This window comes from Primulina huaijiensis, chromosome 1 (genome assembly GCF_012295235.1).
Source record: "Primulina huaijiensis isolate GDHJ02 chromosome 1, ASM1229523v2, whole genome shotgun sequence".
Classification (NCBI taxonomy): Eukaryota; Viridiplantae; Streptophyta; class Magnoliopsida; order Lamiales; family Gesneriaceae; genus Primulina; species Primulina huaijiensis.
Window position 1 is genome coordinate 2,852,390 of NC_133306.1, and position 70,991 is coordinate 2,923,380.

The 70,991-nt window shown below is 34.8% G+C and overlaps 7 protein-coding genes and 2 pseudogenes across 15 annotated transcripts; 4 read left to right on the forward strand and 5 right to left on the reverse strand.

The window, feature by feature from the left end:
* Positions 1-8,306: 8,306 nt before the first annotated feature.
* On the forward strand, positions 8,307-11,900 carry LOC140976858 (BTB/POZ domain-containing protein At3g22104-like). Of its 2 annotated transcripts, none has more exons than XM_073441241.1 (3): positions 8,307-8,774; positions 9,759-10,868; positions 11,095-11,900. In XM_073441241.1, exons 1-3 carry the CDS (start codon positions 8,712-8,714, stop codon positions 11,560-11,562), a joined length of 1,641 nt encoding a protein of 546 aa, XP_073297342.1. In that variant the 5' UTR covers positions 8,307-8,711; the 3' UTR covers positions 11,563-11,900. The 2 variants fall into 2 exon arrangements, with proteins under 2 accessions (XP_073297342.1, XP_073297350.1); XM_073441249.1 differs by having other exon boundaries at positions 8,308-8,668.
* Positions 11,901-15,834: 3,934 nt separating this feature from the next.
* Positions 15,835-17,829, forward strand: LOC140976868 (xyloglucan endotransglucosylase protein 6-like). Its single transcript, XM_073441257.1, has 4 exons — positions 15,835-16,083; positions 16,248-16,348; positions 16,812-17,005; positions 17,242-17,829. The coding sequence occupies exons 1-4, from the start codon at positions 15,927-15,929 to the stop codon at positions 17,660-17,662; spliced, it is 873 nt and encodes a 290-aa protein (XP_073297358.1). The 5' UTR covers positions 15,835-15,926; the 3' UTR covers positions 17,663-17,829.
* Positions 17,830-28,765: 10,936 nt separating this feature from the next.
* Positions 28,766-30,414, reverse strand: LOC140970226 (protein ANTAGONIST OF LIKE HETEROCHROMATIN PROTEIN 1-like; annotated as a pseudogene).
* Positions 30,415-33,734: 3,320 nt separating this feature from the next.
* On the reverse strand, positions 33,735-37,782 carry LOC140976876 (protein SAWADEE HOMEODOMAIN HOMOLOG 2). Of its 2 annotated transcripts, none has more exons than XM_073441279.1 (10): positions 37,582-37,782; positions 36,670-36,755; positions 36,549-36,594; positions 36,318-36,474; positions 36,157-36,207; positions 35,575-35,650; positions 35,385-35,436; positions 34,676-34,819; positions 34,438-34,557; positions 33,735-34,215 (listed from the first exon to the last, which is right to left on the reverse strand). In XM_073441279.1, exons 1-10 carry the CDS (start codon positions 37,633-37,635, stop codon positions 33,853-33,855), a joined length of 1,149 nt encoding a protein of 382 aa, XP_073297380.1. In that variant the 5' UTR covers positions 37,636-37,782; the 3' UTR covers positions 33,735-33,852. The 2 variants fall into 2 exon arrangements, with proteins under 2 accessions (XP_073297380.1, XP_073297372.1); XM_073441271.1 differs by having other exon boundaries at positions 35,575-35,653.
* Positions 37,783-38,218: 436 nt separating this feature from the next.
* On the reverse strand, positions 38,219-40,195 carry LOC140976887 (transcription elongation factor 1 homolog). 3 transcript variants are annotated; one of them, XM_073441291.1, is made up of 5 exons: positions 40,074-40,195; positions 39,282-39,427; positions 38,823-38,893; positions 38,562-38,583; positions 38,219-38,477 (listed from the first exon to the last, which is right to left on the reverse strand). In XM_073441291.1, exons 2-5 carry the CDS (start codon positions 39,392-39,394, stop codon positions 38,387-38,389), a joined length of 297 nt encoding a protein of 98 aa, XP_073297392.1. In that variant the 5' UTR covers positions 39,395-39,427; positions 40,074-40,195; the 3' UTR covers positions 38,219-38,386. The 3 variants fall into 3 exon arrangements, with proteins under 3 accessions (XP_073297392.1, XP_073297401.1, XP_073297409.1); XM_073441300.1 differs by lacking the exon at positions 40,074-40,195 and adding an exon at positions 39,838-40,056; XM_073441308.1 differs by lacking the exon at positions 38,562-38,583 and having other exon boundaries at positions 38,219-38,499.
* Positions 40,196-43,820: 3,625 nt separating this feature from the next.
* Positions 43,821-54,169, forward strand: LOC140976913 (probable E3 ubiquitin-protein ligase ZFP1). Of its 5 annotated transcripts, none has more exons than XM_073441350.1 (8): positions 43,821-44,077; positions 44,204-44,236; positions 46,077-46,258; positions 46,419-47,288; positions 47,394-47,788; positions 47,989-48,093; positions 48,177-48,344; positions 53,795-54,169. In XM_073441350.1, exons 4-8 carry the CDS (start codon positions 46,433-46,435, stop codon positions 53,939-53,941), a joined length of 1,671 nt encoding a protein of 556 aa, XP_073297451.1. In that variant the 5' UTR covers positions 43,821-44,077; positions 44,204-44,236; positions 46,077-46,258; positions 46,419-46,432; the 3' UTR covers positions 53,942-54,169. The 5 variants fall into 5 exon arrangements, with proteins under 5 accessions (XP_073297451.1, XP_073297433.1, XP_073297468.1 ...); XM_073441358.1 differs by having other exon boundaries at positions 43,840-43,924; XM_073441332.1 differs by having other exon boundaries at positions 44,204-46,258.
* A 246-nt stretch (positions 54,170-54,415) lies between these two features.
* LOC140976936 (ras-related protein Rab11B-like) lies at positions 54,416-56,385 on the reverse strand. Its single transcript, XM_073441380.1, has 2 exons — positions 56,046-56,385; positions 54,416-55,157 (listed from the first exon to the last, which is right to left on the reverse strand). Exons 1-2 carry the CDS (start codon positions 56,267-56,269, stop codon positions 54,725-54,727), a joined length of 657 nt encoding a protein of 218 aa, XP_073297481.1. The 5' UTR covers positions 56,270-56,385; the 3' UTR covers positions 54,416-54,724.
* Positions 56,386-60,505: 4,120 nt separating this feature from the next.
* LOC140976943 (sodium/calcium exchanger NCL2-like) lies at positions 60,506-65,669 on the forward strand. Its single transcript, XM_073441391.1, has 9 exons — positions 60,506-60,942; positions 61,804-62,016; positions 62,112-62,296; positions 62,472-62,617; positions 62,778-63,042; positions 63,126-63,271; positions 63,368-63,623; positions 63,704-63,991; positions 64,104-65,669. The coding sequence occupies exons 1-9, from the start codon at positions 60,531-60,533 to the stop codon at positions 64,359-64,361; spliced, it is 2,169 nt and encodes a 722-aa protein (XP_073297492.1). The 5' UTR covers positions 60,506-60,530; the 3' UTR covers positions 64,362-65,669.
* Positions 65,519-67,940, reverse strand: LOC140976950 (transcription factor TCP4-like; annotated as a pseudogene).
* Between the last annotated feature and the right edge of the window lie 3,051 nt (positions 67,941-70,991).

A 70,991-nucleotide genomic window follows, 5' to 3' on the forward strand; every position in this document is an offset into this window, starting at 1 on the left:
TCAGCAACCACCTCCTCAGTCATATATCGGCACTATCAGAATTTCAGCTTCAACAACTTCAGCTACTACAATATTTTTCCCCTTATCAAGCATTTTTCTGGAAGAAGCCTCATCCCCCAAACCCTTCTTCCCCGCTACTCCTTTATTTTGTTCCTATTAATCAATCCATTGTCTAGCGGACGTCTAGATTTGGAGCTAGACGGTGCATAATGATTAACATTATGCATTCTTGAGCGTCTCCTTGATTTATGTTGGCTTCAAACTACACTCCTCGACCTACTTCTTTGAATAATATCACCCCTTGTTTATCACTATAATGACTCGATGTTAATTATCTTTTATTTGGCATTTTATTGAGATTAATTATTTTAAAGTGAGAAATTAAAATAACTAATTCAAATAATTATTTTGTACGTTTAAAATTATAATTTATAAAATATCATATTTATAAATGATATTAAAGTACATTTCAGAATTTAATAGCACACAAGTGTTGAAATAAATCAAATCAGGTCAAGGTTTAACTCAAAATAATAAAAAGATGACACACATGTATGCTATATTTAGCAAAACATTTTCTCTATTTGCCACATTTTTACTTGGCTGTCATTTGAATTCCTGATCTCATTTTTTCTTTCTTATCATTTTCGAAACTTTGACGAGCAATATCTCCATGTTGGTCGTCGAAATTTCAAATGGAGCATAGTTTTGGAAATCCCATGAGTAAGGCTACGTTTTGCTGCCAAAATTTCGAGAAATAGACATGACACAAGAAAACCCATATTTCCCTTGTTTCGCATCAGAGCTTCGCTTTGTTCTGTCCGTCGTTGCTGTTGTCTAAAGCTTTCAAAAAATTCATCGTAGTAATAAGTATGGCATTGGTTTGTTACATCAATCTCCTGGTATAAACATATGAAAGATGCAAGTCAAAAAAAACTTTTACGAGGATGAGATACATTAATATATAGAGAAGCAAATCAATTCAAAATTTAAATCACAACATAAAAGACAGAAGAATCATAATAAAGAATAATCAATCAGAATAATATATTTTCAAATTCATATGATATAGTTTTTGACCATCTAGCTGCCTCAAGCTGGGATAAATATGAAGAACAAGAATTCATTCATACCTGGGAGAGAATGAACTTCTACCGTTGCTAGATAAATTTATTTCAGTAATAACTGCCAAAAGCTTTCAACATTCATCAACTGACAATGCAGTCATTTGACATATTACCATTTTATATAAAAGGATTAACAATATTATAAAATATACAAAAGCTATAAATGAAACAAATCAATGTAAAATTCTGACATGATTAGGATCACAAAATAATTACAAATACTTTCAAAAGAATTAAGCTAAGGGCTTCATGCATGGCATAATTTGGGGAAAGCATGCTAAAAAAATCAACTTTTGGCTCAAAGGTGAAGACACGACTAACATAAACAAGTGTCGGTCAGGCATAATCATGACATATACAAACAAAAATATCATAGTGCCGTCAAGCCTCGATAATAACATAATAAAATTCTCTAAATATATACATATAATATCTGGAAGACGACAACACTACGCAATACTTAAATACAATTAAGCTTACTCTCAAAGAGCTCCGGTATTTTCTGATACTTCCTCTCAAGCACATGAGGTCGAACCACATGTACCATATGTCATGTTCATACACAAAAGAAAAGACATGACAGTCCCTTCCCTCTCGAGGGTTAGAAACCCTAGTACGAGATTAAAAAAAAAAAACCACGATACATGACATAAAAATGCAACGATGTCATGCATGAATGCAATACATGAATAGGTGCAAGATATCAGGAGTCAACTGATCGATATCAACAATCATACATAATACGCTCAAGATGGCCATGCCTGGATATGGCAAAATCTCGAAGCCAGCAACTAACTCAACCAAAATATAACTGAACTTTAATACTAGACAGACTCGAAATGATATATTCAATGGTATTCACATGTCTAACTACAATAAACAAATGCGTGTGAACAAAAGAAATATTTTATTTTATTATGTACATCAATTACTCACTCATAATATGCAAGTTAGTATATAATATCACATAAATTAACAAATAACAAATAAATCATATACATGATCATCAGATTCCTTTGTCGGACATCATGAAAATAAATGATCTCTACGTACCTCAATCATTTATCAGTGATTTAAATTCTCAAGAAAATTTTGAAAAGACCAACTCATACAAATCACATGAATATTGATTTAAATGGTTTAAATTCAACGAAATTTTCAACTTTAAATTCATAAATTTTAATATTCAATTAAAATACCTAAAATCAATCATTTCTACTTTCATTTCTTGCAAAATATTTTTTTAACTTTAAATGGTGCTAAACTAATATTCAAATGACTAACTTTCTTAATTTTCTAAACTTTGCATTTTATTTAAAAAATTCACAGTATTTGAATTACATTATTTTATTAACTCGAATTGTTGCAATAAATTCTAATAATCATCAAACTATCATAATTTTATTAAATTATCGCATTATTAGTTCAACGATAAATTCTAGGTTTGTTGGATTATAACTCCAACTCACACAATTCTGGAACCTACAACAATAACCTAATAATATATCAAAATTAATACAATATTTGGGCCAAAATCGAATTAATTCTGAAAGAGTAAATTCTATCATCGGGCAACTTTCAAATTGCCAAAACATGGCTGGAAATCAAGCCTAAATACTAAGCTCGTCAATAACAGGCGGTGAACTCGCTGGACAAGACGACCGAAATCACACAAAAAAACAGACCGACCGAGTCGCGAGTTTTCTGCAAAATGTTGATATCAAAACAAAGCTTACGACACAGAGAAAAAAATCCTTCAATCAATTTTGAGTTTTGAGCGGTGGAAAACGGCGAATTTGCAACGGTTTTGACAGGATCACGATAAAAGTAGGAAAAATTAGTACCATTGTGATATGTCTAAACTCTGTAACATACCCCTGGGTTTCATTCTCTCGGCTTTAACATGTTGTCATGTCAAACAGCTCACTAAAAATTCATAAATATCTATATTCATTGCATCCAACTAGAAATATAACTTCAGTATGTGGTACATTCTACGACTATCAGGATGAATACTATGATGGCTGCATTGTGCCTCTTGAACCTCTTAAAGCAATGCTTCTCTCAATCCTGTGCCATTTGTACCACTAACATATTATTCATTTGCAAACAACCATCTGATGAGATTTTATATTTATCTGGGTTACCAGAAAAAACCAAGTCTTTCAATTTCTGAACTTCTGGATCGGTCTTTTGAGCTATCTTGATCTTCGAAATAATATTCGGCTCAAATTATAAGGCAAAAACAATAAAATGATTGTCTTTCGACTGAAAAGTTCATCCAGAAGTACATAATTCATCATAATTCTGTCAGACATGGATAAATTCTATCATCACATCCTGATACTTCTGGATTAATGCATCTGTAACCTGATTCATATTTCCTGGGTAATATTGTATTTCACAGTCAAAATCCTTCAGTAAATATAATAATCGCTATGCTTCATATTTAGTTCTAATTGGGTAAGCAAATATTTCAAACTTTTTTTATATGAGTAAATAATAAAATGCTCACAATATAAATAACGTCGCCAAATTTTTAAAGAAAAAACAATGGATGTTAGTTTAAGATCATGAACATGATAGCGTTCATGTATTTTTAATTGAATTGAAGAATAGATTATAACTTTTTCATGATGCATTAAAACACATCTCAAACCTCTTGATGAAGCATCAGTACAAACCACAAATCTACCTGATCCAGACGACAATGTCAACACTGGAGTTGTTGTCGACTTCTCTTTCAATCTAAGAAAACTCTTTTTCGCATTCATATGACTCCTTGGTCAGTTGGGTAATAGGTCAAGCAATCTGCGAAATCTTTCAATGAATCGTCTGTAATACTCGGCCAATCCATAAAACTTCGGATCTATGTTACATTGGTTGGTCTAGCTCAATTCATGATTGCTTCAACTTTACTTGTATCTAAAAATATTCTTTGGGTTTATATCACATGAGCCAAAAATATCATGTTATCCATCCTTAATTCACACTTCGACAATTTAACATACAATTGAGAATCTCGAAATTTTTGAAGAACCAATCATAGGTTCTCCTTATGTCCCTGCTTTGATATCGAATACACCCTTATATTATCAATAAAGACAATCACAAACTTATTAAAAAAAATTTCTGAATACTCTATTAATCAAATCCATAATACTGTTGGTGTATTTGTCAAATTAAACTAAATTTCTAGAAATTCATAATGCCAATATATGGCTTTAAATGATGTATTATGATTATCTTCTTCTTTAACTAGAAGTTTATGGTACCCTGATTGAAGATCATTCTTCGAATAAACCGAATTTCCTTGAAGCTCATCAAACAAGTCATCAATTTTAGGTAGAAGGTATTTATTTTTAATAGTGACTCCATTGAACTACCTATAATCAATACATATTCTCATTAAACCATCTTTTTTCTTTACGAACAGTACAAGTGCTCCGTAGGGTGACATACTAGGACGTATGTAATCATTTTCGAGTAAGTCATGTAAATGCTCTTTCAATTCTTTCAGTAGTGCAGGAGTCGTCTTGTACGGTACTCTAGAGATCGGCACAGTACCCGACATCAATTCAATGTTGAAATCAATTTCTCTTTATGGTGAAAAGCCAGATATCTCCTCAGGAAATACATCGGAGAATTCTTTCACTACTAGATATTATACAATTTCAGTTTTTTCTTTGTAGCATCCACAACATCATAATGTTATCATCGAAATGCAACATACAATCTAACATTATGTACCCAGATGGAATAAATCGACCAGCTCGCATAGATACAGATACAGTTTCATGAAATTGTGTAGTACAAAATTCATATTCATCAACATAATTGGACGCAATGAATGATTGATATGCTCCGGTATCAAATAAAACTCATGTAGTACGTTCGTAAATAAGACAAATATTTGCGATAACCCCGCCTGTAGCCTCCTTAGCCTGATCTTTAGTCAAAGCATACACTCTGGCTTGGTGGGGACCCTGAAAAGACTGTGGCACATTACCCATGACATGTGGGTAACTAGACTGTCGGTATGATGTTGTAGGCACAAAATGGTCACTGATATTAGCAAGCTGGAAAACTACCTCTAGCTTAAGGAAAATGTTGTGGCTGCATCTGTCCCTGTACACGATTCGGACAAGCTCTGACATAATGCCTTGGCTAACCATAACTGTGACATGATCCATGTACTCCACCATACTGTGCAGTAGGATGTCTGCCCCACATCGATCATAGAAAATCATGGGGTACTACCCACATGTCACACTCTGTGAACTGCTAGAACTAGATGAGCTAGACTGATATTTCTTTTCCAATTATTTTTCGTTCGGTTTAAACTGTTCATGTTTTTGATGTTGGTCTGACTGCTGAGGTGGAAATGACGGTGTACTTGCTAAAAAATATGAACAACCACAAGGTATCAGTGGAGCCTGTGGGTGTCTACCTCATCTCAATCCTGCTTCAATTCTTTTCACCTTGTCCACGACTTCTGCAATAGTGGTCGGCGATCCAACCATTTCCATAACATGTATCTGATAGTCTGATCCTTCCAGAATTTTTTTTTTCACTAACAACCACATTCAGTACATAAGTGAGGATTAAACTAGTAGAGGTAGAGCCGTCAATATGGGTTGAACTTGTCAGATTGTCTCTAACCCATCAACCAAATTAGGTAGGTTGGGTTGAGAAAATTACAACTCATTTAAAGACAAGCCAGCCCACACGAATCGCAGGCCGAGTTGAGCATATATAAATTTTTTGTGATAATTACTTTAGCTAATGTAGATATATCAAGTTATTGTTTTAGAATTTTATTAAAAAAATTTGATTAATTTTTGTATGAAATGATTAAATTCAATTAATTATATGTATTTTAAAATCTTATTTATGGGTGGTCCGCTCGCAACCTATATTAGATTGGGTTGGATTAAAGAATTCTCAGGTCAAGCTTGACCTTCTTGCCAGCTTATACGGAGAAGACGTTAAAGGGGATTAGGGATGTCAATGGGTCCGGGTTTTACCCAAACCCGCAATGGACCCACCCCATCTGGGGCGGATTTGGGCATACTAAATGGGTCATGGGACGGGTCTCGGGTCCAATTTTTGAGACCCCTCTGGGTATAGGGCGGGTCATGGGTCCTATAATACCCAACTCATACCCGCCCCATATATGTGGATATAAATTGATGTGCTCGCGAAGATGGTTGTGAGGTGACGTGGAAGGTAAATAAATCATATTTTTATTTTGTCATTGTACTTTCATTTTAATTTTGTTACTATACTTTCTCTCTTTAAATTACATTTTTTTACGGTTTTAAATTACAGTTTTATTTTTTCAATGTACTTTCTCTCTTTAATTTTGTAAGTAATTCTTCAAGTAATTTTCCAACTTGTCCCACCATTCTTGATGAAGAGGAAGATGATCCTGAATAATGTGTCTGAAAGATTGCTTACTCGCTGATTTTACATTGATCTGTTTAAGTTCTGTTATGACTTATTTTTGAGGATGTCAAGACTTTTTTATTGGAGAGCTAGTAACTCTTTTTTTATGTGATTCATTATGTCGTGAAAATAATTTGTTTGTTATTATTAAGTGTGGTCGAAGACATGAATTAGTTTTCTATTGTGTTGTATTTAGAGGATTGTTTATTTCATAATTCAGTCAAGTGATAAGAAGATTATTGTTTTCATTTAAAAAAAATTCGGGTCTCGCGGGTCTACCCGGTCCCATTTTGTTTTCGGGGTGGGGTGGGTCCGAAGAATATTTAACCGGGGTGGGGCGGGTAATGGGTCCAAGTTTTCTTCATGGGGCGGGTCTTAGGTTTAGCCATACCCGCCCCATTGACATCTCTAAAGGGGATTAAAATGCACCAAAGTTTACTCGTAATTATTCATTGGTTTATGGCACAACAAATGGATTTGTCCAATAAGGCCGACCCGAATAAAAGATTGGGTCCATTTCAATGGAACACGTCCTACCGACTAATAATGGCACTAAATAAGACACAAAGGACCAAGAACCATGCTACGCTAAATGGAACCAAAAATCAATAACAAATTTCAGAGCTCCAACTAAAAAGTGGATGAACGTGGATTTATTAAAAGAAGTAATTATATTCCATTTTAATAAGGATTTTTCGAGGAAATAAATCACATTTATCCTCTATTATTTTATAAATACATTTCATTTTTTAAAATAAGTTTGTTAATAACTTTCTGACTCTTAAATTAGATTACCAAAACTACTAAAAAGTTCTAATTAAAATTTTCCATATCCAAAAAGATTTTTGATACCCCATAAGGATCCGAGTAATCATAACCCGGTTTATTCATTGGATAGTCCAGATCATAGCCAATACGCCGTGCACTTTCTTCAAGACCCGTGCACTTCTTCTCTTCCCGGGTGATCACCCAATAGCCCGGGCCCTCGGACAAATACCCGGGTACCTTACCACCCGGGCCACCTCGAGAATTGCACCACACTCGAGTATGAGTGATACAAGTTGTCTAATCTGTCAGAACCACTTGGACTTAGAGTGTCCTAAAAGTCATCAGAAGCTATAGTATGGGCAACCGACTTGCCATACTTAGTAGGTGGCACTGGAATCAAGGTACCTACCCATTTTTTTCTCCTATAAATAACAGCTATACTTCTCATTTACAGATTCTGAAATTCTTTAGTCTCAAGCACACATATATTCTCACATATATTGCTTGTAATCTTCTTTGACAAACCTGTTGGCTTTAGCATCGGAGTGGCTACGCCGGACACTCCTCCGACGTCCATTCACGAGTTCCTTTCTTGTTTGTATGTGATATTGAAGTCATTATCTTCACTCAAATTCCTAAACACTAAAAATTACTGATTTGATCCGTCGGAGCCCCTTATTCGGCTCATTTATTTCAGCGAGATCACATCAATTTTGAAGTAAAATAATAAATGGAACGTTAAGCGACCTCCCACCCCGTAAGAAGAATTAAGAATCCACGCTTGCTCAAGGCTAGCTCGTAAAGTTTTGGATAAAGCGGATTGATATTCACGACGTCGCATGATGAATTATTGTGTGTTCTGGTCAGTATTTGTTGTCTTTTCAATAAAATTCATGTCGATTTATCTTGTCGTTGGAGTTTATCATAAAATACCTTAAAAAAATTTAAAAAAATTTCACACTAAAAAAGTGCAGTTTGCAAGAATGTCAGAAATATGTTATTGGCTCTGCCAAGTCTTACTCTTTGTGTCATACCTCTGATCTCCATTTATTTTATCGTCGTAAACTCGATAATGTCAATTTCTGGGCGTTCCCACATTTTTTTTGCTTCGCATACACTCCTGTCGTCTCAGTCTAGAAACCGCCGCTTCTGCACTAACTGACCCACCATTTTTGGAAAACCGAGGACGAGCCTTTTCTGCTTGTCTTTATTCACCAACTCGGAATATTGCGTTAGCCATTTCTATATTATTCCAACTGGGCTCTTTGAAATTCTGTGCTTTTGTTATTTCTTTGATGAGTACCAAAACAGTTTCTTGATCTGAGGTGGGTCTCCCTTTTCTCTTTGTAGTTCTTTGGGGATGTGGGTATGGATAAATATTTTGAACTCCAAGTGGATGTTAATGGAGAAGAGATTTTCATTGTGGATGCGGTACAATAATTCTTTTCTTTTACTGCTCATCTTTGTCTTTCTTGCATAGTTTCCCTTCTTTTTTTCTTAAGATTTTGGAAGGTATTTAATTTTGTAGCGAAAGATATATCTGGAATCATTGTCAGTTTATCTATATATTAAGGCAGAATGATTGGGATACTTAGTTAATGCGATGTATCAATTCACAGTTATTGTTTGCCATTAACGTTGTTCTGAATTTATTGCACCATCTTGAAATGCGCAGCTAAAAGTTCTGGTTTGTAGCCCTGAGTTCCATTGAGTTATCGAGTAAAATTTAAGCCAATTATTGTAATCGTTTTATCACCTATTTTATATGGGCGCTTAATGTCTCCACCTTCACTTTTGCGTCATTCACATATTTCAAAGGACTACAGAACTGATTTCATTTTAGATTGAAACTGTTCTTTCCCTTTTCCGCAAGGCTGTAGCCTCTTCGCCTTATTTCTTTCTCGCATTTATTGCTTCATAACGACTTCACATGTGTCGTATCAGCAAATTGTGTCGACTGCCCTATCAGCAAATTGTGTCGACTGCCCTTTGGCTGATACAATAATTTAGTCTGAGACGTGGGACTTAAGTAAATTTTTGGTTACAAAGCTCACGTTTTTACAGAAATCTTATATTAGACATGGTCTTTTTTAAAAGCTTTGCTCGACTCCTGCTAGATCTCTGGGTTTGGCTTTTTAGTTTCATTGACAGATTTGATTTGTTTCGTCATTACTCCATGATCATTTGGGAACTGACTTCCTTTATCTCCATTTGATGTTGTTATGTGCTCTTTTCAAGAGACATTGGAGTGGTTTTGAACTTCTTTATTTCTTACTTTTGTGGTGTTCCTTCTTAATGTCGGTTCATGTGTGGATGTTTTTTGCTAGCCCTTAATCGGTTCGTCTTGTATTAGTTTCACCAACTATGCATGATTTTGCATCTAATGTTGTTTTTGTTGTGCAAAAAATCTTGTAGAGAGTTGTATCTTCGTATTCAGGAAGAATAAAAAAGCTTTTTGTCAAATCCAAAGGCTTGAGCTACCAACGGAAGGTGATATTCCACGACTTTCCCGGAGGAGCAGCTAATTTCGAGCTCATCACTCGGTTCTGCTACAACAATGGAAAAGTGAACATAAATCCTTTCAATCTTTCTAAACTCACATGTGCTGCCTACTTCATGGAAATGAACAAATCTGTCACCGGAGCCGAAAATCTTTGCAAGCAAGTGGAGAACTCACTTGAAGAGATCAAGTACTGGACTTGGTCGGAGCTTCTTGTGTCTTTAAAACAGTGTCAGGGACTACTTCCTGAAATTTGTTCGTTCGGTACACTTGCTAAGTGCTTGGATTGTCTAGTTAAAAGGGTTACATCATCTTGCGAAACGAGCTCTTGTCCATCCACTTCTTCGCCAGATAGTTTTGGGTTCAGATTTTCCTGTGATACAAGAAGCACTGATGGCCTAAAGAACAAGTTTTCCCGGGATTCATGGTGGTTTGAAGATCTTGTGGCATTAGACACCCATTTGATTGAAATGATCGTAAAGTCGTTGGTCTCCAGGAATTTCGACAATGGAAACATTTGTAGGTTTCTCTTGTTCTATCAAAAATCAAGATTTCCTTCTGCTTCGGTGGATGACAAAATCAAAATCATCGAGATGGTGGTTGAGATGCTTTATTCTTTAGGTACACAGTCCGTGCCATACAAGAGTTTATTTGGGATTCTTCGAGTTTCTGTGAAAATGGACGTAAGCCAATGCTGCAGGAATAAATTAGAGAGCATGATCGGCTCACGATTGGATGAGGCTACATTAGATAATTTGCTTCTTCGATCTCCATTCCAGAGAAACCACTTGTATGATGTGAATCTTGTTCTCAAGTTTTTGAAATATTTTCTTGGAAAAGGAGTGTGTTGCGTGCCATTGAGTAGACTGAAAAAAGTTGCAAGTTTGATGGATCTATATCTACTCGAAGTTGCCCCAGATCCATACTTGAAGCCTTTGAAGTTCTTGGCCCTAATCAACGCCCTACCAGACTATGCTCGAGATTCTTGCGATGAAATTTACCATGCTTTGAATTTGTATTTTGAGGTACACTCTAAATACTCTTAGATTGTGAAGACGTTGTGTGGATTTTCCATACCATCCCACGTCAAATTATCAAAATTTAACAATGTATCCTAGAAGTCATGAGAAAGGGATTTTTCTAATGATTGGATTAATCATTTTGTAAAATAAGAATACAAAGCATTTACTAGCAAAGTCCATTCACTTGTTTGTTGTTATGTCGAATGCCTAAAAGCTCTCACTGATGCAGGTTCACTCGGGTTTGTCCGAAGAACAGAAGATGGAAGTCTGTTTTGGGCTAAACTACGAGAAGCTCTCATCAGAAGCATTCAACCACCTCTCTCAAAACACCAAATTTCCATCAAAATCTGCTATCCACGCCCTGTTTTCACAGCAGTGCAAGCTAAAGGGATTGCTTCAAGATCCGAGCCCTGCCACCTTCACAGATTCCCCTTGTACTTCTTTCGAAACATCACGAAAGGGAGTGAAAGATGAGTGCGCTGATCAGCAGATTGTGCTCTATGCTAAGAAACTCGATAGTTCAGATGAAAACAAGAAGATAAAAGCACATTTACAAGGTATGCACTGGAGGGTGATGGAACTCGAAAAAGACTGCAGAAACATGCAAATTCAGATGGAACAGATGGTTAAATCAAGATTTCCAAGCCACGCTAAAGCTAAAGCTAAATCTGCACCTAAACTTTGTCCATATTATTGAAATTTACTATGTTCTACATAAGTGTGTAGATATTTTGAAAACCTTGTATTTTTGTTATCATAGTAAATATATCAGACCCTATACTAGGAATGCGCATACGATGATACGAATCAAATCGAAATAAATCGAAAGCAAGTGATTCTGAATCCAAACTCACTCAGTTAGCAATTACATCATAACAATTGTAGTCCAAGGATCCTTTGTGATATATCCAATAATTCATATTTATGTTAGGATATGATGAAACAATCCTGTCCTACTTGGATTTCCAATTCGAGTAACTAAACTTCTTGCCATTTATAGGTAACACTTTTAAATTAAAAAAGAAAAAAAAGAAAGTAAACATTGGGTAGTGGACAAAAGTGAAAAGAAAAGGCCGTAGATTTCTTTACAAAATGTTGATATGTTTATGTAAGTAAATTAGCAGTGGGGTCAGGTCCCTCCTCACGTTAATGTCAGGTTCGGACAAAGTATGATGAAGGGTCTGCATCAGTTAGGTGGCTCGACATTCTGCACCAGGAATGTAAATAAGGGTGGTCCTTGGTTAAATATCACTCTCTCTCTCTCTCTCTCTCTCTCTCNTTTTTGTATTTCATTTGATTTGGATTTTATACTTGAGGGTCCATTCTTAAATCAAATTGATCACACAAAGTAATTTCATCGTAATAAGTTTCTTGTGAGACGATATCACAAATCTATGTTTGTGATAGGTCGACCTGATTCATAAATAGAATGAAAATTAATACTTCAAACATAAAAAATAATATTTTTTCATAAATTGGACCTGATAAGAGATCTATCTTAAAAAATTGATCCGTAAGATAATCGCATAATAAGTTTTATATTTTCATCGAAGAAAGTTTCGAGGACTCCAAATAATTGCGACGAAATAAATTCACTTCAATGGGCTCACTGTCGGGCCCAACTCAATTGTGGATCTTAAAGGGTTTTTGATTGGGCCAACACAAAAATAATATCATGAGCTCTATTGGATGGAGGAATGGACTTGATTAACGTCTATTGAGATGACTCGGTGATACTTCAAACCGGTCCACCCAAATTATATCAGATTCTACGTATAACAAAATATTAATTCATCCAAACACAACTTATCTCTTTATAAACTTATTAATTCATCCAAGCACAACCTATGTCTTTATAAACTTATTATCATTTATTACGACATACTCATGGTTTACAAGTATTTCTACCATGAATGATATTTCAAATCCAAGAATAAAATTTATCTCAAAACGAACTACCCAAGAACCCCATATCAATTTAGTTGATCGGGTAATTTTCACAAATATATGGTAAATTGATATTTACAACAATTATCTCATTAGATTTTGTATTTAATTTATCATAAGATTCTGATAACTGGAATTTTTGCATTGAATTTTTTGTGTTATGCGAATTTCGTTGTTCTTGTTGCATGACTCAATTATAAATTCATCACCTCTCAATTAAAAGTTTTAACTAACAATATTAGATGTTTCACATCGATTGAATTAAGTCATTGAGAATGGTATATATGGATTTGAATAATTTTTTTTATTTTGAACTAATTTTTTATGTTTTTTTGAGTCAAAGTCTCAATTTTATTAAATAATTATAATCAATTTTAAATACTATCTGAAGAGATCAGACATTTTTTTTTATTTCTTATTCTAAGGAGAAGAGAGGTCTCGATCTTGGGATTTATTGCAAGGAAAAAAGTGAACTTTACCAGGTAAACTGCCCAATCTCAAGAGATCAGACATTTGATATGGTGGATTCAGGACATGTACGTATGAAAGTAGGCAAAGGACTAGAGGGAGGACCCTTATCTGATTTCGGAGAAGCAGGTGGCCAATGATTGCTGAGAGAGCTGAGAAAAATAAAATATATTTTTAATAAATTAAATTAAATTTTCCAATTATAAAGTTCGCATCATGCACACCAATCGAAGTAGCAACTTAAGAGTACTGTGGACAAAGACGTGAATTGATGTGCACAGAGATGAAAGATATTAATGCCATAGTCGTGTTTCATGTGATTATTACTTTAGATAATGATCGGGTAAATCTTTACTTATTAAAATTGAGTCTCAGTCTCTTTTTCCGTCGAAAGTGATATTGTGAAACTGAACATGGAACGTCATGTCGACGTCACGTGAGTAAACTAAACTTTTAAAAAAATACAAAAATGGTGGACAAAAATTTAATAACATATGAACAAAAAATCATTAAAAAAAATATACAAAATAAAAGGTTACAATTTTTTTCTCATTTTAAATAACTAATTAATGAATTAATAATATATATAAATATAAAAGTGTGTATTTGGGAAAAGAGGAAATGAAGATTGGAAAATGGAAAGGGTAAAAAAATTAATTCCTAGAAGACGTGTAGAGGCGTGCACTCTACCGTCACAGCCATCACTATACCATTTTGGGAAAGTAATGACAGCTGCCACCTTCTAATTTTGAATTTTGATTGTGCAGTATTTCAAACCATTTCTGACGTTATATCAATTTTGTTTTATTGGAATAAATTATCAAACGTCAAATAAATTTGTCATAAAATTTTGATATAATTTATCACGTCAAAACGTCGTACATGCTATGTTTTTATAATTTTCATAAATACATAAAAAAAAGAAAAAAGAAAGACATGTGCAGTTGTGCATGTGAGTGTGGGATAAGAATCTCATTCTTTTTTGAATAGGCTCTTTTGAGACGGTGTCACGAATTTTTATCTGTGAGACGGATCAATCCTACCTATATTCACAATAAAAAGTAATACTCTTAACATAAAAAGTAATATTTTTTCATGGATGACCCAGATAAGAGATCCGTCTCACAAAATACAACCCATGAAACCGTATCACACAAGTTCTTGCCTTCTTTCTTTGCCATGTTGAAAAGGCAGTAATAATTTAAAAAGTACCCATGGAACAATCCATTTTTATAATTTTATTTGAAAATTTGGAACTTTTTTTAAAGTAAATTTTGAAAATTTTAATTTAATGAAGTGGAGGACAACTGTACATAGAATCGTCCAGCTGGGGTGTTCCACGTGTGGAAATCCTATTGGCTGAGATCTGCACTCATTTTTAACCGACAGTGACCGGTCCTTACAAGGTGTGCCCCAAATCCCCACAAACAAAAAGCACCACACTTCCAATTAATACTCGACGGGGTTGTTCGCAATTTCAATTCTAACGTTTCGTTTTGAATGTACATGCAAGCTTTGACACATTTATGTTCATCCACATGAAAAAGATTTAATGTTTGCTTCTGTTTCTCTTGACACAAAATTAATATAAGATTGTTTCATAAGTTAATTTTGTAAAACGAATCTCCGTCTCAATTTGATTCATAAAAAATATTATTTTTATACTGAAAAATATTACTTTTAATTTTAAAATAAATTGAATTGAATTTTGTCATTGAAATAAATCTGTCAGACCATCTTACAAAATACATATTTTTTTATTAATATATATAAAATGATGAATTCCAAATCAACGATTTCAATCTCTCGAATTATTAAAATGGACTAAATTCAAACATATTTTAAATCCACTTCATATCAAGTTAAATATTTTCAATAATATAGATGCCGATTTGAATCATACTCAAAGTAGTTGTTATTTAAAATTATTATTCAAATCATTTCAAGACGAGCAAATATTTTTGTTCAAATACAATATAATATAATTTTTACAAAGAATATTATTACTTATGTCATTTTTGTTTCTCATAAATATTACATTTTTGTTTCATGATTAGAAGTTCGATTCTTCTTATAAATATTTTCTCGAGTGATCTTGTCATACAAAACTTCTTCAATATGATTTACCTTATTAACATGCTTTACAGACTTGTGTTAGTACAAATGTTTGCCTAATACATATCGAATTATAGCGGTTTGTATGTAATAAAAAAAAATTACATCATTATTATATAACATACCCTAAATATAAGTAATCACTTGATATCAATATGGTTATAAGTTTCTTCATTCTTGTGTATTTCTCACAATGTCCATACAAAATGTCATATGTTAAAATTTAATGAAAATATAGATAACATCTCCTCGAAATAGAACGAAACACGGGCCAAAGAACAATGGCTTCACCAGCCTTTGATTTGTAAATGGCGCATCGAAAAACGAGATCTGAAATGAAGTGTGACATGTACGGCGAATGCGGCTGACGTGGCCGAGTGGCTTTCCAGTTAAGCCAAATGCCCAATAATCATAATTCCTTCCTCTATATAAACGACCAGCCCCACCATCCCGAATCGTCCACTGCAATTGCCAAGCGTTTCATTAGCAGAGGTAAAAAGATAGAGATTATCAAATTCACCGTCTAGCAAAATGTTGAAAGACTTCTTGGGTGTTTTTCTTGCGTTTGCGTTGGTGGGTTCTGTTGTTGGGTCGTCAAGATTTGATGATCTTTTTCAGCCAAGTTGGGCTCTGGATCATTTCAGCTATCAAGGGGAGCTTCTTAAACTGAAACTCGATAACCACTCTGGTACTACGTACATTCATTGATATTTGTTATTTTAAGTTTTGGGATGTTGCTAAGTTTCAGTTACATGTCATTTTTTTTCTTCTGAGTTAAATAAGAGGCCATTAACAGTATTTCGAGATCTATATATTGATTTCTGGGTTTTACTGAATCTTGGAATGATATAGGCGCTGGATTTTCATCAAAGAGAAAGTATTTGTACGGGAAAGTTACAGTTCAGATCAAGCTCGTGGAGGGAGACTCCGCTGGGACTGTTACTGCCTTCTATGTATGTTTATGAAATTTTTGCTGTCTTTCTTGTTTACGGTCTCAGTTTATTTGTTAAATCATGCATCAATATTTCAAACAAGCAAGGGAGGAAAAAAAATATGTGTGTTTCGTAATTGATCGGGGCCTGGGGGTTCATTTACTGCTTTCATTTCACTTCGTCAGTGGTTGATAAAAATTTAATATTGATATGATATACGTACATGAATTCTGTATCAATCACAGCTGGCTTCCTCTTTAAGTCATAAGGAAGTGTATGATTTGCCATGTTCCCCTTCATGTACGAGTGCCTTTTTTATGCAAGAACTCGCAACTAGTGCTAGCAAGGATCCTCGTTTTCAATTTTGACTTGTGAGTTGTGTCAGCTGATCATTTTTCAGAAAAAAAAAATAGAAATCATCTTTCTTTTATTTTTTAGCCATATAGAATCATTAAATAACGTTCTGTGTGCGTGTGTGGGGCAGATGTCATCAGACGGAGCTTATCACAATGAATTCGATTTTGAGTTCTTAGGCAACACTAGTGGTGAACCTTACCTGGTTCAAACCAATGTTTATGTGAATGGAGTTGGCAACAGAGAACAGAGACTCCAACTTTGGTTTGATCCCTCGGAGGATTTTCACTCCTACTCTATTTCATGGACCCAGCGCCAAGTTTTGTGAGACCTCATCTATCTCTCTCTTCAGTGACACACACACACACACGTGTGCGTACGTGTATGTGTAATGCGCCAATATATGCTTGATGATCATATTGCAGTAGGAATCATGTGTTCTGATCATATTGCAGTAGGAATCATGTGTTCTGATAAGTGTTAGGCTTGATGAAAAGAAACTTTATCTTTTGTGCCAGATACATGCATGGTTTGCTCACAAAATTTAAATTTTTTTGCAGATTCTCAGTGGATGAAACTCCAGTGCGTGTACACTCTAACTTAGAGCACAAAGGCATACCATTTCCCAAAGACCAACCAATGGGGGTATACAGTTCAATATGGAATGCTGATGATTGGGCTACGCAAGGTGGGAGAGTCAAAACAGATTGGTCCCATGCACCCTTTATAGCCTCCTACAAAGGATTTGAAATCGATGGATGCCAATGTCTCGACGGTGCCTCGGTGACCGAGAACATAAAAAAGTGCAGCAGTGGTGGCGATAGACAGTATTGGTGGGACGAGCCGACCATGTCTGAGCTGAATCTACATCAATCCCACCAGCTCATATGGGTGAGAGCTAACCATATGGTCTACGACTATTGCTCGGACAAAGCTCGGTTCCCGTCTACCCCAGTGGAGTGTGAACACCACCACCATTAAGATATGTAGTATTAGCATGGAGGATGTCCGTTAGACTTGTAAAGTGGGAAGTAATTCGACATGAACTCCATGTTTCCTGATCATGTAAACCTTGTGGCTATATATGTGCATATTGCGTTAATGACCATTTCCTATGATTTGACAATGATATACATTAATCCAATGTGCCTCATTACAAAATTGATGTGAACTCCGATGCATATTTCCAAAAAGATTTGATTATAAGCTCGAACATCAGTGTAGTACAATTTACTTGTCTATTTCACAATTAGTCTATTTTTGAGCTTGGTTACTAAATTTTGGTGTTACAAACATGAGTGTCTATCTTTTTAGATGAGACAACGAGCCATTGTTAGTTGTCTCATATCGTTTGAATAAAATACATGTTAGTTGTATATATAAACTTGGATAATCTTACTTCTTTGAGTTAGCTTATGGGGTTGAGTTAGGCCAAATTCCTAATCTTAATATGGTATCAGAGTTCAGGTTCCACCGTTATGTGTTGGATTGCCCATAGTTGAGCCACCCGTTCTGTCTATAGTTGGGTTATTTGTAAACTTCATGCTCCAGATGTTCATTCCTGGGTGTGAGGGGGTGTGTTAGTTGTCCCACATTGGTTAGATAAAATAACTGGGAGTTGCACATATGGACTTGGATAATCCTCTCTCCTTGAACTAGCTTTTGGGGTTGAATTAGGTCCAAATCTCAATCTTAGCAGGCATCGACTGATATGTTTTTTGATACCTCCATAAGGATCCGGGTCATGGATGACCCGATATTTTAATTGGATAGCCCAGATCAGAGCCAATATGCTGGGTACTCTCCTCAACTAGCAGGACATTATTTCACCTCCCAGGTAATCAGTAGCCCGGGCCCTCATACAAGCACCCGATTACTTTATCACCCGGGTTACCTCGAGAATTGCACCATACTCGAGTGTGATGGATACGGGCTGTCTAATCTGTCAGAATAAAATGGGTTTGGAGTGTTCTAGAAGTCATTAGAGGTAGGGTGGCTTGACAAAAAATCAACATCAAATGTTATAAGTGGTAGGTATGCACGCAAATCGAGGTAATCTTAGATTTTCCTTCCTGTAAATAGTAGGTATTAATGTCATTTACAGATTCTGAAAACTCTTAACTCTCAAGCACATATATATTCCACATATATTGCTTGTGTTCTTCATCTTCAACTGGCTGACTTTAGCATCGGAGTGGTCACGCCGGACACCCCTCCGGCGCCCATGCACGAGTTCCTTTCTTGTTTGCAGGTGTTATTGAAGTCATTTCTACACTCAAATTCCCTAAACATTAAAATACTTTCTTTTTCCGATGGATTGCCTACACAAGTTGTACCCGATTCACCCAGATTACATCATTCTTCTATATTTTATATTTTATCCGTTCTGCCCATAGGTAGGTTATTTATAAACTTCATACTCCAGATGTTCATTCTTGGGCGTGAAGGGGTGTGTTAGTTGTCTTATATCGGTTGGATAAAATAACTGAGAGTTGTACATATGAACTTGGATAATCCTCCCTCTTGAACTAGCTTTTTGGTTTTAATTAAGTCCAAATCCCAATCTTAACCGGCATCGACTAATATGTTCTTCTATATTTTATATTTTACATCAAAATCTCATGGACTCAATACCATGAAAACGACTTCAAACTAATCAGGGAGATTTTTGTGTGGTTTAAATCCATTGTTATAATAATTTGTGCGACAACTTTATTCAAGCGATTCGATTCCGGTTTCACTTTTCATTGGGACCGGTCGGAATAATCGCTTTGGAACCTTGGTCAAACCCAAGTGAGGGTAATTTCATGCAAAATCAAGAAGACAAAACTTGATTATTCTCAGAAAATAATGCATAAAATTATATTTTCTTCATCGCCATATTTCCCACTATTATATGATAATCGTGATATTTTACTTTGCATATATATCGTCATGGCTTCATACAGTCATCCGCGGTTTGTAGAGTCTTGGGCTTTTGTTTTGACTCTGTTACGTTTTACATCACTGCCGTCCACTTTTAAAGCTTAGTGGAATCTGATTCATCATGTGTTTTTCGTTCTTATGTCGTCAAAATTTGCGAAAAGTCGAAAGGAAAGTGATTTTGATATAAAGCAAAAACTTGTATGTGACGGTTTCATGAGTTGTATTTTGTGAGACGGTCTCACGGGTCGTATTTTATGAGACGAATCTTTTATTTGAGTCATTCATGAAAAAATATTACTTTTTATTCTAAAAGTATTACTTTTTATTGGGAATATCAGTAGGATTGACCCGACTCACAGATAAAGATTCGTGAGACCGTCTCACAAGAGACCTACTCCTGATATAAATATCAACGACCCAATTTTTTTTTATATCATACCGAATGTTATTACTTTATATAAGTTCGAATTTTATCGAGGTCTCTCGTGAGATGTCTCACATGTTTATAACAATGAGATAGGTTGATCCGATCTATAATTATAATAAATAGTAATATTTTTAGCATATAAAATAATATTTTTTCATGAGTTGTGTCGATCGGATATTCTTATCACAAAATTGACCTTCTCACGAGAGTTTTTTTTTGTTGTTGATTGTTTTATATTTTAAATTTTTATATAATTAAATAGGCTCCTATATGGTTAGTTTAATTACCCTTTTTCCCCTTCACTTTGTAAGGCCAGTACTAAATAAAATCATATTTATAGGTCACTCACTTTTGAAATTATTCTTTTGATTAATTAATACGTACATGTTTGTATGAAAGGACCATATCTTTTTCCAGTTGAATCCATCAAATATTCACACCTTACCGAATTTTATTTATTTCTTTGTATTATTTAATAAAGAGCTCTCTCCATAAATTAATGTTGAAATTCCATGCTAATTAATTAACAATTGTAGGGCATGGAATGATTAATTTCCAACTATTACTGTTCAAATACATGTAACGTGACGTTGACCTAACTCCAACCCCAATAACATTTGGAACTCATAGAAGCCAACTATTATAGTTGGTTCTCGAGTTTTAATATTCTCATGATAATATAATATAATAATACATTCAATAAATATAGCAATTTTTTTTTGAGTTTTTATTTACCGAAAATTACTTGCAATATGCTCGAATCTTTCAAGCTAAACTCAAATTTTAAGCTCTAATTCGAGCAAAAAATTAAATTATTAGAGATCAGAATCAAATTCGAATATATATAATTCAAGTCGAGTAGAAGAAATAAAGCGCAGACAAAAAAGATATTGAAATACCATCATTTATTCTAGTGTTTAATTTATTTAATTAGAGAATTTATGTATGCATGTATGTATTCACGATCACAATTTATTATGGGCGTGTGCACTATATTAAAAAAATCCTCGACTTAATTAATAGGTTCCTGTCTCAAATCATTGCCATCAAATCATGTGAAGATTTGGTCATGATGAAAAAAAAAAGATATCCATTTCTAAGTAGTTGAGACCAAGAAAAGTTAATGCTTGTTCTCTAGATTAAAAAAAACAAATATAAAAAAAATCAAAAAATTGATAATTGGGTACATTTTGTTGAAAAATTATTTAAAAATGTGTTAAATATTTGTGTTGAAAATGTGAATGTTGAATGTTGAAAATTAGGTAAAATTAGGTGTTGAATATTGAAAATTAGTGTGTGATGATGTAGGTAATGATGTATTTTATTTTTGGATTATTTGTAAAAATTTTCTATAAATAGATCTCTCATTTGTGAAGAAAATCACAATTGAGTTGAGAGAAAAATATTATAAAGTGTGTAGTGTGATAATTTTGAGAGTTTGAGATTTTTACTTTTTTACCGTAAATTTTTACTTTTTCACAACACGTTATCAGCACGAAGCTCTAAAAGTCCTCCATATTTTTCCAAGCTCCGAACAGAAGAAAAAGGTAACAAAAGTAATAATATTTATTTTACTGTTATTTATTTATTGTTTATATATGTAATATATAATATAATGTTATTGTTAGAAATAATAAAAATAATTTTTTCAAAAACTTGTTATAAATCCTGGGAGGATGTTAAGACGACATCCCACACTCCCGGTAAGGGATACGACAAGTATAAAAGCCTATAAGGTTTTTTAAACAAAATAACTTATGACACCTAATTATAATAATGTGATATGATATACATAATTATTTAAATATGACTAATATTATATACACCATATTATTACCATAAAATTATACAAATACATACATTTATTTTCTTATACACCAACGGTAATAAACGGTAACAAAACGGCTAGTTTTTGCTCTATAAATACAATCTCACAAATACATTCAATCACTCCAACTTTCTCTTCTTCTCTAAAAATTATTCTTCATCAAATTTTCGAAGAAAAAAAGAAGATGGCTTTCACGAGGTTATTTTTAATTATTTTGGTTATCATACTCACCAGTCTTGTATTTATCGGAGAATATCCTCCTCGTGTGTTTTCTTTATTTTTACGAATACTTGTACTTGTTGTTTATCCATTACTTTGTATTGCAATATTCATTAACTAATAAAATGCATCGTAATTTTTAGTACCACCATGGCAAACTTGGCAAAGCTCGAATTCATCGCTCTTGATATTACTGGGAAAAACTATATGCCATGGACTCTTGATGTAGAAATGCATCTTGAGTCATTGGGTCTAAGCGAGACCATTAAAGAAAATGGTATATCTTCATCACAAGAAAAAGCAAAAGCTATAATATTTTTACGACGACACCTTGATGAAGGTTTAAAATGTGAATATCTCATCGAAAAAGATCCCATGGCTCTGTGGAAAGGATTAAAAGAGAGATTTGAACATATAAGGGAAGTTATACTTCCGACCGCCCGTGATGAATGGAATATGTTAAGATTCCAAGACTTTAAAAAAGTCAGTGATTACAATTCAGCGATGTATAGAATAATCTCGCAGTTAAAATTTTGTGGACATGAGGTTACAGAATCGGAAATGCTTGAAAAAACATTTTCCACGTTTCACGCATCAAATATAACACTACAGCAACAATATAGAGTGCGTGGATTTGCGAGATATTCTGAACTCATCGCCTGTCTTCTTGTGGCGGAAAAGAACAACGAGCTATTAATGAGAAATCATCAGTCCCGACCCACTGGATCAACAGCATTTCCAGAAGTAAATGCTGTAAGTAAAAATGAATTTAAACCTGGAAACCAAAATCAAATTCAAAGACAAGGTTTTGGTCGAGGTCGAGGTCGAGGTCGAGGTCGTGGACGTGGACGTGGACGAGGAAGTGGTCGTGGTCGTGGACGCGGCCGTGGTTTTGAAAATAATCGAGATAGTTATTTCTATAACTCATCTCAAAATAACGTCCCAAACCATCCACAGAAAAGGCATCAAGAAAACATGAGTGTTAATGAAAATCACTCGAAAAGATTTGAAAGTTCTTGTTTCAGATGCGGTACTCCAGGACATTGGTCTCGTATTTGTCGAGCCCCTGAGCATCTTTGCAAACTTTATAAAGAATCGATAAAGGGGAAAGAAAAGGAGACCAACTTCACTGAGCGAAGTGACCGTTTGAGTGATTCAACTCATTTTGATGCTGCTGATTTTATGAATGATTTCTCTGGAAATGATCAATATGTTGGTGGGATAGAAATGAACAATATTGATGCTGCAGATTTTCTCAATGATTTCTCTGAAAATGAACAATATAGTGGTAGAATATAAATGTACAATAATTTATTTTTCATGTATTTATATGATAATGTTTTATTGTACAATTATGATATGTGTTATATTTAAATATGTATTGTCATTAATTTTTTTTCATTGCATATTTTTTGAAGTTCAAATATGGAAAATGCTATGAGCAAAGCTGAAGTTTGCATACCCGATAGTGGTACAACGCACACTATCCTCCGAGATAAAAGATATTTCTTGGAACTAAAACCAACAAAAACAACGGTGAATACAATATCAGGTCCTGTAGACTTGATTAAAGGATGTGGTAAAGCACAATTTTTGTTACCTAATGGTACAAAATTTTTGATCAATGATGCTTTATATTCACCACAATCGAAAAGAAATTTGTTGAGTTTTAATGATATATATTCCCATGGGTATGATACTCAAACAATGAATGAAGGGAATGAGAAATATATGTGTCTTACCACATATAAATCAGGAAAGAAATATGTGATTGAAAAACTACCAATGCTCCCTACTGGATTGCATTATACACATATACGTCCCATTGAATCAAACATGGTAATTGATAATTCTTCAATATTAACCAATTGGCATGATCGATTAGGACATCCTGGTTCAACAATGATGCGAAGAATTATAGAAAATACACATGGTCATCCATTGAAAGACCAGAAGATCTTTCAGAATAATAAGTTTCAATGTAAAGCATGTTCTCTTGGAAAACTTATTATAAGACCATCACCAGCCAAAATCCAAACTGAATCACCAATGTTTCTTGAACGTATTCAGGGTGATATTTGTGGACCAATCCATCCACCATGTGGACCATTCAGATACTTTATGGTATTGATTGATGCCTCCAGCAGATGGTCACATGTATGTTTATTGTCAACTCGAAATGTTGCATTTGCAAGATTACTTGCTCAAATAATAAAATTGAGGAATCAATTTCCCGATTATACAATCAAGAAAATTAGACTTGATAATGCTGGTGAATTTACTTCCCAGACTTTCAATGATTATTGTATGTCTATGGGAATCATTGTTGAGCATCCTGTTGCTCATGTACATACTCAAAATGGATTGGCTGAATCATTGATTAAACGTCTGCAAATGATTGCTAGACCAATGATTATGAAAACAAAGCTCCCTATTTCTATATGGGGACATGCAATTTTACATGCTGCTTCATTAATTCGCATCAGACCAAGTGCATATCATAAATACTCCCCATTGCAGCTTGCATTTGGTAAAGAACCAGACATTTCTCATCTGAGAATTTTTGGATGTATGGTGTATGTGCCTATTGCACCACCTCAACGAAAGAAAATGGGACCTCAAAGAAAGATTGGAATTTATATTGGTTATGATAGTCCATCGATCATTCGATATCTTGAACCACAGACAGGCGACGTGTTCACAGCACGTTTTGCTGATTGTCATTTTAATGAGGAAATCTTCCCAATGTTAGGGGGAGAACAGAAACATACCGAAAAAGAAATTACATGGTATGTATCATCATTGTTACATCTGGATCCAAGAACAAAACAATGTGAAAAAGATGTACAGCAAATTGTGCACTTGCAAAGAATAGCAAATCAAATACCAGATGCATTTGCAGACACAAAAGGGGTAACTAAATCATATATACATGCTGCAAATGCCCCTGCTCGAATTGAAATTCCGAAGAAACAAATTGAAGATAGTCATGATGTCATTAAACGCCTGAAGCGTGGAAGGCCAGTTGGTTCCAAGGATAAAAATCCTCGAAAAAGAAAATTCATAGAGAAACACAATGATCACAAAATAGAGAATGATGTTCCTGAAGAAACACATAATGATCACAAAATAGAGAATGATGTTCCTGAAGAAACACATGATGATGAAAATGTTTTGTCAGAACCACAAACTGACGAGAATCATGAAATCTCTATCAATTATATTAATACTGGAAAAATATGGAACCGAAAAGATATAGAAGAAATTGATGATATATTTTCTTATAATGTGGCAATCGACATCATAAATGATAATGAAGATCATGAACCAAAATCTTTTGGTGAATGTAAAAATCGGCAGGATTGGATAAAATGGAAAGATGCCATCCAGGTTGAATTGGATTCGCTAAATAAACGTAATGTTTTTGGACCTATAGTCCTTACACCTGAAGGTGTAAAACCTGTTGGATACAAATGGGTTTTTATTCGAAAGCGAAATGAGAAAAATGAAATAGTAAGATATAAAGCTCGACTTGTTGCACAAGGTTTTTCTCAAAGGCCTGGAATTGATTATGAAGAAACGTATTCTCCTGTGATGGATGCAATTACGTTTCGGTATTTGATTAGCTTGGCAGTATCTGAAAATTTAGAAATGCGTCTTATGGATGTTGTTACAGCCTACTTATATGGATCACTTGATAGTAATATATATATGAAAATCCCTGAAGGATTTAAGATGCCTGAAGCACAAAGTTCAAAACCCAGAGAATGTTATTCTGTGAAATTACTAAGATCATTATATGGGTTGAAGCAATCCGGCAGAATGTGGTATAATAGGCTAAGTGATCACTTGATGAAAAAGGGATATGTAAATAATTCAATATGCCCTTGTGTTTTCATTAAGAAAACAACATCCGGATGCGTAATTATTGCTGTATATGTTGATGATTTAAACATCATTGGAACAAATAAGGAAATTCAAGAAGTTGTGTCATACTTGAAAGAAGAATTTGAAATGAAGGATCTTGGAAAAACCAAGTATTGTCTGGGTTTACAAATTGAACAAAAAGAATGTGGAATATTTGTTCACCAGACAAATTATACAGAAAAGATCCTTAAACGTTTTAATATGGACAAATCAAATCCTTTAAGTACTCCAATGGTTGTTAGATCATTAAACATAGAAAAGGATCCATTCCGTCCATGTGAAGATGATGAAGATATTCTTGGTCCAGAAGTACCATATCTAAGTGCTATCGGTGCCCTTATGTATCTTACAAATTGTACAAGGCCTGATATATCTTTTGCCGTAAATTTATTGGCAAGATTTAGCACATATCCAACAAAGAGACATTGGAACGGAATTAAACATATATTCCGTTATCTACGAGGAACGACAGACTTGGGACTTTTGTATTCAAAAGATGCTAATCCAAGTATAATTGGTTATGCCGATGCTGGATACTTATCTGATCCACACAAAGCACGTTCTCAAACTGGATATGTATTTACTCGTGGAGGCACTGCAATTTCTTGGCGTTCACAGAAACAAACACTTGTAACAACTTCATCAAATCATGCCGAGATTATTGCACTACATGAAGCAAGCCGTGAATGTGTGTGGTTAAAATCAATGACTCAACATATCCAAATCTCATGCGGATTATCATTCGACGAGAAGCCTGTGATACTATATGAAGATAATGCTGCATGTGTTGCTCAAATGAAAGAAGGATACATAAAAAGCGACAGAACTAAACATATTCCTCCTAAGTTCTTCGCATTCACCAAGGAGCTTGAGAAGAATAAATGTATTGATGTTCGTCACATTCAATCAAGTGAAAACTCATCAGATCTCTTCACAAAGGCACTTCCTACGACAATATTCAGAAAGCACATATATAATATTGGGATGCGCAATCTACGAAATTTGTGAAGAATTGTTCGTGTCAACATGAGGGGGAGTTTACGTGACTGCACTCTTTTTCCCTTACTATGGTTTTTATCCCAATGGGTTTTTCCTAGTAAGGTTTTTAACGAGGCAGTATAAAAACACGTAATGTATACAATCATTATGATCATCATCACAAGGGGGAGTGTTGAAAAATTATTTAAAAATGTGTTAAATATTTGTGTTGAAAATGTGAATGTTGAATGTTGAAAATTAGGTAAAATTAGGTGTTGAATATTGAAAATTAGTGTGTGATGATGTAGGTAATGATGTATTTTATTTTTGGATTATTTGTAAAAATTTTCTATAAATAGATCTCTCATTTGTGAAGAAAATCACAATTGAGTTGAGAGAAAAATATTATAAAGTGTGTAGTGTGATAATTTTGAGAGTTTGAGATTTTTACTTTTTTACCGTAAATTTTTACTTTTTCACAATACATTTATTTTTTTTAAAAGAATAAACATATATAGCTTGATAATTTTGAAAAATGTTAGCATCACACATATAAATTTCAATATTATAAATTAAATCACATTTAAAATTAGAAAATTCAACAACCATATATATTTTTGATAGATTAGCACGCATTTATTATGATTTATAGTCGATATATAATATATATAACTAAATGGCTACAGGCCGATATGATTCAGATGAGATGCTGGCCAGCCATGCATGCATGAACTTGGAAATTGATGAAAGTAACATTCGTCCTACCACTTTGCATTCGTCCTTTTATCCTTTATATATATATAATATATCTATATGTATATATAATTTTTAATATATATGACATTTATCTCTCTCAAGACAAATATCGTCGCTTGTCAAAATAAACATGATAACACGTAACAGAATTAAATATTAAATAAACACGTCAGAATTAAATATTAAATAAACACGTAACAGAATTAAATATTAAATAAACGAAATACAAAAAATATGAAAAAAATCGATAGTTTGTAACATGTAATGATTATTATTATTTTTTTAATTTTTTTGGTTAATTTATTATTAAAATATTATGGATGAGAGGTAATTTCAATAAATGTATTGATTTTTGAACTATGTCGTGATTGTAGTTAATATGGTTGTAATATTGTTTTCTCGCATCCAAGACGAAATAGAAATTTTAAAATTCTAGTTTTGAAGTTCAAAATGTTTTTGGATGTAGTATTATTCAAATCACAACCATATGATATTTAAAGTATTTACCTTTGTATCGGATTTTAAGTGGATATATTATTCATTCTTGTATTTTCATACTAACAATTAACTGAATCAATCGTATTCTTCAATTTTTCGAATTATGTCCACGATTGAATACCATTTTTTTCCCTAATTGCGCGGAGTAAACAAAATATAAAAAATTTGGGTTTGAGATTGCTCGCCGAAAGATTACGGTGAAGTGAAGAAGTCACGGCCGATGAGATTCCCAGCAAGGTGCAGGTCGAAATTTGTTTTTGACTCTCCAATCGCAGATTGGCCGTGTCAAAGCTTTTTCTTTCACCAATCAAAATCGTCCATGACGAGAGTTTGTTTCATCATTCATAAATTGGCCATGAATTGATTTAGGACCCTCGTCATCAATTGCCCGTGAGTTTTTTAAAAAACTATAATGAGGGAGAGAAGATCGAGGGAATCCTGGCAGATTTTCTTGATTGGGTGCTCTATTAGAGCAATAACACCACCACCTCATCAAAAATCGCAGGATCTACATGCCACATACACATTACATTAACACATCTATTCTCCCACATTCATTTTAGCATTCACACTCATTATTTGTAGGTCCCGCTGTCCACTCATTCATCTTATTCTTATTTTACATTAAATAAATTCAATTTCAAATTTTTTAAGAAATTTAAATTATTATTATTTTATATTAATAATAATTTGTTTTTATATATTCAGTACGTAAAATAATTTAATTTTATGAGTGTCATTTACTTAAAATTAAAAATTTATTATAAACCTAAAATAAAACGGTACAACATATAATAATAAATAACACTTGCATAAAAATAAAAGAAAATAAATTAAATTTAACAGAAGATGCAAAATACTAATTCAAGGATTGTTGTTGTATTGTGACCAAATATGTTCAACTAAGTCGGCACGAAGTTGGTGATGCACATGAGTGTCACGTATTTCGGAATTTGTTCGGAGATATTCATGAAATCCTCGGTTTGAGCCCTGGACGGGTTGTGCGGGTTCGTCACCTTCATCGTTGTACCAATTTGTCACGTGAACCCCCTCATGTTCGACAATCATGTTATGTAAAATAATGCATGTTAACATAATATATTTTAAATTTTTTATGTACCAATAAAGAGCTGGACCTCTGACAATTGCCCATCGAGCTTGGAGCACCCCAAATGCTCGTTCAACATCTTTTCTTGCGGACTCTTGTCTTTCCTTAAAAAGCCTCCTCTTTGGATCCTCCGGGCAAGGAAAAGCCTTAACGAAAGTGGCTCATTCCGGATATATTCCATCTGTTAAATAATACCCCTTCGTATATTGAGTCTCGTTGACCATGAAATTAATCTCTGGTGCATTTCCTTGCAAGACGATATTGAATATGGGAGATTCGTACAACACGTTAAGATCATTACGTGAACCGGTGACACCAAAGAATGCATGTCATATCCATAAGTCTTGAGACGCGACCGCTTCAAGCACGATTGTCGGTGACCCATGGCCTTTTGTAAACTGGCCTTTCCAAGCAATTGGGCAATTTTTCCATTCCCAGTGCATGCAATCAAGACTGCCCAACATTCCAGGGAACCCGTGCCTTTCATCGTGCATTTGAAGAAGACATTGAACATCATCAGCATTTGGCCTTCTCAAATATCGATCACTAAATAGTTCAACCACATATCCGCAGAACTTGAAAAGACACTTGATGGCAGTTGATTCACCCATGCGTAGGTACTCGTCAAGATGGTCGGCCGGAACTCCATACGCCAATTGACGAATTGCAGCCGTGCATTTTTGTAGTGGTAACAAGCCTTTTCATCTCGCAGCATCGTCTCTTTGCTGAAAATACGATGAACGATTCTCAAGTGAATTCATTATTTTAAAGAATAACTCTCTTCGCATGCGAAATCGTCTTCAAAATATTTGATCTGGATACACCGGGTTTGTGGAGAAATAATCATTGAAGAACCTCGCATGCCCGGCTTCACGATTTCTTTGGATGAACCTTCTTCTTCGCCGCATCACGTTATCACTTTGATATGCTTCAACTATTTGTCGACTTTGTTGAAGTATCAATGACATTAGCTCTTTCCCCGGATCATAATCTTCGTCATCAACTTCAACTTGGACTTCGTTTTCACTTGTCGAGCTAGAGGTTGAACTACTGGAATACTGAGACATTTTGGAGTAAACAAATTCAAGTGTATCTGTTTGCCAAATGGTATGTTTGTAGAATGAAGAATTGTATAGTACAAGGTGTCTATTTATATTGAAATTTGCAACGGCAATATTCCAACGGCTACTTTGCAACGGCTAATTCCAACGGCTATTTTGCAATGGCTATATTCACCAAAGGATACTTTAAACCAATACATTAAATAACATTAAATAAGTAACAATGTTTAGCGACGGTTTGTGAAAATCAGTCGCAAATAGCGACGATTTTTTCAAAACCGTCGCTAAATGTCCAATTTTTTTGGGCGTTCATAAAATATAAAATATAATTAAAATAATTCAAAACACGTGGGCCCGCGTGTCAGCAAATCGACGACGGTTTCTATAAAACCGTCGCTAATAGCGAAGGTTTTTCAAAAACCGTCGCTAAGTGTGCAATTTTTTTTTAAAAAATAAACTGACACAAGGGCGTTCATACATATGAACGCCCCACACCCTCTCTTGGAGAGTAGAATACGATCTCTTCAACTCATATATTCCGATCGAATCTACAACAATTGGTATATCGATAATTGCAAATGAATTCGATAACGACGTGATGTATCTTTGAGTAATAATAGTGACATCGTATGTGCAACTAAGAAAACACATTTCTCTAAAACACACGTCTTGCTCTGGTCAGTGACTCCTTGTACTATTTACTAATCAGAACACATATGACATCTTCACCCGTATGCGAGCGATGAATCACCGACTATAATACATTGACTTTTACGTATTTTGAAACTACAAATAACCTAATCACCTTATAACTCTCAATGAAATCGGTAAACGGATGAAAGTGAATGCTAGTACACAGAACCTCCGTATTGTCTTGCGGGTCTAAACCAAATTACACCTTATGATTTTGGAGTGTGACGAATCGGGTCTAGTTCCAATTTCTTTTTGGACGGACGGTCATTCTATGCTCCGTCATCACATATATACAAATCCATATATAATTTCACCATCCCCAAACTATTTTCGTTGTTTCTCTGTGCATGTATACAAAGCTAATAATTTGATACATTGATGTATATGTTACGCAATTAATTAGATGGGGTCACAACCTAGGCAAGATGACAGTTCGACTACTCACGAGCGACTCTCTTGTCCATTAATCACTTCTCTATAATTCATTTATTTTTGTTTCTCCTTTTGTTTTTATTTTGACAACAGAGGCTTGCAAGTCGGAATTTAATAAGCTGTATAATTTAATTTAATTGAGCGAAATATATAAATGTACAGTTCTTTAGAGATACAGGTATAAAATTGATATTCCATTTATTCTTGACGTTCAATATTCCAATAATATATTTCCAATGAAATCTGTAATCATGTAAGAAAGAAAACCAAAAATAAATGCAATGCTGTTAACGATGAAGATCGATTTTAGACCGGGTCGATTAGCATGAAACTAGGGACGGCTCATGATAAAAACCAAGTCCCAACCGAGACGGTTTATTAACAAAAAACCTGTCCGATTAACCATCAATCTTTAAGGAGTGTTGGGGACAAATTTTCCGATGGATATATTACACTCTATTTTGTCACAGCAAACAGATTCTCCCCCAACTGCATTATATTTAAGATTTAATGAAGCACCGACTCCTTTCTAAGTATATATTGGCAAAGATAGGGTCATCTTAAATAAGGTGCAATGTACAAACTTAATCCATTCTAAGTATATATTTAGACATTATATAAACTTCTGTACCGACGTACGCGTTGTGTGCTTGTATAATATTATTTTATAATTCTTTTTGTTTATATTTAAATGATTATCAAAATATAATTATAAGAAATAGTGAAAGACTATATTATAATTTTGATTTATGAATTTTACAAAAATAAATAGACAAAAAGAAAGATAAAAAAAAGACAAAAATAGGAATTGAACCGACAATTGACTAATTAAAAAACAAAGACTCCATCCGCTAAGTTATATCTGACTAACATTAAAATTTTAATATTTTATTAATATATATAATTATTTAAACAGACAACAAAAAGATAAGATGTCAGAAATTAATAATATATATAATATAAATATAAATATAGATTTTTACCAGTCATTTCTAATAATAACATTATATAATAAATTTTAATGTTAAAAAAAATACAAAGTGACTGGCGCAATCGCATGGAACTGATAGAAGCCATAAATTAAATACGCGTTTTGTCGAAAAATAAACAGATACACACGTAAAGGCTCAGTGGTCATAGCAATGTGTTAGGAAAGTACCTTGTTTTAATTGAACCAGCACCACCCAGCTAGCACATCTTTGGACCACTCCACCCAATTTCTCTATAAATACTCGAACAGGCCTCAGATTTCCACAGCATAGTTCTTTGCTGACATATTTTTCACACCACCCGCCTGCCCGTTACAATAAATTAAAGCCAACCAAACACCTTTCGTCCAAAATAAAAGGGCCGATTTTTGTTTCTATATGTGATCGGCAATTCATCAAACAAGTAATGGCCAAATTCTTACTCGTTCTGATCACCTTTTCAATAGTATTTGTCATGCTGTATCAACTGGCAGACTCATCTCCAGCAAATTCGAAGCCCGACCAATCACTCCGCGGTGCCCGAAATCTGCTCCAAAACCCAGTTACCAAGGACAGTATAGCGGATCCACCAACGCAAGAAAAGAGACTGCCTTTATCGGAGGATGAAGCGGATGATCACGAGACGGAAACGAGTGTGACAGCGGAAGCTCCAGAGAGCAGGAAAATTGGGCAGCATCACTCTTCGGATAGATCTGTGGCGGGTGGGGGTGTCATTATCGGGGGGCTAGTCACCGCCATTTTCGCTGCTGTTTACTGCTATATTAGAGTCACCAGAAGAAAGCATAATATTCAAACTTTGACTTAGTTAATTAGTGAAGGGGGTGTTTTTGGTGTCTTATCTTTATTTTTTACCATTCTGTGTATAGAGAAGTGGCTCACGGATACGTAGGCATGCAGAGCATAGTGGGGGGAAGTAGTGGTCATGTTCACAAACTACTTGGGATTAATGTTTCAACATATGTATGTATAGTAGAGTGCATATATGTATACATACAATCGAGTAGTTATATTTTTTGAGAAGATTATCAAGTTATATCTATTTGTTTCAAAATAGAGATGCTTTTTCCTTTAATTTATAATCATGTTTACAAATTTGTTGGGACTAATGTTTCAGCATATGTATAGTAGAATATGCCCATATAAGCATACGTGCAATCAAGAAGTTATATTTCATAGTCGTGTTCTATTTAGTTTACACAAATGCACTAATGCTTATGCTTATACGAACACGTCCCTTCGTTGGTCATATATATGTTAAATAGAAAATAAATCATTCCATAACCTAAAAGATAAACAAAGTGAAGCTACGATTCAAACGGCAACGGGCAATCTACCCCTGCTCTAGGCTTAAATTGGAGCCACTAGGGACAGTAGCAGCATCTGAAGGATTTGAGTTCACAACAGCAGTTTCAGTTCTAGTCTCTGTAGTACTTGAAGGAACCAATGTCGATTCAACTGTTGCAGGAGCATGAGGAGGAGTAACAGGAGAAGCAACGACTCTTCCTCCATCTACGTGCTCCTCAGTTTTTGGCTGCTTTTGGGTTCCATCTGGGACGCTGATTTTTGTAGAATTCGCAAAATGAAGATCCAAACCGATTTTCTGTGGATTCACATTTGCAGAACCGGCATGAAGTTGCTGCAACCTGTAATCCGTCTCAGGTCGACGACAAACCTTTCTGAGAGGGACTATTTCCTACAAAGGGGCGGGAGAAGAAGTACCACTCAGTACGGATTCTTGCCTTCCGATATTTTTTCTAGGGAAAATAAAAATCACTCATGCACTCGATATGATTCAGGATCCAAGAGCTAAACACCAACAGATTTATCACTGTGCTATTCTGATGGGTTGCAGTAAAAATATGAGATCGTAATGGATTGCATGACTTATATATAATAGTTGGATACGATTAGACACCTCAGCTTGGTCGTGATCGTATCGGACTAGAAATCTACAACGACAGCCTCGTACATCATGCCTTCGTCTTTGAGCATCAAGAACATGTGCGTCGAAGTATAGGGCCTGCTCTTTCCCTTCCTAGAAAACAGAAAGATCTTAAAAGACAATATCGAATATCTTGACAAGAACAACTTTTTATTAAAGTATTGTCTGCAAGATGTTTTCTCATCAGTTTGCACTACTGCTAAAGGTGCACCTGGAAGCATAGAGTCAGATCTCCCGGCAGGACAGCTACGCACTCTGAAGATTCACACGGGAGAGATCGTTGTCTCACATGCCTGTTGATATTGACCCATTCATCCTCTTCTGGACCGAATCCCGCAAAACGAACAAGAACTTCCTGAGGTTGTCAACTAGATTCCATCATTATGAGTTAATGCTGAAAGTACAATTACTCTGTTTAGGAAGTACAAGGAGAAGCGGCACAATGAATCCTAACATATTACATCGAGAAAAAGAAAAAACATAAGTCAGATTCTCCAAGGATAAAAGAATCGTGACAAGTAATCACCTATAAAGTGACAGACTTCTTAATGGAGAAAAGAAGAGCAGCTAATGATTACAAACAAGAACCTGCTGACATGCAGAGAAATGAGAAAGCGACAAGGTTCACGTACAAAGAATTGACTACAGCCATGAAGATTCACGGTAGTACAATAGCCAAAAACTTTCGCCATAGTAAAAGGATAGATAACTTTTCTAAATTCTAGATAATTTCCCCATATGATAATATTCTTTTTATCTTGTATTTATCAGGTTGTTATTTCTTTAATTTTGAATTTATCAGGTTGTTACATATTCGTATTATATAAACTTTGTAATACATCTTTTATGTTCAATAGAAATATATTATTTTTACACTCGTTAAAAGTTAAAAAAAAAAAAGTATAAGCTTCAAACATTACCGGATCTGCAGTCTCTAAGGATCTGTGCGACAAAAATGAGGCAACATCATACCTGACAAGAGGAATACATTCACTCAGCATTGGCATACTTCACAAATAGGAAATGATAGTTACCTTGGATCATCCAATGAAATATCTCAAACAATTTTATTTTATTTTTAAAAAAAAAGATAAGTCGAAACAAACTAACCATGCTCCATCTCTCGCAGATTTAGCTTCAAACTCCATCTGAGAATTATCCGAAGCATTCCTGTTTGCATTTTGTGCTGCTAAAAAATAACTATTTAATCAATCCAATAGGATGTAAACATCAATCTCGAAGAAATAACAAAAGGAAAGGTTTAACTAAGATGAAATTAAACGAGATCAAACATATTATATGAGGAAAAAAGAAGATGAGATATATCATCACAACTCCTGTATCTTCAAAGAAATAAAAACAATTGAAATGAAACAGAATATGAATGCCAGGTCTCAACCAAAAATCTTAGTTGGAAAAACGAAAAGTGCTTTTGAAGGCCAAACTTATATACTTAGAAAATATATTTGAATTTTGCGACTTGTTCCTGCCCCTTTCGCAGCTGAATTCACCCCTAGTGGAAACTCACCATTGAAAACTCAAATGCAAGACTAGCATAAAAAAATGTACAAATACATGGGAAGAGAAAGATGTGAAGTTAGATCAAAGGCAATGAGAACAATTCCATGTTAAAACATTGAGATTGAGAAGAACAAGAAAGAGAAAATAATACCATCATTTGAACATCACTACCTGACGGAGCAGGCACAGAATGAGTGACTTGAGGCACACTTTTCACAGCAGCTGAATGAAATTACAATATAAGCAATCATCAACCAATTATATATTTAAGGACGCTGATTCAAGACAGAAAATGACACAAATTCTGGAACATGAGAGGGACGTGGCAATACTTGAGTGGACAGGCTGGGGTTGAGGAGTCGGTGGCAAATTTCTGGCGACAGCTTGATCATCTCTAGGAATAGAAGGTACAAATACCTGTTCAGGAACTGGAGCTTTAGTTGCTTTAGCTCGAAGGGCATATCGCCTGTTCTGAAACCAGTTCCAGACCTGTCCCATTTGATTAATATCATTGAGAAGTTTACAGATATTAGAAAAACTTAAACAAGGTACAGGTCAATTACTTGTTTAGCTGAAACTTCCACCTTCCCAGATCTCTCAGCTGTATTACTATATCAACACAAAGAACACAACTATTACACTTCAAAAATTTAAAAATTTAAGCAAGAAGCACTGAATTCCCACCTGAACCTTTGAGCAATAGCTTCGAGTATTTCACGTGAAGGCACGGTATAACCATGTGCTTGCAAAATTGAATCCATCTCCACAACCTTTGAATTAAAAAAAATTATATATGAGTTGCAAAAACAAATTGTAATTCAGAAAAATCTTACCAATTCAGATACCAGAATATATGCTGAATTTTATCTTCAGGCATGATATACAAATGGAGACAAATACAGAGATGTCACATCGAAAATACAGAATTCAATTTAACGTGCAATGAATTTCATGCCATTCATGAGATAACCAAAATGTGATACACATAATCACATACTCACATACACTGTTCTTCATAGCATATGAAACAGAAGGTACGGATTCACAATCTTACAGAGGGTAAAATCTTCTTGATGCAGACATGTTAAAAATGTAACAATAGTGTAGCCTGAATTGGATTCCAAAATTCATTCAATTTGTGGATCAATGCGTGGTTGGGCCCAAATTTGAAATTTAGCAAAATAAAAATTTTCAAATTTTTATAATTGAGATAGGCGTCCTGGCATGTCCGTCCCTAATTGAAGATTATAAAGTCTGGATGGATTCTGAAACAAAGGAAATAGCATCGTGTGCACCGAAAAGTAAATGAGCAATAAAGTTTCATAAACACACAAACAAAATATCATTCACAAACCCCATAGAAAAAATTTGCGAAAAAGAGAACTAGATTCCACTAATTCAATCAACCATGCCAAGTAATACTTCAAAAACGAGAATAAAATCAAGGAACTCACAACACAGCATGAGAAAAATTATGGTTTGGCAAAAGTTCTTCCCTTTATAAAGAAAAAAAAACTAGCTCAAAATCAACAAGATGTTGCTCCATTAGTGTGTGAACCAGAGATGAGATGAGCGGACTAGGGTTTCGTGAATCACCTCGGCACCATTGAAGCGGAAGGAGGGGCCTCCGTTGCTGGGCGGCCGACCCATAGGCGTCCACCGTCGACTTTCCTCAAAGGAATTCAAATAAATACCGGCGGAACCAGTAAATCGGATTTCGTTTAAACCCACCCTGTCTTCCCAAATTAATTTATTCACATATAATTGATTTTGAATTTATATTGTCATTTCTTAAAAAAAATTGATATTGTTATATTTTTAATATAAAATGAAAGGTATTAAAGATGACATTTTTTTTAAAATTTTATTTATATTTTGTCTTACCATTTTTTTCAATAAATTTATGGCTAAAACTTGTGTGAGACGGTCTCACGGATCGTATTTGTGAGACGGATCTTTTATTTGGGTCATCCATAAAAAAGTATTACTTTATATGCTAAGAGTATTACTTTTTGTTATGAATATGAGTAGGATTGACCCGTCTCACAGATTAAGATCCGTGAGACGGTCTCACATGAGACTCGCTCTAAATTTATATCACGATCTATTTATTTGTGATTTTTTTAAAGTAATTTTTTAGGTACAAAAATAACCCTTTCAGGTTATAAAATTATTGTTTCATTTTTAGTTGATAAAAAATATATTTTATAAATGCCCAAATTTAAAATCCGTCTAAATAAAAGCATTCAATGATTCTTCAAAATTATTCAAATAGTAGCATGTTTAGTATCCACTCTGGAACATTGATTCGCACCAGAACACTTAAACACAATATATACAGGATTATGTATGTCTTGAGACACGGAATCATAGGGTTCTTGGGCTGAACTGAAACGCCATTTTACGGTGGAAGAACTTCTGAGTCCGTGTGCGAGCCCTCTTCATCCTCTAGGTTATTGACGCGTTCACACTCGTCGATCCATTCGCTATATCTGTTGCGAGATAATTCTATCGCTTTAGTATGAAAACTAACGACTTGTAAAACTTCAAGAAGATGCTTTTTCTATTTTACTTACATGTCAATTGGCTCTGTCAATGCTGCAAACAATTTAAAACAAACTGTTAGTTAGTTCACATCCCAGAATACACTTGCTAAAGCAATAACTAAAGTAATAAAGTGGAGAATGGGAGGAGCAGGGATATAAAATAGTGTGAGTGGATTTAACCGAATGTGTCACCATACGTTTGTGTATTTTTAAAACAAGTGGTTTAACACTAACAGTGTCAAGAGTAAAATAATTTAATTTTTCAGTTACGAGGTGCGCAACGGCACAGACCTGTTATGGTGGTGCTAAAGCTCTCTTGGCAAATCCGGCATGAAGCTTCTCCGATCAAGTTCTTCATATCACTGGATAGAAAACAAAGAAATTTCGTCACACAGGTAAAAGGTAAAAAATTTCATGAAATACAAGCAAGAACAAACTAGTGCAAGGGACAAATTAATAACTTCCACCAGTCAGGCATACATATACCATAAATGCAATAAACTTTTCAACCGATTTTCAACCTTTTTGAAGAAATCTACCACCTTGAATAACGGGATCAAATAAAAGAGTGGATTGAATTTGCAAACTAATGCATGGTTTGTGTTCCAAAAAGCATGATATAGCAATCAAACTATATGCCGACTAGTGCCGCAGTTCTTTGTTTAATCATAAATGAACCAAAAATCCGTTCTTTGCAACTAGACTTGATAACCATCAAATGCAGCTGGAAATAGCTAGTAAACCACTTACATGCGGCACTCAACACTGGTGCCATGGCTGCAGAACGGACAGCTGAAAACAGTGTCAAGTTTGTCCATTCTCTTTTTCGGTGGTGGCTTCGCCCTCGACTTCCTCTTACCCATACTTAAGTTAAATTTCCGTGTATTCCTCTGGAACTAAGGATATAGTCAAAATTCGATATTTAGCATCAAACAAGATACACCAACTATACAACTAATTCCTGGAAATATAGACTAAAAAAGTTAGCACCCAAAGGGCGTGTTAGCCGCAGAAGTTACACATATGCATAATTACCCGCGGAAATTGAATCTCACTAGATCTAATCTCTACAATTTCAAATTGATCGAGATAATTCATTAGATTAAATTAAAACAATAAAAAAAATACCAGCATAAGGTTCCACGCAAGAAGTTCATAATTTTTGTATCCAAAAAAAAATAAAATCCAACTTTCATCCTATAATTCTAATCCAGAAACTTAAACAGCAGAAAATCTCCTAACAGAAACAATATAATCGTCCAATCCACGAAACTGTTTTTTAAAAATAAAAAGTAAGTTTGATAACCTAAAATCATTATCCAAATCCACGGCAAAAAGTGAGTCGCTGATCCTCAATACGCTCGATCATCAGAATTTCCAAGTGAAAGAAATCATACAAACAAAACTAATTCAGAACGAGGATCGGAACTAAATATTTCCCAGATAAAAAAATCCAACGAGCATCATGATAAATCAAGATATGAAGAAGAAACATAAGGAAAATTGCTAAAAAAACTTCATGTAAATTATATTGAACAGTACAAGGAAGAGAAGTATCTTCGAATTGCTCGATCGCAGCTCGAGGCAAGATTTTCGCGAGCTGATAAAATCAGCGTGCTTTGATTTAAAAGACTATTTTGCTATATAATTTCGTTGAATTTAAAATATAAATAAATAAATAAACGGGAAGATGATCAATAAATCCTCAGCATATTTTTATTTGTTGTCATTTATAGTAAGAAAAGTAAGTGTTCATATTCTCTGATTTACCAAAAAAGATAGTTTTGCAATTCTTACCTCACTTTGTTTCTCGGATCAAAATTAATATAAAACATCATAAATATAATATTAATATATAATATTTAAGTACTAAATGTAATATATATTTTCTAATACCCAAACATGTTTACCAAATAATGCTATCAATGACTCATTTTTTCTGGGATAAAAATCGGTACAAAAAATTGAAAATATGGCACTAATATATAATATTTGAGTACTAAATGTTTCAAATCTTGTACTAATGTATGATTTTTTAGTATCCAAACATGTATTATAAATATTATTATTAATGACCCGTCTTTTATCTGATGAAAATCGATACAAAACATTGAAAATAAGATAATAATATATGATATTTGAGCATCAACTCTTTCAAATCAGGTACTGATATGTGATATTTGAGTATTCAAACAAGTGTACTAAAAATTGATATTAATATAGTTGTTTCAATTTTATATACAAAATTTTATCTTTTATATCAGATCTAAAATAGTTGAAATATCATATATTAATATTATATTTTAAAAGTTTTGCATCGATTTTAATCCATGAAAATATATTGAAACGGATGGAAGGATACTATCATTTCGTTCATCTAAGATCATTGCTCTCGTGCTTCGAACTGGGAGGTTTTATTTTATGTCGAAGATTGGCTAATCAAGTGGCTCATTCTCTTGTTGCTAATAGTTATTTTTATTGTGCTCCTCAAGTGTTTAGCAAAAAAAAAAAAATCGAATAATGTTTTTTTAAAAATTTTACACAATTACTGAAAAATATTAATTATATATCAACGATCCTGACACTCGTAACCGTATGTTCAAATAAAAATAATGGTGAGATAATTCATGGGTGATAATTTAATATTAAAATCAACCACTGTAGAATCATGATGATATTTCATTTTTAAAAATTATTGCATTGGTAATAAAATAAATCTTAGTAAGATGAAATAATTTGTAGATCTCTTGTTAAAGAGATCAATCTTGTTCATATTTACAATAAAATGTAATATTTTTTTAAACATAATTAAAGTAATATTTTTCATGAATGACTCAAATATAATATTTGTATCACAAAATTGACTCGCGAGACAGTTTCACATGAGTTTTTGAGATGTTTGCAGACGTGTATCAATAATTTTATTATAAAAGATAATTGTATGCAGAGCAAAAATATTCGACGCAAAAACACAATGTTTGTTACTATCATTTCAATATTTCAATGCATGAACAAAGATGGAGAAAAAACACTATTCTAAATGCATTGCTTATAGTATACATGTATATCTTATGTCATAAAAATCGAAAATACAATTTCAAATGAAAGTATTTTTTTTGAAACAAAAATTGTTTATTCTCGTCTCACGACATTGAAAGAGTTTGAAATATTTTTTCATAGAAAATTTGTATTTAATTCAAGCAAGTAAAGGAAAATGATCACATGCCTAAATTGACCGATAACTTCGATTTCTAATAAATCCAAATGAATATCAACATCGTATGATATTATTTCAGCCATAAATTAAATATAAGTATATTTAAATTCACATTTTAAAAAAATACAATGGATTTGTTGTTTTTGAAGAAAAACAAAGTTTAATTTTAGTCCATCTATAACAAGTGAATTTATGTGGTTGGTCTGCGCAAAATTTAGATTATTACAGTTATGAATCATGTTACATGTATAACGAAATTTGTAAAACAATTATTATAAAAAAAATTTAATTTATCAAAATCTCATTAAAAATTCAATACAAAATCTGAAATAATAAAAAAATTTATAATATAATCGTTATAAATATTGATATATGATATTCTAGAATTATATATATCTATTATGTTATATTCTTTTTTTAAAAAAATTAAGTATTTCAAAATCGTGGTTCAATTTCTAACTATTTTTTTATTATTATGAAATTATTTTCATATAAATATAAATTAAATTAATTATTAAAAAGTTATAATACGCAACACATGTCAAAAGTCAGTGGTATAAAGGAATGAGCTACTGTCTAGCAAACTTCATCGGGAGAATATTCTCCTTAGCTTTGCAAAAATGGGAATTGAGCAGCCATCGGCCATAGCGAACCGGCCGGTCCCACTTGATTGATTCCTTTGGCATCTATTTAAATCCCTAGGTATCTATTATATTATTTCAAAATATAAATAATATATAATTATTACTTATATTATAATTTAACAATAATTAATTAAAGTTTGCGGCCCCCTTTTATCGTAATTATCCGAGCCTTTGAGTCAAAGCAAACTTAACAAGTTGTAAAAAGAGAGGTATTATTNTCTATAATAATATATAAAGTTTTGATATGTAATGTGTTCATTACGTGCTCATAATTGAGGTAACAATTACACATTTGATGTATAATTTTGATATGATGTATCATTTACGATAAAGTGAATTGTCACCACAACGATAAAAACGATGAATTAACATGGTAGATGAACATCATGTTAGAACTAATTATATGTATATGGAATTCAACATGCCGAGATTACAATATATTTTTTAAACTTCAAATACATTAAGGTTTGAGTAGATCTCTTGTGAGACGGTCTTACGAATATTTATCTATGAGACAGGTCAATCCTACCGATATTCATAATAAAAAGTAATACTCTTAACATAAAAAGTAATACTTGTCATCCAAAACAAACCCTTCTAAATACTTTTTTTTTTTTTTTTTATCAACAATCATAGAACCAAACATGGATGATGGATGCAATAATCTTGATTGTATGCAATATACATACTAAATTTTTATGATGAATCATAAAACCGAATGAAAACGAACCATGAACACCCCTACTTGTTAGTAAATTTAATTTATATTAATACTTGGTTTAAAACCAATTAACTGTTTTACATCGTCTCCTTCATGTGCTTCTATATCTATATGTATTATCCATGCTCTACTATATAGCAACAAAGGTGGATATAAACTATTTTGTAAACTTTTATGTTCAACATTTGCCAAAATAAAGAATATTTAAATTAAATGATTGGTTGATAATCTAAATTAATCTCCAAATTCTCCTAACCTCTATGTTATGTTTTACAATTGTAATATTAACATCCATGCAAAATATCAATTCTATTTGTTTTTATATTTTATGTAACAATTGGTATATGAGAAATCGTAACCACTGTCTTTCAGCACAAAAACATTTGTGAGACGATCTCGTGAGTCAGTTTTATGAGACGGATTTTTAATTTGAATTATCAATGAGAAAATATTACTTATTATTATAAATTATAAATATAAAAATAATTGATACATCTCATTAAAAAAAAATATGTGAGATCGTCACACGAAAACCTACTCACCTTTTGTATGCAGAGAAGATTTTGGTATTATTATCCGAGGAGGAGCCTCCAAGGCTCACACACACGAAAAGACCCCTCGATTAAAATAGCCACGTAGTGAAAATTGTGCCTAATATTAATAAGCAAGAAATATTAGAGTGCCTGAAAGAATATCAACAGGTGATTTCCCATTGGAACTCCTCTGTCCCTCTCCAAATTGCAAGCAACTTATCTCTCTTCTTTTTATTCAGATCTCTCAATTTTTCTCTTTTTGATTATACTTCTACCTGGTTAGCGCTTGGATGATATAATCAATTGTCAGATTTTTTAAAAATTTAAAATCATCTTTTTTCCCCTGAATTTTCAATTTTCTGACTCTATTGTTTGCCCAGAATTTCCTTTACATGCAATGCATACATTTGTCTTTTTAGGGGAATTTGTTGGTGGGTTTTTCTTTGATTTGATCTTTAATGATCATTGATGACTTTTTCAGCGTATCTCAAAGTTAGGGTTTTTCACCATTTTTTTTGGTAATTTTATATCTGTTCATCCAGTTATTTTGTTTGCAGGAGTTCCAAGTTAGATTGTGGAATCTATTAAAGGTGGGTGGACACATGCGAAAGCTTGGAACTTTTTGATGATTCAAAGATTATTTTTTAAAAAATTCTTGTTTTTCATGTTCCGCCTCATAAGTTTTCAATGACATGATTGACTGGGACTTCTTGATCATTTTCGGTAGTCAATAATGCAACCCTTTTTTTGAAGGTAGGGAGAGGGGGGATGCTGGTTGTGATTCATATGTTTGCTTGATTGTCGGGTTATCAAAAAAAGAGAGAAACTTTGATGAAATTAAATGAAGAATTTTTTTTCCATAAATGACTGTATTTAGCATAATCAAAGTTGAAAATATATATGATGTAATTTTTATGTCTGGAATCTCTGTAGATGCATTTATGTTCTTCTTACCAAACTACGTGGTCTTTGATTATGAGGTATTTGTTTGATGTGTGTAAAGCTTTGTTATGCTGTTATCACTTAGCTCAAATTTATAATATTTTGTTTTCACGGGATTCGCTGTAACGGTATAGTTAAATGATACAACTGTTGGTGGAAATAGTTAATCACGAACACGTAAGCTTAGTCGTTTCCATTAATCATGGGCAATGGACTTTCCACCGGTTCCCAATTCCATGTTCTATTTTCAGACATGTGAAGAATGAATTTGGTCATCTATTCAATGCAATTATACTTTTATTAGATTATTGTTACTTATTAAATACGAGGAGCATTTGGATAGTGACCAAATTCCTTTTATGTTTTTCTCTCTCGCTGTTATAATAATTTTTTTTATACTTTTATAGTTCTATTCCTTCCCAGTATACCAATTTGTTATGTTTCTGTTTTCATAGAGAAGTTAAATGTTTAGAGTTGATCATTCTGTCGGATATTCACTTGTCACACACATTTGATGAAAAGTCGCAAATTTTATATTCTTCATCTGCGACTGATATTTTGGAAACTTTGACTTGATTTTCAAGTCTGCTGCTCTTCCATACCGTCACGTGTCTGTCCGTCTGTGAATAGCATAGCTCTGGGTTTGAAGTCTCAAGTTTGTTGAGGATTTTATTGTAGTGGTTTGTCAATTATAACTCCATAAACTGAATTTTCCACTGCTATTTATGTGGTAAGTATTTTTCTATCTTCAACGGAACATATCTTATTTGATGTATGAATGCAGCTTAATTACTTAATGCTTTCATTTGACGAAATTACCAGTTTTTTTAAATTTGCTCTAGGCTTGTGCATTAATCTGTTTCCTGCTCAAATGTGAATTGCCATTATCATCATGAAGCTATTTAGGGTCAAGATTCAAATAAAAACTTTGGAGAACAACCATGTAATATGTTGTGCCGAAATTATTAAGGGCAGTTCCTGATTTTGTAACTTAAACTACTTGTGGGGAAAATGATTTTTTTCCACTATTGACCATTTTCATCTGCTAATAAGACGTGTTTTAAACTCAATAGTCGGCATTTACAACTGCGCTTAACCATGTGCGTGGTTGAATGAATTAATTACGATTGCAATGTAACAAAACAAATCATTTTGATGTCAAAATGCTTGAATAGGAGGGATTTCATAAAAGGGGGAAGAGAGAGGATTATAACTTGTCTTAGGAGCATTTGAAGAATGTTTTGTATTGGACACCGGAGAAATGATATTTTTTGTTGTGACTTCTATTATACAAAAACTCTTTCTATATCATATTCGAATTTTTTTATCTTTCATCCTAAGAGATCTTTTATATCTTATGGTGCCCCCATTGGGAACTTGCATTTTTATGTTTATTTGACTACCACAAGATGCAGCGTCTCATTTCCATAACTGTCATGCGCTCTATTGTCCCTCTGTTAATTGGAATTGTGTTCCTTTGCGGTGTAGATTGACTTTATTCCTCTGTCCCTAATCCGAACATCATTTTCGGGCGTACCATTGTCTTGAGTGTGGGGGTGTAGGAGTGTGTGATTATTAGTGTGAATCAGTGGGAAAGCAAGTTGTTTTCGTAAATGGATTTATTGTGCCAACATCAATGTTGAACTTGTGGGCCGTGGCACCTTCTTAAGGTAGAGTCTGTGAGTTTAGTGTGCTTTGCTATATGCCCACTATTTGTTGATCCATGGTGAATTGACCTACTTTTTTGTTTGCCGAGTTTAATATTTACAATGAAATGAGTATTCTGACTCAACTACTGATTTCTAATTTTAGAGTGTGCGAGTGATGCAGGAAACTCATTCGATATGGGGCACTGGAACACTCAATTCAATGATCATGTTAATGATTCGGTGTCAGATCCTCAAGGCTATAGCCATTTACATTCTGAACCTTGCATTTTTTATGGGAGTGTAGCAAACTATCCTCAACCCAGTATCCACTCAGTGGCTTCTACTCTGGAAAATCGTCGTAATTTAAATTTTCATCTCATCCCTGAACATCATGACAGTGCTTTATTTTATGGGATGCCTCACTACAATAGTGTCCGGCCTCAGCATTCAACTTCTAATCTTGATTTAGCCATTACTGCACCATCCAGCCATTTTAATCCTTACTTGGCACCTCCCTCTGGTATTAGGGAGTTCCCTGTTCCAGTGAATCATGGGGCATATGATCAATTGCCCCTTTCAAGCTCTCAGAGAGACGGTGGTGTTCCTGCAGACGGCTATTTTAGAAACATACCATATGTGGATGGTGTCAGAGCATCGTTTAAGAGAAACATTGTGGATGGGGTTCCGACAAATCACCAATATCACAACGCTTCAGCGGGTCCCAGTTCTTCTATTGCCGCTCCATCTGCTCAACCAGCTGAATCTGATGTTACTTCAATGGATGCTGCTTCTTTTCTGCCACCAGAATATGGTGGGAGTGAGCCGGCATCCATGGTCGAAAATAGATCTCATCGAATTGTGAGGAACAGACCTGGTTTGATTCGACCTGACTCTGCCCTTGCACATAATACTGGTCATTTGCTAAGAAATTATGTTGCGTCACCTGTCCAGATTCATGGCAATCCTTGGCTGGACATGCAGTTTGGTGCAAACAATAGTGATATTGGCACCTTTCCATGGACACAAACTCCCGATTCACCTTATGTGCGTGGTAAAAATCTATCTTTGGATTTATAATTCGTTTCTCTGGCTATTTTGAATTGAATATGTCATCTATCTAATGAGGATCATTTGTTTTCATTTCTTGGCATGTCAGCTGGTGTAAATGGGGCTTGTGTTGATACGGGGAATATAGGCATACAAGGTTATCAAGTGGCGGGCAGTAACATAATTTCAAATGGTTTTTTAAATCCTCCCATTCCTCAAGGCCATCCAAATCCCTATCACCCAACCCCTCCTTTGCAAGCTGTGAGAGGTTACAATGTTAACTTCCCATCACTAGTGGCTACCTCTTCTCGTAGAATCTCGACAATTAGGGCTTCAAATTCTTCCATCAATCCTTATCGAGGTGTCATAGATGCTGGGCCTGCATTTCTAGTTCCTGGTCTACCAACAGGTTTTCAGCTATACCAGCCTCATCAAAGGGATATCACGCTCAACTCCAATGCAAGACACCACAACCTTCCACACTTGAGAGTTCTGCCAGAAGATGTAAGTTTTTGACACCTGACGGAGGTGGTGGGGGTGGATTAGTGGTTTCTACCAGCAACATTTTTTATTTTGTTGCTTGCGCCTCCCGCCCCTCCATCCCCAAACCACAAGACACACACACTAATAAAGTCCTAAGGTTCACCTTTATCTTTCTTCCTCCATATTTGACAACATTATTGCCGTGGACTGCCAATTTTCAGGAAGTTGCAGTACTCGACATTCCCGGATACCATGAAGATGAAGCAGGAGGCTCCGTTGATCAGCATATAGATATGCGCTTGGATATAGATCACATGTCTTATGAGGTAATCAGGAAGCAGTTCATGGATGTTTGTTTTCTCGCTTAGGCAAACATGTGATGAAATGACACCGTTTTCTAATATAATAGGAGCTCCTTGCACTTGGAGAACAAATAGGGAGTGTTGGGACCGGATTGCCCAAAGAATTTATTCGAAACAATTTGAAAACGAGAACTTTTACCTGCTCAGCATCTTGTATCAACCTTGAAGAGGCAGCTTCCCTGGACGAGCAAATCAATTTCTGTGTTGTATGCCAGGTATTTTTATGAAACTATTTGCCGGGTGTTAGATCAAACTATCCAACAAGTGACAAGAACTTCTTATCATTTTTTCTGTCAATAAACCAAGGTTGCGATTAATATCTATGTTGAACAAAATATCTCATCTTAACCAACATATCTCATCTTATCTTTTATTAGTTCATAGGATCTTTGATTATGTTATCTTTGTATTTTATATTTTAAATTCCTAGGATTGGTTTATCTTATCGTTTTGTTTCTTTATTTAAACATTGTAACCTACTCACTTTGAGAATAAGAATTACGGTGCATGTTTCCACCGATCCCTCCATCTCTCTCTGTTCGATTTCATGGTATCAGAGCCATCGGATTATAGATGACCAAACACGGCATGGCAACTCCAAAAATATCCCTGCCACCAGAATCCAATCCCTCGGCAATTGATTTTCCGTCGGTACCAATCACTTGTCATCGATTGAATGGCAAGAACTATTTACAGTGGTCTCAATCTGTCAGACTCTTTATCTGTGGCCGTGGGAAAGATGGTTTCCTGTCCGGTGAAGCACTATGTCCAGCCTCTGAGGATCCGAAATCTCGGACGTGGAATTCAGAGAATTGCATGGTTATGTCATGGTTAATAAATTCCATGACAACCGAGATAGGAGAGAATTTCCTCCTCTATAGCAGTGCCAAGGAAATTTGGGACGCTGCAAGAGATACATACTCCAGCAAAGATAATACCTCCGAATTATTTGCTATTGAATGCCGGTTGCAAGATCTCCGCCAAGGCGAGTCTTCGGTCACTGATTTCTTCAACACTCTTACTCGTCTATGGCAGCAATTAGATCTCTTCGAAGTACATGAGTGGGAGTGTCCAGCAGATGGTGACCGATTTCGTGGTGTTGTTGAGCAGCGGCGGATATTCAGATTTCTGTCTGGCCTCAACCCATCACTCGACGACGTACGGGGGAGAATTCTGGGCACTAAACCTTTACCAAGCCTTCGAGGTGTTTTTTCTGTTGTTCGGCATGAAGAGAGCCGTCGGAAGATTATGTTGACAACGGCAGATTTTCCTTCCTCTGTGGACGCATCTGCCCTGGCTGCCCAACATTGCTTCCCTCCACCAAGCGATGACTCTACTGGTGGTATGCGCATGATTCCAAATTCACCCGGCAATGGCCAGTCCAAGCAAAGTCGTCCATGGTGTCCAAAATGCCGAAAATCTACACATACACTGGATACATGCTGGAAAATTCATGGGAAGCCTGCCGATTGGAAACCAGCAAGAGAACGACGTGCGAACACAGCTGCTGTTGATCCTCCAACTTCAGAGCAACAACCCTTCACGAAGGAACAACTTGATGCTCTCCAGAAGTTGTTTGGACAGCCTTCTAACACACCCATTCCGTCTCTCAGCAGCACTGGTAATATGGCCCATTCAGGTATTGCCTCATTTACATCTTCACAGCATGATATGTCATCCTGTTGGATAATTGACTCGGGCGCATCTGACCATATGACTGGGTGCCTCAACTACTTTCATAATTTCCAGCAGTGCAACGCCCCTAACACAGTACGAATAGCCAATGGTTCTCTATCCACCGTGACTGGTTGTGGCTCCATTCAATTAACTAAGGATATATGTCTTCATTCAGTTTTGTTTGTACCCGATCTTGCTTGTAATTTACTGTCTGTTAGTAAATTGAATCATGAGCTTGGCTGCCTGACTAAGTTTTTGGGTAATTCTTGTGTGTTCCAGGATGTGGCATCGGGGAAGACGATTGGCAGTGCTGAACTTTCTGGGGGATTGTACATTCTCAAGACTGATGCGGCCTTGGACCAACCATCTGCCTCACAATCAGTACCTCACTCTGTTTCTGTTTCTGCTTTAAGTTCTAATAAGATCAAGGATATTGTTTTATGGCACTACCGTTTAGGTCATCCAAATCCATTGTATCTTCAGAAATTGTTTCCGGATTTATTTCGTAATAAAATGTCGATTCCATTTAATTGTGATATATGTCAGTTTTCAAAACACACTCGCACAACTTTTAGACCCAATTGTTATAAACCATCTTCGCCATTCTCTCTTATCCATAGTGATATTTGGGGGCCATCCAACAACCCCAACCTTAACGGGACTCGTTGGTTTATCTTATTTATTGATGATCACACACGACTATCGTGGGTCTTCCTCATGAAAAATAAATCCGAAAGTACTCAGATCTTTAAACATTTCCATTCAATGATCAAAACCCAATTTTCGTCTCATATTCGTGTGCTACGCACTGATAGGGCCCGTGATTATTTCAACTCTGTGCTGGGGAGTTATCTGCAATCACATGGGATTATTCACCAAAGCTCGTGTGTGTATACCCCTCAACAAAACGGAGTCTCTGAGCGAAAAAATCGCCATCTTCTTGAGGTTGCTCGTGCATTACTCTTTACCTCAAATGTTCCTAATTACCATTGGGGTGATGCGATATTAACTGCCACTTATCTCATAAATAGAATGCCCTCAAGGATACTGCAATTTAAAACTCCCATCCAGACCCTCCTAGAAACTTATCCTTCTCCTCATTTAATCCATGATATTCCTCTTAAAGTGTTTGGTTGTTCGTCCTTTGTCCACATACACTCACATCACCGTAATAAACTTGAACCTCGTGCTATCAAATGCATCTTTCTTGGCTATTCTCCACGCCAGAAAGGGTACAAATGCTATTCACCCGCCACGAAACAATACTACACTTCTATGGATGTCACGTTCTTTGAATCTCAGCCATTCTACCCCGGCTCTTCCTTTCAGGGGGAGTCAACCATCAATGAACAAAGCAGTTGGGAACCCACATTCCCATCCATCCCTCATATAGAGCATCTCACATCTATTACTACACCAATAGACTCACCTCCGGATCAACCAATAGACTCACCTCCGGATCATAGAAAACTTAACCTCCATGAGCCAATTCACACATATTCTCGTAGAAAGCATCATCAAGAGACTATACAAATGCCCGCACAAATTCAGGCTGCTGATGACATCTCCCCAATGATAAATCCAGGTACACACTCACAAGAATTAACCCTTACTGATACTCATGTGATGAACAACAGTGAGCTTGTTGATAATTTTGATGAAAGGCCTATTGCACTACGAAAAGGAACTCGATCATGCACACAACATCCTATAGGCAACTTCGTCTCATTTAAGCGTTTTTCACCTGCATATTGTGCCTTTCTTTCCAATCTAGATCAGGTTCAGATTCCCTCCACTATAGAAGATGCCTTAAATGATCCAAAATGGAAAATTGCTGTCTTTGATGAAATAAAGGCATTAGAAAAGAACAACACATGGGACATCACTGATCTTCCATCAGGAAAAAAACCGGTTGGGTGCAAGTGGATTTTCACAGTCAAACATAAATCTGATGGGAGTATAGAACGATTAAAAGCTCGACTTGTAGCCAAGGGATATACTCAGTCATACGGCATCGACTACCAAGAAACATTTGCTCCTGTTGCTAGACTTAACACTGTCCGAGTCCTCCTATCACTCGCTGTTAACCTTGACTGGCCATTGTACCAACTTGATGTCAAAAATGCATTTCTTAATGGTGATCTTGAGGAAGAAGTCTTCATGAAAATACCTCCTGGCTTTGATTCTCACATACCAGTTAACAAGGTGTGCAGGTTGCGGAAGTCCCTGTATGGACTCAAACAATCTCCTAGAGCTTGGTTTTATCGATTCATGAAAGTGTTAAAAAACGATGGCTACTCTCAATGTCAGACCGATCACACCTTATTTGTGAAACACTCTGGGGAAGGTAAAAGTTCAATTCTTATTGTTTATGTGGATGACATTGTACTAACAGGGAATCATAAAGAAGAAATCAATCGTGTGAAACTCCTCCTCAGTAGGGAATTTGAGATGAAAGACCTCGGACATCTCAAATACTTTCTAGGGATGGAAGTAGCCAGATCTTCTGATGGAATATTTATTTCTCAACGCAAATATGTTACTGATCTTCTGAAAGAATCAGGAATGTTAGGGTGTAAGCCTACAGACACTCCGATGGATCCGAATGTCAAACTTGGTGACAAAGGGGACGATCTCTTAGTAGACAAAGGAAGATATCAAAGACTAGTGGGAAAATTAATATATCTGGCACATACACGACCAGATATTGGATTTGTGGTTAGTGTTATCAGTCAATTCATGAACAAACCAACCGAGGAACATATGGCTGCTGCATATCGAGTATTGAGGTACCTCAAAGGGTCCGCTGGTAAAGGAATCCTATTTAGCAAGACTACCGACCGAAGAACTAGGGTATACAGCGATGCTGATTGGGCTGGATCCACTACAGACCGACGTTCGACGTCAGGATATTGTACATTTGTATGGGGAAACCTTGTAACGTGGAGAAGTAAGAAACAACCTGTCGTTGCCCGCAGTAGTGCTGAAGCTGAATTTCGGGCATTGGCCCATGGGATATGTGAGGGGATGTGGCTCAGAAGATTGTTAACAGAGTTAAAAGTGGAAGAAAATTCCCCAGTTGAAGTGTTATGTGACAATCAAGCAGCCATCAGCATATCCAAGAATCCGGTACACCATGATAGGACGAAACATGTTGAGGTAGACCGTCACTTCATTAGCGAAAAAATTGAAGATGGGATTATTACTGTCACCTACGTTCCTTCTCAACTTCAACTAGCTGACATACTGACAAAGGCTATGTTCCGTCCCACATTTGCTGAATTATCTTCCAAGCTGGGAATGATAAATCTATATGACCCACCTTGAGGGGGAGTGTTGAACAAAATATCTCATCTTAACCAACATATCTCATCTTATCTTTTATTAGTTCATAGGATCTTTGATTATGTTATCTTTGTATTTTATATTTTAAATTCCTAGGATTGGTTTATCTTATCGTTTTGTTTCTTTATTTAAACATTGTAACCTAATCACTTTGAGAATAAGAATTACGGTGCATGTTTCCACCGATCCCTCCATCTCTCTCTGTTCGATTTCATACTACCCTATGAAAAACTATATGTTATTGTCAGGTTATTTACTAGTTATTATCACTCCATGTTTGGCATGCATGCGTCCCCAAATAAGGACATTTCTTCACCACAAAATATGGACAAATAGAATGCAGGATCGGATGATACAGAACTCGGAGATTTCCTGTTTCTTTCCCTCTCTGCGATACAAAAATTTGTGCGTTTTGTTAGAACAAATCATTATCATGTACAAGCTGACAGAACTTGGGAAGAAGAGGATTTGCGCCATATTGTTCTAAACAAGATATGTTGTTTGAGCTTGGATTACATTTTCCGTGAAAAAATTTGAAGTCTTTTACCAGCCCCGGGCTCCTTTCCTTGTTTTTTCGATAATGCTTTATAGCCAATGAAATCTGTTACTTATTACTAGTGAAGTAACTGAGTAATTTTTGCAGACCGATTTCAAGAACGGAGAAACCATTGGAACTCTCGACTGTGGACATGAATACCACAGTATATGCATAGAGAAGTGGTTGCCCGTGAAGAACACTTGTCCCGTATGCAAATCTACAGCCTTAAGCTGCAAGCCAAAAGGTTCATAGTAGAGGACCACCGTCTTTGAATTGGGACTACTTGTGTTTGAATTGGGACTACATGTGTTGTATTTATGTATATACTTTCGGAGACATGACTGGGCCTTCAAACATTCCTGGCCTTGTGTCTCTGCCTTTAAACTGTACAAGTTCTCATTTTTTGTTGAGTTGCATGAATGCTGCATCAACGTTAAGTTAAATTACAGACTACATAAGAGATACGCTGATGATTTTTTAGCACGAGTTCTGAACTTTGAACGTGGAGATTCTATAAGGTGTTAGTCTTCTTTACTTTGGTGATTCCCGTCTAGAGATAAATACGGTTTTTACAAGAATATAAGCTTTCCAAATATTGAATTTGGCATCCAAAATAATACCGTGTATACATAGTTATCTAATTAAATATGATTAATTTTTAAAATTAATCAATTCATGTCCATGTGCAAAACCTAGATTACATCCAAATCATCGACAGGATTTAAATTAATTAAAGTCTGAATGGTGTATAGACAAGCATGGTGACGAAACGTAACAAAGCTAAAGTATCAGAAGGATGAGACTAAATGGAAAATAATACAACACAAGCTCTCAAGAGTCGATGAGCAATACGATACAGATGGGTAAAGCTAAGTAAGACACTAACAATGTCTGCATTTCTAGCTCCAAAATTGAAAGAAACCAGCCTCTCAAGAACCTGAGCGTTGAGAGAGTAGCGAGCACAAATGAAACCATCGACGTCTCATTCCTGGATTATAAGGACAATCCAACGCCAAGTTATCAACAAGTTGGTGATCATACGGAACAGCAGCCCATCCTTTTCACAGCTGAAACATCATCCTTGTTCCCGACATTTATAGTTTGCCCTTTGGGCAAGGCTGCGGGATCATTTCCAATATCAAGTGCTTTACGACTAACCACATGGTATATTTGGGTGAGTACTTCAGTGAAAGCATTCTCAACATTCATCGACTCAAGCGCAGATGTCTCCATAAAATAGGTTTTCTCCCTCTCAGCAAAAGCTTTGCCATCCTCAGTGGAAACAGCACGTAGGTGACGTAAATCTGCCTTGTTGCCCACAAGCATGATCACGATGTTCTGGTCCGTGTGGTCTCGAAGCTCTTTTAACCATCTCTCAACATTCTCAAATGTGACATGTCTGGTGACATCAAAAACAAGTAATGCGCCAACAGCTCCTCTGTAGTAGGCACTTGTAATTGCACGGTATCTGAAGGCAGAAAAATAATCATAAGCCTTGTGTGCATATATGCAACAAATAAGCAGCAAAACTGAGAGAATAAATGTTTGTTCAACCAACACCATACAAGTTCCCACTGTTTGATGGTGACAAGGAAAATTTCAGTAGTATGGCCACACTTGCACTAGAATCAATAGCCCAGTTCTGAGCACAAATTCCTGAGATCCTAGAAAATAACAAGAAGGCACAAAAAAGGGCATTTTCTATGATATGCGAGGTACATGTCTACACATTGGAATGGAAAGCTATTTCATACTTGACCAGCGAATTAATACTAAGTTGCTGACTTGATCTTATAACGACAAGGTAAAAGTTGTTCGCCTTTCAGATGCAACAAAATCTACAGAGAAAAATCAGCATTTTTTCTAAGTCACAAATATACAGTCCGTGTCAATAGAGCTCCGCATTCTATACCACGGAAGCTCGGCCATTTTGTCAACTAGATCTCGGTTACCGCAATAGAAACCATCTCCTTATTTCAACCCAAAATACATGTTCCCTTTGATTTAAAACTGTAAGTACATGTAAATGATGCAGATTTAACTGCATTTTGAAATTCAATTTTCTATTCAGTCTCCATACTCAAAATCCAATCACATTTTGCTTCGACCCCCCACCAAACACAGATACAACTCCACTCCATTTTTTGGAAGTGCTAGAGCTAGTTTAACATCCAAAATATGAATAAAAAATAAATAGAACACAACATTTTCCAAACACTTCTAACTAAACCCCTCACTAAGTTCAATATAGAAACATCAATGACTTCCGAAACCAAAAAAAAATTGAAGATGGCAGGAACTATAAATAAAACAATAATTACCGACAGTTAAAAAAAATCGAGGAGCACCAATGTACCTTTCTTGACCAGCGGTGTCCCAAATCTGGGCCTTGACCACCTTATCGTCAACACGAATGCTGCGCGTGGCGAATTCCACTCCAATAGTTGATTTTGACTCCAAACTGAATTCATTCCTGGTAAACCTCGACAACAAATTCGATTTTCCGACACCGGAATCGCCGATCAAGACCAACTTGAATAGGTAATCGTAGTCATCTTCGGCCCTATATCCCCCTGCCATCTTAAACCAATCGATCGAACTCCGCAAAAATCTTGGCGCAGAAAAGAGAACTTTTACGTTAAGATATCATAATATATACGGTATTGGCGTTGGGTAACGCTAGCTGGAATGAAATGATTGTCACGATGATAAATTAATTGCTCATTTTATCAAAACATAAAATAAAAATTAATATGTCAAAAAACTGCTTTTTCACCAAACATGGCTGCTTCTTCTTTTTCTACTTTCAAAAATATATATTCCAAAACTCTTATTATAAAAAATAATATTTTTTCGATCCGTCTTACAAAATATAACTCATGAAACCATATCACTCAAATTTTTGTCTTATTTAAATAAAGATTATTTGCTAACAGAATATTTTTAAAATATAATAATCATACAAGCGTTAGTCATTATCAAAGATTTTTAGAAAGAAAAAATTTTGTAAAAGAAATATAATAGGAGACAGTCTCATTGATTTTTACCTGCGAGACTTGTCGATACTTCTCATATTTACAATAATAAGTAATATACTTATCATATTTACAATAATAAGTAAAATTTTTTGCATAAAAAATATTATTTTTTATTTGATAATCTAAATAGAAGATCTATCACTAAAAATTAACATTATAATTCGACAACGTGTTTGAATCAACAAATCTGATTGCTTGGACACCGACTTGTCCTTTTTTGAAGTATTTTCTGGAAAAATTTCTATAATTGTTATAGTTAGCAGCATGAAATTTAAAATCGGTGCAACTGGTAATTTTACGATGTATGAGACTTTATCATAAAATATACATTTGAGACAATTGTTTTGTTTGCATATGATCATCGGCAAGCACAGATCTGTCATCATCGGGTAATACCCTTTTCATAAAATAAATAAACGAAAATGAATTGTATGGTAAACCTATATTACAGTAAATAAAAATAATAATAGTAAAAATGAAGATGTTTAGATGTTTTCAGACCCATCACAAACTCGAACATTCAAAATAGAAGTGTAGAGAAATGTAATTATGATTGTAATAATTTCTTTCCTTGAAATGATTTTGAGAAACTAAAGTACAAAATGATGGTAAGAAAATAAAAAGATAAGTTATTATCATATTTTTTTAGAATATACCAATTTATCACAATTGGCAACGTAATGATGAAACGAAGTTTGGAAATCTTGTTCGAGTTAGAACCACTTTCTTAATTTTCTTTTCTTTCTTGGCTCAGATGCTTCCTCAATCTGTTTTAGTATACCATGGAGGTAGAAGCTGATGGTATATATATCATCAATAGCCTTAGAACACATGATTTGATTTTAAAACACAAAATCTTCTCATCTCCAATCACAAGTGTTCTTAGAGTGAACGTGTTTATCTTTGGAAGAAATATAATTAATGAAGAGAAAGCGAGTGTTAAAATGAGAGTAAAATAATTCGTATTCTCAATTCTTTTGTTTCTTTTGTTTTTAATAAAGATTTTCTTGAAATGTTTAGAGTAGATGTAACGCAAATTTGGGACGAACTATTACAAATATTGATGTACATCTTATTTAATTGTTGATATTACTTGTGATGTTCGATGTTGCCTCAAATATTCCCTTACATCCGACACAATCCTCGTTGTTCTTCCGTTTCTTGTTTAGGCATATAGATAAATTCCAGCTAGACTCGGAGTCGTTGATTTAAGAGTGTGAGATTTTGTACAACATGGTGAACACGTACGTATCATTCCACATCCTTATCTTTGAGTTATCTCGTCACGAATGGAAAGCAACCTTATCCTAATGCTCCCCTCATACTAAGCCATAATANGGTAAACAGTTGGCATTTTAAAATTTTATTTTTTTTCCTCAATAAATCAAATCCCAATTTTGTTTCAAATTGGAATTGGGTTTTTCCGGACAAGCCAAGGACGCCGCAGCTTGCCGCCGCCGCCGCCGGAAAATGAGTTATCATTTCGTTACATATTTTGTAAATGACGTGACAAAAGTTGAAATCGATTTCATCACAGGATATCACTTAACTTCCAAGTCATGAACGACGAGTCCAAAGCTGGAAAACTCATTTTTCTTGTAACCAAAAAAACCTGGATAGAATATTATTAATTCTGTGATTTATTGTAACGATTAGTTGCTAACCTGCAAAATAAGTTGGATTCATTAGACCAATTGTCATTAAGAAAAAGAAATAATGCACAACGTTCTTAAGTTGGTGGAATAGATAAACGTTTAACCAACAATCATGAGTTCAATTTATTATAACAACATTTTTTAGATGAGTTTGTCATAAATGATTTGTTTAGTACAGTTTACTTGACTAACATACTTTGCAGGTTACAACCTTAGCTCGAAATTTATCAAGTGCGTACCAAAAGGTAACGACTATAGTTTCCAACGTCATAAACAATGCATAAGTTGCGAATCTAACAAAAAAAATGTAATTTGAGAATAGGACCTGACCTTGTTAATGCAAGAACTAAGATATAATTGCTTCCATAATTAATACCTTGAAATGAGAAAAAGGAGTTGTTTATAACATAATAAAAAATTATTAATTATACAATGGTCTTCCACCAAAACAATAAATAATATTAATGAAATATTTGTATACATATGAAATCCTTGCAGTGTCCTGTAAGATATCGATAAGATAATTATTATTCTTATTCAAAGTTAAAATAAATCAACTCGCTTATGTTTGACTCAGATTCGAAAATTCTTACTTACCTCCCAGCTCCAAATTAACAAAAAAAAAATGTCTAAAAATTCTTTTTTACGGATGACTTAAATTGAATTTTCATCTCACAAAATTGACTATAAAACCGTCTCACAAGAGTTTTTTAAATAACAAATTAGGTCTGATTGTCATGTCATTTTTTGTATATGAAAGTAAGTTAAAAAAAAAACCACAAATTTTAGAATATTTTTTAAAACAATTTTTTTTATGGATTCGAAATTCGTTCTCTAATGTGAAAACTCTTGGTCTCCATTTTTAAATATATCTATTTTATATTTTAATTCTTATAACGTCAAATCTGTTTACCAACTTGAAAATATTCAAATCTCATTTAATATTCGATTTCTGAGATTCAGAGTATACATATATTTTAATGGCCATTGAATACGAAATCCACCACATGGTTAATTGTAATTATTCAATTATGGCTATCTAAACTACCTCTTGCAAGACAATGTCTTTTTTAAGGAAAAACTAAAAAAATCACATTGTCAAGGGCGAAGTTAACTTAGAGCACACCCGAGATAAATTTTTTTTTTTTATATTGAGATTTTGGTTTAAACTTGTATTTAACTCGTGTGGATCAAATAAAAAAATAAAGACAGAAGATGAAGAAATTAAAATTTTTGTATTTAGCCCAGATAGCCCCATGGTTGAATAAGAAAGACATAGCCTAGTAAAATTAAAATTATATTCGGAAAAATTTAATTGTTATGAAGTTAATTATCATGTATTATTTTGTATTTTGTAAAAAAAAAAAAAATAGCCCGGGTGGTATTGGTTTTCAACTATTTGATTTCAATTAAAAGTGGAACTTGAAAACGTTTAAATAAGGTTTTAGTTCCGATTTCTGATGGTTAGAAGAGTTTAAACCAATATAAAGTGAAAATTACTTCTTTAATTTAAATGTCGGAAAAATAATAATGTACAACTCGTTTGGTAATTGAATCAGTTATTTAATAGTTATATTATGAAAGAGTGTGAATATTCAATTTTTTTTATTCGAAATAAATAAAAATAGGCTTAAAAGTAATTCATTTACGTTATTACAGGATCTTGGTTACGATTTCATGCGGTTTTGGATTCTTATTTTAGGTCTATTGTAAAGAGTAGGTTAGGTCTCTTATGATACGGTCTCACAGATTTTTATTCGTGAGACGATTCAATGCTACTTATATTTACAATAAAAATTAATATTCAAGTTCTTGTAATCATTTTTTTAAAAAAAAACCGTCCATTCGTATAGAAAAACGGATTCTTGTGCCGATTTTATTCGCTCAAAATTGTCTTAAACCGGATGATTTCGCGTTGGGTATCCTTACTATTTGACGAAATCAAGAACATGAATTTAGGCATGTGTGTAAAATAATATTTGAAACAGTGATTGTTATCCTAAGAAACATGCATGAAAGATCCATGGGCTGCTAAGCCCAACCACTCCAAATAAATATATTATAAGTCAACCAAAGTTTGCATGTATAAATAACAAATCCCATTTCAAATATAATCACAACTGACCCCTTCCAAAGCTCAAATTCACCATGAAAACACAGATTCTTTCACGTTTCATTCCTTTATTCGTCGCGCTGTTGACGCTATTCTGCACCCGCGGGATATCCTCGAGACCGATTCCATCAGAGCTTCTTATCTCAGATGGGGTAGATGAATTGAAGAGAAATCCTTCTGATCATGTGATACTGATGAAAGGGTCAATACCGATATTAATGCATGCAAATGATGAAAAGTGCGAGCAGATGTATGGGTTTCTGCCATGTTCGACCACTGTTTGGGGGCATTTGTTCTTGATTCTGGTGTTCGAATACTTGCTGTTTGCGGCTGAATCTTACGTGGGATCGGGTGGGGAGATGATTTTCAAGATTCTAGGACCTGGTGTGTTTGGTGCTTGTGTCTTTCAGATCATTGGGTCACTCCCCGAAGCATTGATTCTTCTCGGTAACCCCATTATATTGCACACACTATATTTTCATTGTCCGTACGATCGGAGAACTAAAATGATATATAAAGACTTTCATGTAGTAGAATAAGTAAATTTATAACAAAATATTCAAGAGTACGTATTATGGTATGAGTACTTGGTCTCTTGTGAGATGGTCTCACGAATCTTTATCTGTGAGACGGGTCAACCTTACAGATATTCACAATAAAAAGTAATACTTTAGCATAAAAAGTAATACTTTTTCATGGATATGACCCAAATAAGACATCCGTCTCACAAAATACGACTCGTGAGACCATCTCACACAAGTTTTTGTCTTATCGTATAATTTGTGAAATAAACAACTTTTTATCATTAATATTATATATAGTCAAACCAAACAACGTTTATTTTATCACATAATATTAATAATCTACATTTCAATTATTTATCAATCTTATAATTATTTTATCATATACCTAATGCCGAAAACAACTCATCAATTGTCTTTTTTCACTAATTTTTTAAACACGTTTTTCACTTTCTCATTCCGTACAACAATTTTATCTATTCTTTTTAGATAAAATCATTCTTAGAAAATGTAACATTAATAAAAAAATTATTGAAATATAATTCGAAAGACAGCTTGAATTCACCGACCTCTTGAGAGAAAATCGCCTTATCCAATGATTAATTTTGTTATAAATGTGTGGGCGATTTATCTTTTATCTAATATCAAAATCTCAAATTTCGATGAAATATAGTATTATTTTATAAATTAAATTAAATATAAAAGAATATTACAATTAAATTAAGTAAATTAACTCGTTTTTTTTTTTTTTTTTTTTTTTTTTTTTTTTTTTTTTTTATATTTTCAGCTTCTGGGTTGTCCAGCAGTGAAGAACTTGCTGGGGAGTTCGTGTTAACTGGAGTGGGATTACTGGCCGGATCCACCATCTTGCTCCTCACTCTCATCTGGGGAACCTGCATTCTACTCAGCAGTCAATATTTTGGCAAGCACTTGCAATCTCATCCTAATGATTGTAAATCTTACAACCCTTTTGAGAGATTGTTGATTTCCCAATGGCCAGGTTGATTTCAATTTCTTTATTTGATGTTTAACTAGTCACAACATTGAGCCAATAGCTTGTTTTTTGATCGGTGAAGTTCTCTCGTTGTATTCTAGGTTATGGCGTGATTACAGATTTGGGCACGAGTTTCACTGCCAGGATCATGCTTCTCTCTGTGATACCATTAGCGATCATTCTGATTCCAACAGCTTTTCATCTGCCTTTCTATGGGCAACAAGTGTTTGTGATTATTACTCTTGTTGTTTCCATCATGTTCCTGATTTCCTACTTCTTTTATCAGGTTGGTCTTCTGATCTTGACATTTTTAATTCCATGCTCAATTTTTGTGTCTATTGGGATGTTTTAAAAATGCTTGAATATAAGAAAATTGGAATGTGAGGCATTTGGAGTTTGATTGACGGATAGAATTGTTCCAAGATCATCTAACTGTACTGTTTGTTTCACAATTTGAGCAGTTCTTTCAACCTTGGATTCAAAGGAGGCGCTTACTATATATAAAACACGAGCATTTAGTGGTAGACATCCTAAAATATATGCAGAACCAGACGATGGGAAAACTCCTGACTGACGATGGTTCACCAAATGTGTCGACCATAAGAAGGTACCTTCGACAAAATAAATTAATAGATTTGAGTGCTTGTTTTTTCGTTTAATTAATAGATACAGTAATCGTCTTAGCAACATCGGACTAGTCTTTGTCGTATTTTTGGTTGAGGTCGACTTGTGGATGCTACCTCTCCATTACACTCCGATTTTTGCAGGCTATTTGAGGAAAGAGATCAAGATGGAGACAAGGTTATCTCTTTCTCCGAGCTAAACGAATTTCTGCAAGAAATCAAGTTCCGAAGACTTGAGTCAAACAAGGATGATACAACTGCAGAGATAATGCAGGAATTCGATATTGACAATGATCAGAAAATAACTATGGATGAATTTGTCAAGGGGATGACGAAATGGCTTGATGATACGAAGGATACAATGAATAAAAGATATCATTCTGTCAAATCACTGAAGGACTTGTACGAGGTAAATAGTTCTCTATGTTATTTGAATCTTTATTTTCTGTTAAGTGGAGGCATACCTTATTTGTTTGATTATATGGCTTTCAGGTTCTTAAGCCTTGGGTTCAAAAGAAAAGGGAAGAGCGTGAAATGATGAAACATTTGGTTCCAGATATATTGGAGCATCTCCAAAGCTCTGTGTATGGAAGCCTTTTAGAAGAAGATGGGTCACCAGACATCCCTGCTATAAAAAGGTATATTTCAAAAAGAGTCCAATTATTTTATTCTAGTATTAGTGCATTCTGAATTAAATTCCAGTTTTCATTTATGTAGTTTTTCATAAATTTCAGGTTGTTCAAGGATGTCGATCTTGACCAAAGCAACAGCATATCTTACTCGGAATTGAAGAAGCTAGTGACCAATATCCAGGTCGGAATGTTTCCTGGCAATGCTGATATTGCCGCAGCCAAAATGATGGAAGAACTTGATATAAATGGAGATCAGTTAATTACCGAGGAAGAATTTGTTATAGGATTATCCAAATGGCTGAATATAACTTATAACCAAAATCTCAACTCGGAAAAGAGCGAAGAGGAGAATTATCAAGTACGTCTCAATAAGTCTTCTAATTTACGACTGTTATTCCATATCATTGTTGGTTTTTGTCTTACAAAACAATTGTGCAGAAAACATGGGAACAGACAGATAAACTCATTGATGACAAGTTCGTTGACAAATCGCCAATAGCATGGATGAAAGCTATATTTCTTTTGGCACTGGGGATTGTGATGCTTGGGGTTCTAGCCGAGCCTCTTATACATAGCGTTCGGGATATCTCTAAAGCTACCAATTTGCCTTCATTTTATGTTTCATTTGTGCTCGTGCCAATTGCCACCAATGCTAGATTAGCTGTATCTGCTATCCGTGAAGCCCGAAGGAAGAAACTGCACACTATATCTTTGACATTGTCCGAGGTTCCTTTTCTTCCCTTCAACAACTAAAAATAGAACTAACCAAACAGGTTTACTTTCTATAAGATAAAACGTGTCATTTCTTGAAATTAATCCACTTATCTAAATAATGCAGATATATGGTACGGTGTTCATGAACAACATTCTGGGATTAGCAGTTCTTCTCGCCCTGATCTATTTTCGAGGCTTGGCATGGAATTTTTCTGCTGAATCTTCGATGGTTCTGTTTGTATCTGTCATAGTTGGATGCCTAGCCAGTTTCAGCACTATTTTCCCGGTGTGGACATCACTCTTAGCTTATCTGCTTTACCCGCTGTCGTTGGTCATCGTCTATAGTCTGGGTGATTTTGATTGGTTTTCGTATATCTATTAAACTATTCAAAAAAAAAAAAAATCTCCAGAAACTGTGTACTCAATTTTGGCGCATGAAAAATCATGCATCCAAAATCATGCATCCATTGTTCCTGGTTGAATCTCAGATCCTGCTTATCAACTTTGGGCAATATTTTCCGCTCCCATTTGTTCTAATTATTCATTTATTCTTGTTAATAGAAGGGGGGCAATTTTAGTTAAAGATTTGTAATTTCTCTGAATATTTATAATACTTCATTCACCATTACTACCAGGCTATTTGCCTCGAGTGCATGCCAATAATTCCTAAAATAAAAATATTGCAATTTAAGTGCAAAATAGGTTGTGGAATTGGAGTGATTCAAGAAACCAACGCAACTGCTTGCCACAATCTGAGAAACATGTAAGCTAACATAATTCTTAAGAACATATTTTCCTTATATGTTATGCAAGAAATTACATAGGACAATCTTGGGATTCGATTGCACGGTAAATTTTTCCATCAAAGCCGTAGAAATCAAATCAAAGTATTCTAAAATCCAAAAAATGTATTCTGCCTCGATCTTCGCATGGTACTCATCAATCATAAAGAAGTACCAACAACCATCAGCCAATTGTCACCATCTCAATATAAGCCAATTGTTCATCCGTTTCTTCTTTTGATATAGATATAAATTTCAACTAGACTTGGGGATTTTCCAAGAGACAGAGACTTGCAGGGTAGGGGACCGTGGATGAATAATGCTTGTGCATTTTACAGTGTATTTGATGCCAAACAGGGTCGAGTGATTTTTTAAAACTAATCTTCATGCATCCACTGGCTAAAACTCGAGCTCCATGTATCATAAAAAAAATAACAATTCTAAAAAAGGCCAATTCGGTTTGCCATTGAAACCAAGATTCACCTCCCAGTAACAGCAACTTACTAGCTTTATACATCACGGTGAACCACCCTTCAGAAGGTGTCGTTCCATATCCTTATCTTTGAGTCATCTCATTACGACTGGAAAACGACCCCTCTCCTTATGTTCCCCCGAAACCAGGCAGCGATGGAGATATACAGGACGAGTCAATTCAAGCGGGGCCGAGGAGATATGAATCAGAAGGCAGTAAAGCGAACAATCAAGATATCACGATGAGGTATCTTTTTCATCAAAGATTTTTCTAAACGATGTGGCAAAAGTTGAAACTAATTATTTTATTAAATCCAGGAAATTTATGAGATAGAAGCAGCACAGGAATTCAATTAACTTGAAACCAAGTTGAGTCCACTTGCCATTCATTCAAGAACAACATATTTCATTTTTTTTTAAAAAAAGAACAAACCAAAGCTGGAAACATGAGCAAACTAACATAAAGTGACAAATCGTAACCAGAAAAACAGAAACTAAACTTTTGAATCTTCACCTCACGGCAGCTTATATCGAGGAAAACCTACTCGAACTTCATATGTTCTTTCCACATCACCACAAGCTGAAACATGGAAACTGTTACACATTCTTGATTTCTTGTAACAATGAGTAGCAAACCTGCAAAGCAAGTTCAATTGAATAGACAAATTGGCATCAAGGAAAAAAGCAATGCATAACTTGTGAATTTGATAAAACACAAATGGATTTGAGAATATGACCTGTTAATGGAAGAACAAAGATATTATCGCTTGCATGATTAGTACCTAGCGGTGAGAATCAGAATGAGCAGAGGATGGCTTGTCCGAACAGCCATCATGCTCCTCTAAGACACCCCGATTTCGTGCGGGTATACAAAACCCAGAGAAACCACCTACTCCGGAGGTAAATCCAATGCCCGGTATAGATGATGGATACATAGGTACAACTGCTGGATAATGGTGATGCTGCTGAATGTGTTCAGCAGGTGCCATTGAAATAGCTGATGGGTCCATCCATGCACGAATCGAAGGTGTGTTACTGGACTGAAGGGGTCCCCTCTGTGGAAAAATTTTGAGTTTGGCCCAGCAGCTGTTGCAGCAACGGCTGAGGCGCTGGTGGCGAGTTGAAAAAGGATTGACTAGCAACCGCTGCTTCACCACTTGCACTCCTGGGATCTCCACCGGTGTTCCAAGCCGAAAGCCTCTGGAGGCGAATGAGTTCTGCCAGCTGTTGCTGGTGTTCTGGCCAATCGGTGGTTCCATCAAATCCCAATGGAATTCCACTCAATAAAACTTGTGCTTGTTCTGCGCGGTTGTTGGGATCCTGATGCCGCTGCTGGTTTTGGTGGTTGAGCAAAACTGGATCTTGAAACGACTGCAAAGAAAGCCTCAAATCTTGGTTCTGGCTACTGTTTCTAGGCAGAAAATTAGGAATTGGGAAGCTCTGAAACTCCACAGATAACGAACTAGATGGAGCAGAAGCACCCATAGGAAAGGAAGTGATGGAATCAGCAAAGGAACCGGTGTCCAAAGATGTCGACAAAAAGGTCAGATTTTGTTCATTCTGATTATTCATATTGCCTCTCTGATGCAAGTCTTGCTGCTCATCTTCACTTCCCAGCACCGTCATCACCCTTTTACTCGAAGGACCAGAAACATTACTAATAACCGAATTAGCCTGATGGAGCTCATGGTGTTGCTCTTCTCCAAGCTTTACGCGCACTTCTCCAATCTTTTCCTGGGCCGCTTCTTGCTCAAAACTAGCATTAGGCTCAGAACAGGTGGTGGGATTCCAGGGAGGAAGCTCCTCGAGTTCATCAATGGCGCTTTGAGCCTTCTTGATGAGCCAATCCACAGCCTTGCTGGGACGGTCGTACCCAAGGCGGTCCTGCACATCATAAAATTGGATGGCCGTATGCGCCGCCAGCCGCACACGGCGGTCTCTGGGACCTTTCGCGGTACACACTTTACTGTGGCGGTCTTTTCTGCCAACAGACTTCAGAATGCGGCCTACTTGTACCTCAACAATCTCGCCTCCATTGTTTCGCAGGCCTAATCTTGATGATGATGACTGGTGGTGATGGCTTCTCTCTCCCATTTTCTCCTGCAATCTTGCATGTTCGGCGGAGAGCTCCACCGGTAAAGAGCGTTTCTTTGGCGGGTGAGACGGCGCTGGTAACTGATCCAGACTCAGTCCCTTGACAGCAGTATTATGCTTTTCCTGTTCCAGTTTTTTTCCCCTGATCGAAACACTTAATTCTCACCGCTCTTCACTCCATTTCTCGACAATCTGCCTCTTCTTGTTCTTCAAAAAAGAATATGTAATTTACACCCACCATTTTTCCTGCTGGCTAACCCATCTTCTCTCCTCACTGCTTTTGAAGATAGTGTAATCTACACTGTAAGTGGCATAAAAAGAGAAGAACTTGCTAGCTTACACCCTAAACTTCAGCAGCAGGGTTAATCAAGAACCTCGCAGTAAATCTCCTGATTGAAAATGGAAATACAGAAAAAAGGAATCATTTGGTTAACAGCTCAACCCCCTTTGTTTGGGTTTGCCTCTCTCTATGGTATAAGTTGAATTCATCACAGTGACTGATGAGGGTGGCAGTGTTTGTGGCAGAAAGGAGATAAAAGATTACTGAGGAATCATCAATGGGACCTGCTAAGTGCTACTGCTGTTTTCCTTTCCATTCTTGAGTTGAGATCTCATCTCAAGTTTATATCGGGTAGGTTGAGCTATAATCCGACCTGATAAGTGCTAATGTTGTTTTCCTTCCCATATAATATTGATATAGCATGATATGGAACAACTTAGGAACATAATGATAAGTTTTTCTTATTTATTAATTGCATATTATGGTTTAAATTTAAAATAAATTGTATGAATGAAATTAAATTTTATTTAATGACTATGTCTCTTTAGCAAAATAAAATAAAATAACAATATTATTCATGTATTATGATTTTTTTTATTGTTGTTGTCTCATATTATGACACTATTAATATCTTAATATTAATATCACTTGTTATTAATTATCATAACTTCATGAAGAAGAATACGATAGGTTATGGTTTAAACTAAGATAATTTGTAAAAAAATTAATTATAGTTCAAAATTATTCTCATCAAAAAATGAAAATAGATAAAATTGAGTCAAAAATTTGTGTAAGACGGTCTCACGGGTCGTATTTTGTGAGACAGATATCTTATTTGGGTCATCCATGAAAAAATATTACTTTTTATGATAAAAGTATTATTTTTTATTGTAAATATCGGTAGGGTTGACCCGTCTCACAGATAAAGATTCGTGAGACCGTCTCACAAGAGACCTATTCTAAAATTGATGGAATATAGTAAGTAAATCCAAAGAGAGGCTGAGGGAATATCTATTCTAATAATTTTGGGAATAAAACATTCCCATTATAGAGCATCCCTTCCCAAAGTTTATCAGTCAAACCTTTTGGAAGGGAATGTTCGTTTATCCTCATTCTATCTTCACACATCAATTTTAGGTCTGATAAATATGGTTTTACCTTGAAGGGACGATCAAATTAAAATATAAATTTAGGCCTAACGACAAATACACAACAATTCTTACCAGGCAGTCTCACGTATCAATTTTGTTAGACGTATTTTCGATCATAACTGATCCATAGAAAAAATATTATTTTTTGTTCATCTCAAATATAGACTATGTCGACCGGTTTCATGGATATCGTCTAACAGAACACCTACTCAAATAAATATAGCATAACTCGAAGGGATAAACGAATTGAATCGAAATAATTCAACATACGTTTTTCTTTTAATATGTTTGGTTTGATTGATTCAATCGTTTTATTTTCCTTTTCGCTTAATAAGAACCCTAGCTGGGTTAACAAGTGTGTGTGTGGGAGGAGGGGTAACTGTAACTCATTCCTCCAGGATGCCACCAAACTCATCAATTCTTGAAAGTGATCTGTTCCAGCCCTTTTGGTTTCTATATTTTATTTTTGACTTGGCGGCATTTTAAATTTCCTTATCTGTCTTATTGCTTCACCCAAAAATGCACTCTCTCCCACTTCTTGAAAATACCCTCTATCTAACGAGTAATTCTTTAATTTTTTCATGTTTCATTACTAATTTTGATGGTCCTCCCATCATTTCTCTCGTGTACAAATCAACACAACCAAACTTTTGAATTAGTATTCCAATTGTCATGATGTTGAATAGTGCAGGCGTACGTACGAGTTCAACAAATTTAATCATACAATAATTTTAATATATCACCTTTTTTTTATTAATTTTAATGTTGATAAAAATAATAAAAATATGTCTGAATTTATATAAGGAATTATGATTTCGATGGGTTTTTTTTTTTTTTTTTTTTTTTTTTTTTTTTTTTATATTACCTTATCATCAAATAGGATCTAATCATAATAGTCTTTAAAGAAAATAGACAATATCTTTCAGAGGTTCGCTGTATTCTTTACTAATTAACTTGCCGAAAAATTTATCAAATTCAGGACTTTTCCTTTTGTCAAAGATCAATTTCATTCCTTAACGGATAACCAAGTTTGTTGCCTGCACCATATTTTGAAGGTTACTGCACATATTCGGGTTTATCTAATGTATAAGTAAATGATGAGTAAATCTCTTGTAAGACGATCTCATGAATCTTTATCTGTGAGACGAGTCAACCCTACCGATATTCACAATAAAAAGTAATAATCTTAACATAAAAAATAATATTTTTTCATATATAACCCAAATAAGAGATCCGTCTCATAAAATACGACCCGTGAGACCGTCTCACACAAGTTTTTGACTTAAATGACACTGCATATGGTTTTCTCGTCATTTAAAAAAAAAATCAATTTCATTGCATTTTATTGTTCTCGTTTTTTGTTTTGAAAATAAACAATGAAATCAACTTGAAATTGGGTAAATGCAATAAATATGGGGGAGTTGATTCTAGTATTAAAGCCACGACAGACCATGTATCCCGGTGCGATAGTTGGGGGTGGCAGTGATAAATAAAGACTGATCCAACTATTTATGGTATTTCAGGTCGAAATTACCTTTATATTAAAAATTATTAATTATGGTAATTAATTTTATTTTCATTTGACTATGTTTTTAATCGGCATTGTTCGATCGCTCAAGACATGACACGGGCCAGAGTAAAAATATTTGTCGTACTTCCATATAATTTTTTTGGTATGGGATTTCTCCGAAACAAATAAAGTTATCGGATTTTTTTTGGGTTGTACTTAGTTGGAATGATTTGATTTAGATGAACGAATTTGATATGATAATAAATTTGAATAATGAATTTGGAATGAAACTACGACCACAAATCCTTTCATCCAAGTTTTAATTAATCTTATATAATTTTTGGATCTTTTTTCCCAAAAGTTTGTCGATGAATTTGGGCTGGATATGGTGTAAATGCATCCATAGTCGGTCAGATATTGGTAAATGTGACCAACTTAAATTAGGAAAAAGTTGAATTCTACAAACATTTCCCAATAAGCATGTGTCTACCGTTTTGTAATTCGATTATAATATAGCAAGGTTTCATTAAATTTCGAAATTGGGAAACAATCGTACACAAAAATATTAATTCTAATAGTCCATTTAGCCCATCTAGACAAATTAATTGAGCGTAGTTGTGTTGTTGTGTAGATACCAATACCATTTGTACTCGATGCTCGAGTGTTCGAACATTTTTATTGCAATATGCTATGCTCGTTAGAGTGTAATATTTGTCTTTGTTAA

Bases quoted from the DNA above. Each gene is read 5' to 3' on its own strand.
- LOC140976858 (XM_073441241.1), top strand. From the start codon at position 8,712: ATGGATAAATATTTTGAACTCCAAGTGGATGTTAATGGAGAAGAGATT. The intron at 8,775-9,758 runs GTACAATAATTC...AAAATCTTGTAG, and splicing joins AGATTTTCATTGTGGATGCG to AGAGTTGTATCTTCGTATTC. The intron at 10,869-11,094 runs GTACACTCTAAA...TCACTGATGCAG, and splicing joins CTTTGAATTTGTATTTTGAG to GTTCACTCGGGTTTGTCCGA.
- LOC140976868 (XM_073441257.1), top strand. From the start codon at position 15,927: ATGTTGAAAGACTTCTTGGGTGTTTTTCTTGCGTTTGCGTTGGTGGGT. The intron at 16,084-16,247 runs GTACTACGTACA...GGAATGATATAG, and splicing joins GAAACTCGATAACCACTCTG to GCGCTGGATTTTCATCAAAG. The intron at 16,349-16,811 runs GTATGTTTATGA...TGTGTGGGGCAG, and splicing joins GGACTGTTACTGCCTTCTAT to ATGTCATCAGACGGAGCTTA.
- LOC140976876 (XM_073441271.1), bottom strand. From the start codon at position 37,635: ATGGGTCGGCCGCCCAGCAACGGAGGCCCCTCCTTCCGCTTCAATGGT. The intron at 36,756-37,581 runs GTGATTCACGAA...TTTAATTCAAAG, and splicing joins TCCGCTTCAATGGTGCCGAG to GTTGTGGAGATGGATTCAAT. The intron at 34,216-34,437 runs GTGTCTAATCGT...GCCCCTTTGTAG, and splicing joins ACGATCACGACCAAGCTGAG to GAAATAGTCCCTCTCAGAAA.
- LOC140976887 (XM_073441308.1), bottom strand. From the start codon at position 39,394: ATGGGTAAGAGGAAGTCGAGGGCGAAGCCACCACCGAAAAAGAGAATG. The intron at 38,894-39,281 runs GTAAGTGGTTTA...TTTTCTATCCAG, and splicing joins ACCAGTGTTGAGTGCCGCAT to TGATATGAAGAACTTGATCG. The intron at 38,500-38,822 runs GTCTGTGCCGTT...TTCATACTAAAG, and splicing joins CTTTAGCACCACCATAACAG to CGATAGAATTATCTCGCAAC.
- LOC140976913 (XM_073441367.1), top strand. From the start codon at position 46,433: ATGGGGCACTGGAACACTCAATTCAATGATCATGTTAATGATTCGGTG. The intron at 47,789-47,988 runs GTAAGTTTTTGA...GCCAATTTTCAG, and splicing joins TGAGAGTTCTGCCAGAAGAT to GAAGTTGCAGTACTCGACAT. The intron at 48,094-48,176 runs GTAATCAGGAAG...CTAATATAATAG, and splicing joins TAGATCACATGTCTTATGAG to GAGCTCCTTGCACTTGGAGA.
- LOC140976936 (XM_073441380.1), bottom strand. From the start codon at position 56,269: ATGGCAGGGGGATATAGGGCCGAAGATGACTACGATTACCTATTCAAG. The intron at 55,158-56,045 runs GTACATTGGTGC...TTCTGCCTTCAG, and splicing joins GACACCGCTGGTCAAGAAAG to ATACCGTGCAATTACAAGTG.
- LOC140976943 (XM_073441391.1), top strand. From the start codon at position 60,531: ATGAAAACACAGATTCTTTCACGTTTCATTCCTTTATTCGTCGCGCTG. The intron at 60,943-61,803 runs GTAACCCCATTA...TTATATTTTCAG, and splicing joins CGAAGCATTGATTCTTCTCG to CTTCTGGGTTGTCCAGCAGT. The intron at 62,017-62,111 runs GTTGATTTCAAT...GTTGTATTCTAG, and splicing joins GTTGATTTCCCAATGGCCAG to GTTATGGCGTGATTACAGAT.